At 36.8% G+C, this 60948-nt stretch overlaps 1 protein-coding gene across 3 annotated transcripts; it reads left to right on the forward strand.

Moving 5' to 3' along the window:
• Positions 1–4082: 4082 nt before the first annotated feature.
• LOC149811700 (spermidine copper dependent amine oxidase 1-like) lies at positions 4083–48530 on the forward strand. 3 transcript variants are annotated; one of them, XR_016428478.1, is made up of 13 exons: positions 4083–4697; positions 5738–5856; positions 6032–6337; positions 9402–9514; positions 9616–9946; positions 10059–10274; positions 10387–10623; positions 15113–15298; positions 15803–15943; positions 43879–44147; positions 45769–45850; positions 46006–46213; positions 47751–48530. XR_016428478.1 is itself a non-coding variant. In XM_089992764.1 (12 exons), the coding sequence occupies exons 1-12, from the start codon at positions 4466–4468 to the stop codon at positions 46126–46128; spliced, it is 2355 nt and encodes a 784-aa protein (XP_089848890.1). In that variant the 5' UTR covers positions 4083–4465; the 3' UTR covers positions 46129–46337. The 3 variants fall into 3 exon arrangements, 2 of the variants coding, with proteins under 2 accessions (XP_089848890.1, XP_089848891.1); XM_089992764.1 differs by lacking the exon at positions 47751–48530 and having other exon boundaries at positions 46006–46337; XM_089992765.1 differs by lacking the exon at positions 47751–48530 and having other exon boundaries at positions 4150–4697; positions 5741–5856; positions 46006–46337.
• The last annotated feature ends 12418 nt before the right edge of the window (positions 48531–60948 follow it).

Consider the following 60948-nt stretch of genomic DNA (forward strand, 5'->3'; position numbering starts at 1 on the left):
AGACCCAGATTAGATGGTTGGTCAACATGTCCTCAAGGTTCATTGATCACAACATTTAGCATGCTCCATAATGACTCTTAAAGCCCTGCATACACCAACTAATGACTCTTAAAACCCTGACATGCACCCACTGACGTTCAGAATGTTGAGCTAGGTGGTGCCCTCATATATGGTCCAAAATAACCGGGTCAACCTCTTAAACTGTTTTTTATTATAAATATCCTTTAAGACAGTTTTTAAATATCTTTTAAAGAAGTTTTATGAGGTACTTAAATATTTAAAAAAAATGATAAAAATATTAGTCAAAACAAGATTGAACTAAACCTAGTCGAGTCAAATTTGAATCTAAATCCAAATCCAAAATTCAAAGTTTAAAATTCAATTGATAAGCCTGAAAGGCATTGCCCTCTAAATCAACTCTACACATTTTAAACCCATTGTATTTCTAAAAAATGATCAATGTGAGATTAAATAAATTTTATAAAGTAAATTTTTTCTTCAAAGCTAGTTTTTCAAAAACTTAGCCAAGGAGCTTAGCTAAGAAAGCTAATAATTTTTAGCCAAAACAACAAGTATAGCCCTACCAAACTATGTAGCATGGTTTGTTTACAATGAATCACACTTTGGATTAAGTTTGATATAAAAACATGATTTTTTTTAGATCATGAAAGTTTGATTGTGGACATCTGGTTTTTGAAGTTATTAAAAAACCTGCATGCACAACACAATTATGATTTTTTTCGATGAAAACAATTACATGATTTAAAAACACAGTGTTTATTAAACAAACCATGAAAATTCATAGTGATAGGTTTTCATCGATACAAATCAAGCAAATGTTGAAGTTTCCATGGTTTGGTACTAGTAAATGCAGTAACTGTTCTATTTGGAAGGATAAACCCCCATATTGGCGTCCATCTGGGTTTAACTTGTGATTCATTTTTATTCAAATGAATATATATATATATATATATATATATATATATATATAGAGAGAGAGAGAGAGAGAGAGAGAGAGAGAGAGAGAGAGAGAGAGAGAGAGAGAGAGAGAGAGCTGCCAAAGGGGTTGTCAGCAATATCATGGTGGCTGCTCATTGTGCACGCACACAAAAATGGCCTTTAGCAGCGGGTGCTATCCGCCGCTAGGCGGTGACACCTGCTGCTAAAAGTCGCTTTTATGACTTAACAACGCACAAGATATCCTTCACACGCGATCGTGTTGTCCACGGTTGGCATCTACACCCCCCCCCCCTCTCTCTGTACATGCCACGAGATAAAAAAAAGTCTAAAATTCATAGCTGCAGGTTGTTTTGACAATAAGACCGCATAGAAGTATTCAACATAGGCCAAATGGTACAGATTAGCTTTTGGATCGAGTTTTCTCGACCAAAAACACAATCTCATGAGCCATGAAAGTATTGCACATTGTGGATTGTTGATTTTCAAAGTCTTCCTAAAACCCTACATATGTCTTAATCCAATGGTCCAAGAGTCATCTCGCACTAATCAAAATTTGTAAATTACACTTTGAGGTTATATTCACATAAACAATTATGAAAAAAAGAGATGTTTGTAATGAAATATAACCATGTTTAATATATTCTACTATTTTCATGTGTTAAATTTAACTGAAATATGAAGTTTTATAATATTTTTAAACTACCCTTATTTTCATGAATTGTGAGCCGTTGATTTTCACTGCCTCAAAAATAAGATCTTATAATGTATTAGACATGAGAAAACTTTCTAACATAATAAATAAACTATGCCAAACACATCTGTAGGGTTAGATATAGCATTTAATAGCTAGATCCATACAAACAAGAGTGTGTATGGTATCATGGTACTGAACCACCTTATATTTTCCCATAAATATATGAAAAAATATAAGGTGGTTCGGTGCCATGATATCATATATATGAAAAAATATAATGTGGTTCAGTGCCATGATACCATACTGTGGATAATAAATAATTCATCTTAACCTTCAACTTTAACAAAAGTTATGTAAGCTGTTCAACTTGGAGAATAAACAAACCTAAACATAGGCACTATAAGCATTGTTAAAAAGGATGACACACCAGACAACCCCATCCTTGGAGAGTGTCCTTCCTGTCTTCGAGGTGGAACAAATTAAAGTTTGTGCCTGCTAATAAATAAATTCTTTCGTTCCAATACGTGCGTTAAGAAAAGCTTGTTCCTTCCAATAAAATCATATTAATGGAATCCACTTGCATTGTCTGAGTCACTGCCTCATTATTACTACAAAAGAGTTAGTCAAGTCGAAGCCAATAGTCCAAACATGCTTATGGAAGAACTCATCATCATTCCTTTGCATATCCCCGTTCCCTTAAAGATAACAACCTTTCAAATGTGGCTACTCTTACAAAATAAACAAATTGATAACAAATTAGGGATGGCAGTGGACCGGGGGAAAGCGGAGCCCCGCCCGGTTTGGACCGGGGATGAAGGGTATGAAACGGGGATGGAGGCGGGGATGAAGGTTAAAATCCATCCCCGTCCGGGGGTGGAGGCGGGGATGGACGTGCACTTTTCCCCGCCCCGCCCCGTCCCCGCCACGATCCCTGCCTCATCCCCGTCCCGACCACTTTTTCCCGCAATATCCCCGCCCCGCTCTGCCTCATCCCCGTTTGAACCAGGGATGGAGGCCACGATCCCCGCCTCATCCCCATCCCGACCACTTTTTCCCGCAATATCCCCGCCCCGCTCCGCCTTATCCCCGTTTGAACCGGGGATGGAGGACATGAAACAGGGATGAAGGCGGGGATGGAGGATAAAATCCATTCCCCATCGGGGATGGAGGCGGGGGTGGAGGATAAAATCTTGAGGCGGGGCCGGGGTGGAGACCTTGTCCCCGGCCCCACTGCCATCCCTATAACAAATAATTGGGAACAGACAGAGGAATATATATTATAGAAAAAATGACTGTACTGTTCTTGCAAAATAAACAAATTAGTCTTTGATCACCCTGCCTTATGTGACCCACCTCTGAAAATTACAGACACACCCGTGCGCCAGTGAGATTTGATCAGGTGACTTCATCTCAGCACCCTCGATAAAATTGGAACGATACAAGGAATTGAAATGTGAATGCAGACGCTCCCATTGTTAAAAAAACTAAAGTAGTGGTTCCCACAGTTTCAAGAATTATAACTGTCACCTCCATATGACAACGCTAGACTCCGACCTCTATACATATAGTAATTTAAAATTACAGTTTCAACAAATCAAAGGATTAGTTTTTTTCTATGAGGATTGACACAGCAAAGTTGATTAGGTTTTTTCCTCAGGTGACATATCTTTTTCATGTTGTACTTAAGCAACCTACCATTAGGATACTTTTTTTTTTATCAGGTTCAGACCTTGCCAACATTTTTAATTGGATCTTTACCTGGATTTAGAGCTGAACAGATCCGTTGGCATTTCAAAGCCGATCTTTGTTTTTAATCAGATCTGATCCAATCTGTTTTCATGTTTCACATGTTATTCTTGTTTTTTATACTCTTCAAGGAGATGTGTTATCCATCTGATTTTGGGAAGGAGCAGGTCTTCCTAATTCATTCGGAATATGGCCAACCCATCTGTTAATCTCAATATAACACTGTTTTTGTTGCACAATTCTGCATTTTCAAATTCAACTAACAGTCTGAAATCGAAGCTACCTGAACCATCAAAACTATTAAAAAAGATATATTAAGCCAGCCACACTGGACACACTCATCTGCCAAGTAGCAGGGTCAGGTTTGACCTGGGCCCGACCCTCCTATAGGGTCCGATTAATATATGGATCTGGGTATGGTTTGTGAAATTTCATATCAGACTCAGGTGCAGCCCGAGTTCCAACTAAGAACCGCAATTTTTCAATATAACAAGATAAAAAATATTATTTTACCAAGTATGATATGAGTCTGGTTAATGTAATGTTTATAAGATTTGGGTATGGTTTCTTTTATGATGGTTCCCTACCTGTTGACACCTTTAAGGTAAGCATGATATAATTCTAAAGCCTCACCTGAACAAAAGGCTCAGTAATATGTGAAAGGAGAAGAAAAGACGAAGAGGCAAACTTATAAAAGTTAAAGAAGCCACCTCGGAGGCTACGTGTATATATAGATATATATGACCAATGTCTGGATCGAGAGAGAAGTGGGTGTCTGGTGTTCCCTTTCCGGGGCTGCCCAACCATAGACGACTGCTTTCTTGAGAGAGAGAGCTGAGTGTTTGGTGCTCCTTTTCCGGTGCTGCCTGAACCAGAGACAACCCCTGCCTTTCTTGAGAAAGAGAGTTGGGTGGTGGGTTTTGTCCTTGTTGTTTGAGAGAGGAGGGAAAGCGAGAGGGAGGGAGAAGAGAGAGTAGGGAGGAAAGAGACTTGCTGTATGTCAGATAGTGGTGGTGGGCTGGTTGGTTGCTACGGGGGATTCGTCGAGCTCGCAAACCCACTACAATGGCCACAACTGAGGAAAAGGCGACGCCTCCTCTCTGCTGCCCTTCCTCCACTTCCTCTGCCCACAAAGCTGCCTCTGCGACGTCCTCCCTGTGCCGGGATGCCGCCTCGGCCTCTGCCGCCTCTGCCAAATGGGACGTCTCCGGCGATCATCAGAGCAAGAGGGCCTCATCGTTGAACGGCATGATCAGCCCTGTCCTCGAGTTGCTAGCCCCCGAGTCCGCTTCTAAAGGTTTAACCCCGCTCTTCTCCTCCTCCTCCTCCAACGAGTTCTTCCACTCGAGGCATTGCCTTTCTAAAAATTTTCACATTTTTACTGTGATTTTCTGGCTGATAATTACGTACAATGTGTGGATTGTCTGCTTTGTTTATGAATTTCTATTACTTGGGATTCATGGTGATCTTTGATTTTCTGCCATGCTATAATTCTTTATTTTGGTGTGAGAATGTTGGAGTTTTGTGGGTGATGGTGTGTTCTATTCCTCCTTATTGGGCTGGATCATATATCTTTTTTACCATGTATGCGACTTTTACCCTGCAGTGAATCGTCGACCGTACAGCTTAATCTTTCTTTGGTTTCTCTTCAATTGGTCGTTCCATATTGTGGGAGATTTGTTGTCATTCCGACCCGAGCCAATGTTTTATCTCGTGTTTGTTAAACATTTTGTGATGTGTGGTTCTTGATTTAGCATTTTGCTACGAGATATTCAAAATTTAGCTTATTAAGATTTTTTAATTTTTTTCTACATGTTTACCGGTTAATTGTTTTGTTTTCTGAATTTTTTATAGATGCATAGATGAAGGACGAAATGCATAACTTTTTTGGGGTTTTAAGAATCAAAGTGGACTGCGTTCTGTTCTTTTCTTTGCCGGACAAATTGAATCTTCTCTTGGTGTAGGTCATGGATCTTAAAGACAATTTTGTTTTTTATAAATTATACCAGTCTTTTGTTCTCTGAAGGATTTGAAGATGTAATTTTGTTTTAGGAATGAATGGGTTTAGGTTGCATATCTAGTGGGTCGAAATGTTTGATCACTGAATAGTTTTTTGTTCAATCTCTGTGGATTATTGTGTATATTATTTTGGAAAAGATCTAAAGAAAGACATGCGATTTAATATGGAATTTTGTGATCTGCTTCATGATTTACATAAAATTTTGATATCTGCTTCTTGATGAATCAAGTAGAGGGTGGTTGCCTTGAGTTTCTGTTGTATATTGGATGTGAACGGTTGAGTTTGCTCTTATTTTCTTTTTATTCTTCATGTAAAAGTAGGTCCAGCCATCCAGATTATGACTAGGGCACATACGAGCCATCCTCTTGATCCATTGTCCGCAGCTGAAATTTCGGTAGCAGTAGCGACAGTCAGAGCAGCTGGTGCCACTCCGGAGGTGCTGAATGAGTTCTGTTCTGTTGAAGATTTTATTTGTAAATTAGTTTTAGAAATTTATTCAGAATAAACTAGTTTTAGGAATTTATTCATAATGCAAATTAGATTTAGAAAATTGTTCATAAATTTGTTTTAGATTATGCTACAGAGATTTAGTAACCTTGCTACTACTACAGGTGAGGGACAGCATGCGGTTTGTCGAAGTGGTATTGCATGAACCTGATAAAAACGTTGTGGCATTAGCTGATGCTTACTTCTTCCCTCCCTTCCAACCTTCCCTCCTTCCAAAAACAAAAGGTGGGCCAGTTATTCCCACTAAGCTTCCCCCTAGGAGGGCTAGGCTTGTTGTCTACAACAAGAGGTCCAATGATACAAGTATATGGATTGTCGAACTCAGTCAAGTGCATGCAGCAACCCGGGGTGGACATCACAGGGGGAAGGTTATTTCATCTAAAGTGGTTCCAGATGTGCAGCCTCCAATGGTATCTTGTTATTCCTTGTACCTTCGGACATGCTTGAATTTGTTGATGTTTTGCTCCTACTTTCTGTTGGAAATGCTTAGACCCCTTATGTGCAATAAGCTACTTTGATAGGACTTTGTTGTTGAAATGATTTAGTTAGTTTTTGATGGAAGCCATTGATATACTTCTTACACCAATAAATGTAAAATGTCGGTGACAAACTTCTTGAAGAGGTTCATGGCATTCCCTGCTTCTGAGGACTGCTTATGTTTTTTTTTTACTCTTTTTGCTTATTAAAAGGAAGATGAGATCCTTGCTTCAAGTATCAAGTGGCAAGGGATATGATCTTGGATTGCCTGTCTTTGTCTGCAGATCACCTTTTCTTCACATTCGTATGCCTTGGTTTTTGTGATTTCTATTCAGTTGGAACATCTAACATTGATGTTGGCTTTGTTACTCCTGTAAGACTCCTATTTAACAAAAAAAATTTCTCTCAACCTCCAGAAAAAAAAGGAATTAATTGCTTAGAATGGAACAATTTATTTCCCAAAGAAGGGAAAGAGAAATGGAGGTTAATTTGTATAGTGAGGTTAATCTTGATTGGTTCTAGATTAGTTGAGTTTAATTATAGTTAATATATTGGATAAGACAAGGGGAGAATAAATGAAATACAAGTTACTCATATGCATAGAAAGAGGGAGTTAGTGGCTTCATTCAAGGGAAGAAAATAGTTTGAAGGTAACACTTCATTGGTGATGGAATTTGTTATACATTGCACTTTTGGCTTAGATAGCAGATGATACAAAATCGTGGTTAAATTCTTAATTTGCTTACGAGGGCTCTGTGAACACATGATAGTATTGTATTATCTAACTATAAATAAAGAGGATATAATCATAGTCACAAATATTGGTCTCAGCTATATCTCGGGAGGCAATTTCTCGCAATATTATAGGTTAGGTTGATAAATCTGGGGGCTTACAAAATTATAAAAATATAAAAATAACAAAAATAAGTAAAAAAACATGTTTAGTTAATAAAATACATATATAAGAAAAGAAATAAGTAAAAAAATGTAATAGAAAGAAGAAATACATGTTTAAAATGTTAAAAATAAATAAAAAAATTCTAAAATAATTGATAATATCATGATATTATCACGAGAATTTTGTGATATAATTAAATTAGTGATATTTTCAAAATATCATGATATTTCACCTTTAATATTGTTTACTGAAAATGCAGCAATAATATCACAATATTTTGAGAATATCGCCGATATCTGTGACTATGGATGTAATATTTATTCTTTAATGAAGTCATGAAGTGCATTCAAATTTTACTAGCAAATGGCCATCAAAGGATTTCTTAAGTGGGAGTGCATCGAGTTTTCTATGGCATGTTTTTTCACGTCTTCACCACTTTGGACTGAGTTGTGGTCCATTTTGCATAGACATGTATTGGTACAACTGCTAGCACTTTTCTTTGCAGAATTTTGCATTATGCAACAAATTGGTTTTGCTTTCTATAAGAGTATTGTATATTCCTGACTATGAGTTTTATGACAAATATGCAAAGGTCACTTGGTTCTTGTGTTACATTTGGTTTGGGTTAGCTTGCGGGTGCTAGCTCGACCTCCTCTTCTTTAGTCTTTTCTTTCCTCTTATGAAAAAGTTTGAGCTTATAACTTAAGATCCTTTAACAAGCCAATTAGTCTTTTTGGATATATGGGTCATATTATGGGCTCAGTAATATAATATATGTTAGTAAAAACCAAACTAGAGATATACAAAACAACGACTTTAGGATAATTTATGAAAAATACATAGATAAAAAAGGAAAACAGAATGCTGTCCTCTTTGAAGGGCTGTTGGTTCAATGCAGGCAACAGTACTGCATCTGTGGATGCAATTCAAGATAATCCAAATGCACAATTGGCTATGTTAAACTATAGTCATAGATATAGGTGATATTTTGAAAATAATGCGATAATATCACTATAAATTCATAAAACGATATTAAAGGTAAAATCTCACGATATTTTGAGAATATCATAAATTTATACATCGTGATGCCGCGACAATATCATGATATTATCACTTTTACTTTTTTAATACTTTTTTTTCTATAGTAAATATTTTTTCTTCTTTCTTTTATAAATTTTTTACTTATTTATTTTATTATATTTTGTTATCTGAACATGTTATTTTCTTACTTATTTCTGTTTTATATTTTATTTTTTTTAAGCGCCACGTTTTTTCTGAGATTTGCCTAAGGTATATCAACTAAACCTATATTATTGCAAGAAATTGCCTTGTTGAGATATAGCCTAGACTGATATTTGTGACTGTGTTAAACCAAATCACATTTTTAGGTAGTGGTATCTAAACTTCTAATCAAGTTCTGGTCACATTAAGAACTTTTATGTTGACTAGTATCTACTTTGGTACGAGTTCTGCTTGGCTTGTCTTAAAAGATGTTTTTTGCCACAACTTTTATACTTTGTAATGTTTATACTACTTATTAAAATGATATATATGTTCTTTAAGAGGGTAAAATGTCTTCTTTTTTTAATGTGGATGGACCAAAAGAGGAAAAAGAAAACATAGAACCTCTTACAAGAGAAATCCTATCCTGCAATTTTGAAGCAAGAAAGTCTCTCAGAGAATTATCATTTCAGGTCGATACCCATAAAATTTGAGTTTTCAACATAAGGTGTGTTGTTTGCCTTGTTCTTCTCTGTTACTTTTCTTGTTTTCTATTTTAGCAAGAAAAAATTGGTGTTAGATATTTAATGTCCATAATGTGTTTTTAGTGTGTGTTTTGTGCATTATGTTAGCTTAGGAGTACACACTCTTGAGCATAGATATGATTGTGTTTGAACTCTTTGGTCATCCTCATCTTTTTAGATGCATGTTCCCTTTATAGTTATGCACTTCTGTTGTTGTTATTACCTTTCAACATGAATAGATCGTCGGATTGACTGATGAACAATTTAACCTCTGTGATAATGAAGGTTACATGTATTCCTGATTTCATATATTACATGATCCTCATTTCTCTTCACCATTTTCTATAATTACAGGATGCTGTGGAATATGCTGAATGTGAGGCTCTCGTGAAGGATTTCCCGCCATTCAGGGAGGCCATGAAGAAGAGGGGTATAGAAGACATGGATCTTGTTATGGTAGATCCATGGTAGGGGTTCTACATGTTTATTTCTTTCTATTACCAGAAAACCAACTCATTTATGCTGGCTGCTGTTTTCTTACTGTGTGACAATACTAATCTTCCTGCAGGTGTGTTGGCTACTATGGTGAATCAGATGCTCCTAGTCGTCGACTTGCAAAGCCGCTTATTTTCTGCAGAACTGAGAGTGACTGCCCAATGGAAAATGGATATGCACGTCCAGTTGAAGGGATATATGTACTTGTTGACATGCAAAATATGGAGGTGATTGAGTTTGAAGATCACAAGCTTGTTCCTTTGCCTCCAGCTGATCCTTTAAGAAATTATACTCCTGGAGAGACACGAGGAGGTGTTGACAGAAGTGATATAAAACCCTTGCAAATTATTCAGCCAGATGGTCCTAGTTTCCGTGTTAATGGGCACTTTGTAGAATGGCAGAAGGTATTTTTTAGGTGCATCTTTGTGGCACATTGCCAGAATAGATTACTTTTCAAATTTTGATTCTCTAAGTTTATTCTAACCAGTTTTTAATGTGGTCTTATTGTTTGAAAAGTGGAGCTTCCGAATTGGTTTCACACTCAGAGAGGGCCTGGTTATCTACTCTGTGGCATATATTGATGGTAGTCGTGGTCGGAGGTCTGTAGCACATAGGCTGAGCTTTGTTGAAATGGTTGTCCCGTACGGGGACCCAAATGATCCTCATTACAGAAAAAATGCATTTGATGCTGGAGAGGATGGCTTAGGCAAAAATGCTCACTCCCTCAAGAAGGTAGGCTTGGTTTGCTATACACTTTTCTTTCTTTCACCGGTTAACAATCTGGAAATTGTTCCATTTGCATTTTTCCAATAGACACTAAGTTATTGCAATAATTGACATGCAGGGTTGCGATTGTTTAGGCTATATCAAGTATTTTGATGCCCATGTTACAAATTTCAGTGGGGGAGTTGAAACCATTGAGAATTGTGTTTGTTTACATGAAGAAGATCATGGAATTCTATGGAAACATCAAGATTGGAGGACAGGGTTAGCTGAAGTGCGGCGATCCAGGCGACTATCTGTATCATTTATATGTACTGTTGCAAATTATGAATATGGGTTCTTTTGGCATTTCTATCAGGCAAGTTAATAGTTCTTCCATTCCATGGCAACATAGTTGAATTTTCTTTTAAAATTTCTGAATCGGTGTTGGCTTTTTAGCACTGTGTGTGTGTGTGTGTGAAAAGGAAACTCTGAAGAGTCTGAACTGTAACAGATGGACGCTAGTGCTGTTTCTCCACATCTGCTTAAATCCTCTGTATACTAAATATCTTCTTAACCAACAAAAACTTGTCTAAATTGCTTAGAGTGCTGCTCCTAGCATATTGTGATGGACCCACATTGCTATTCCCATTTGTTCGCACCTTAATTCTTGAGTCCAAGGGCTTGCTTGATCAAGAGTGGAACACATCAATTCCACCCACTATGAGAAGGGAGTACAAAGAAAAAATAAATGCTGAAAGGAGTTAAGCTGGTGAGCTTTTCATCCATGTTTTTCTGCATCTTAAGATGGGATTGGTGGCTGCCAAATGTTGTGATGCTTTGACCGCAGTGTACAAAGATTATTGTTGGAATACTCGAGCCCTCTTAAGACTTTATTGGCTATATGTTTTTGTGTAGTGGTTTTAAACCTTGTTCATAAATGCTGCAATTGCTCAATTTATCAAAAATTTGAAGTTTTTTCCAAAAACAAAAGGCCAAACTATCATGAGTACTATATTGGTACTGTTTTAGAAAAGGAAGATTGTGGGACATGATGTTTGCTACTACCTTTGTCACTGTTCATTCCTGCACATGGAAGCCAGGATTGAGGTGCATCCATCAAGTTATGGCCTTTATTTACAGGTTCATTCAATCTTGATGCATGCCCATACAATGGCAATATTTTGACGGGGCAACGTGTGTGATTGGGGGGGCTTTGGGGACTTTGGCCATCTCTTTATCATTCAATGGCTGAAGGTTGTGATTTTCATTTTTGGAATGCATTAAGGGAAATTTTTGAAAACAAAAAAGTTACCGTGGTTGGTGATGGAACATTATATTCATTTGTGAAGATGAAATTTACTTTCTAGTCCTTCGTCAAGTGCTGTTAAGTAGATGATATGTTTATTCTATAAGTTGATTCTCGGATATCATCTGTCCACACATGGAGGGGGCGTGTCTTTGCTTGTCTAGTAGCAATAAGGACATCAAAGGAGCAAGAAGCATTCCCAGCTATCTGAGGGTCCATGATGTCCAGATGGCAAGAGAAGATGCTAGATGGTTCTCATCTAAATATATCTAAATACTTTTCTGTGCTTATGTAACTTCATTGCTGTCTTAACTATGCTTGGGTTTATAAGTTGGAGAACATTCATAGTTTTGTGATATGGAAGCTTTCTGGATGTTTTATTCATGTTACATTGTGTTTAAAATTCTGGAGAAGGCCGGCTTTTCTGTTTGATATTTTTTGTGTACAAGTACTTTTATGGAGCTTGATTTAAATGGAGTCATCAAGTGATGAACTATTTGTGTATTGGGAAGTCTAAAATGTCAGGGAATTTGTGGCCTATTAAATAAGTAATATCAGTCAATTAAGTGATCTTTTTCATTTCTCATTTTTTTGATGTGTGTACTAAGAAAATGCATCATAGAGGCATTTGGCCATAGAATCCATTGATCCTCTAGAACTTGTTACTTATTTGGATTGTACATGGAGTTGAGGCTCCAACTTTATTTACTCCATCAATGATGGGTATGATGAATGATGCAATATATATATATATATATATATATATATATATATATATATATATAGAGAGAGAGAGAGAGAGAGAGAGAGAGAGAGAGAGAGAGAGAGAGAGAGAGAGAGAGAGAGAGAGAGAGAGAGCATGTTTCTTCACGGAGTTGTGGTATCAACTTGTAACTTGTATGATCGTGTAAGACACTCATTCTTTCTGCACTTGTTAAGTTGGATGATGGCCATCCAGTAGGACCAGGCTTCTAAAAAAAAAATATTTAACACAAAATAAAAAATCCTCTTCCTCAATGTTTGCCAAAATGTTTACCTGATATATATCATATGGATATGCATGCATATGTGCATAATACATGTGTATTTATAAAAATATATGGTGTGCATGTGTTATGTGCTTTATCTTTTTATGAGAAAATCTGTTATGAAACTGAACCACAAATACCTTATTAAGGTACACTCCTTGGTTTGTGTAGATCTAGACGCCAAAAACTAGATCTAACCCTTAAGATATGTTCAGCATGGTCTAATTACTACTCCTGTAGGTCTGATCCTATAGTTATAGTTGTAAGACTCACATCTGATGAGACAAAAGTCAATGGTCTACCTATTACACTATTCATGAGTGAGAAATAAGCTTCATTGCCATCTGCACTCAATATTAGCACTTGAAAACAGTAAATAGGCCATCCCAAACATGTCTCAATGTTTCTAGCTTTTGATGATTGGATCTATGACACCAGGACATGGTTCAGTACAATAATGGATTCATTGTATATCATGCAAGTTCTTCCTTAGCATTACATTTAAAGTGGGATGATGATGTCTGTTTGATTCAGAACTTGATTCATTTATGTAATTTTTCTTTTACTTGATGGTCCTGATCTGCGTCAGAGTATTTTGCAGGATAGGATTTGATTCTAGTCGAATAATCATATGAAGCAATTCATAAGTGCCCATTCTTCGATATATATATATATATATTATATGATTGCCATTACTTCTACTGGGCGATTATTGTTTATCTGGAAAACTACCATTATTGTTTGTTTGTGTAATTCTTTTATAAAGTTGCTGTGCAGGGTTACATCATGTTCCACGGTTAGGTCTGTTAATGGATTGTTTTGGATCAGATATCGACTTGAACCAGCACCACCGGGGTGAATCTGGCTAGCAATCCAATTAGAATGCTGGTTATATTTATGTTTATCTGAATTCTAATGAAATTAGGATTTGATCGTACTGTGATCATATCTCTGACCCAACTAGATCACTGGAAACCTACATAGAATGGTTGGATGGCTGTGAAACTTGTCTAACAGGCATCCTGCAGTTTTAATGCAGCAGGATGAAAATCAAGCTGCAGAGCAGGAGCAGTAAAAGGATAAGGTAGCCATTCAGCTATCCAACAATACATGGTATATATTTTTAATTATATGTGTGTTTACTTGGGGTGGTATTCTGACACATTTGACCTGGTATGTTCACATCCAAACCAAACCAGGCCTCTCATTGACAGCCAACTCATGGATATGAGGTGATGATGTGAAGTATTTTGTTGATTAGTGCTTCTGTATACTACAATAGAGTTGCATGTCTTGCTGTTTTTGTTCAGGACCTTCTCTTCTGCATGTCTTCTTTTCCAAATGAAGAACTTACAGAAGCTGAGAAGTTGTGATTGTCTGCAGGTACTACAGTCTTTTGTAGTCGCAGAGAGGCATGCCCAATAACATGAAAAGTACTTATATCTACTGCCTTCATCCACTTGGCTTTATACATCTATGCTCAGATAAAAGTCATGATATTCATTTCTTGAGTTCATGATTCTCTTTGGTTCTTGTTCTTTTCCATGCACTGAGATCTGTATATCACATTTTCTTGGTGCAAGAGATGGATTCTTGAAAAGAAATAGTTTCTCTGACAGAAAATGATTTGGAGTGGAGTTTGAACAGGGATATCTGTCAAAAGTGCATTTGTAATATACATGACGGATTTATCTGCTTAGCTTGTGAACTGTAATGGATAATTAGAAATATTTACAGCCTCTACCTCATTCTTTTCAAGGGAATAATTAAGTGGACTTTTGAGTATTATATGTGACCCGAGCATTAAATTATGCAAACAGTAAGGATGCATTTGCATGTCGCTGATGAAGGCTCTGCAGGTTTTGAAGCCGCAGAGCCTTTGTGCATGGAAAGCAAATCAGCCGTCATTTTCAGGTCTCTTCCAAGCTGAAATGCCTTGTGGTTCTCGCCTTTCTGTGGAAAGCCTCTGCTTTCTGCGGCACATAAATGCTGTAATCAAATAGATTGTTTCTGTTCTTAAGATTAAAATGCTTTCCTTATCCTAGTTTAGTGTATGGTTTTTTTACATTTCATTGTTGCAATCATAAGTGCTGCTGGCTCAGAGCTGTCAAAGGGGTGCTTTAAATTAAGCATGCATTAAAAAAATGTATATTCTGAGTTCTTTGGCTGCCTATCACTGCTTTTGCTTAATACTGCTATTGAGGCTTCAAATTGCATTAGAACAAAGTGATTCTAACTTCTTGCCTTCCTTCTCATTCTGTTTAAGGACAAACTTTAGATAGTGAAGCATAATGTACAAACAAATACCAGGGGCTTTTATTCCTCTGAGTTTATGGATTCCTATGATTGACTAAAGCTATGAGAATTTTTATACTAGTGCTGTTTTATTTCTTTGTGTGGGTTAATTAGTTGGTACCTATAAACTATTTCTCCTCCATGTGAAGCTAGTACCTTCTTTATTCATTTCTTGTACACTAAAGAAACATAGATTTGGGCTTTAATGATGAGATCAGTTTTATTTTCTGTTGCAGGATGGGAAAATTGAGGCTGAAGTTAAGCTCACAGGAATTCTAAGTTTAGGAGCTTTGCAGCCTGGTGAGTATAGGAAGTATGGTACGACCATTGCACCAGGTTTATATGCACCAGTACATCAACATTTCTTTGTTGCTCGTATGGACATGGCTGTTGATTGTAAGCCTGGAGAGAGTTTCAATCAGGTGAGCTTTATTTAGTAAGTGCCATTTTCTATATGTCTTTGACACATACATTTGAATGGTCTCATCTTCAGGTGTATGAAATAGTAGGAAAATAAATATGTAGATAACCCCTCTAATGTCCTGGGAATACGAGAGCTGTTTTTTAAAGTGTAAAATATGCAGCTCATTGATTATTAATTGATTTGTACAAGAGTAATGATAGGATGACTGTCAGGTTAAGTAACAGCCAGTAACAGTCAATAAATAATGGATGGCTATGTAGGCGAAAAACCTTGGCACCTTTATCTTTGAGAGCAACTAAAACCGTGGTGTTTTTCTTTAAGAGCTACCTCTATAAATGGAAGAACACTGTCAGGAGTTTGACTTCAAAAATGTATTCTGTACTAAACCACTTTTCTTATTGGAACTGCAAATAAAGGGTGAAAGGACCAAATTCCAGTTTGTGTGTATATGCAGATAAATACAGGGTATTGACTCTCATGCTCCTGTACTTCTTTCTTTTAGGTTGTGGAAGTCAATGCCAAAGTTGAAGAACCTGGGAAGGACAACATACATAACAACGCATTCTATGCAGAAGAGAAGCTGCTTCGATCTGAATTGCAAGCGATGTCTGACTGTAATCCTTTGACTGCTCGGCATTGGATTGTAAGACTATCATAGTTATTTTTATTCGAATGAATTTGCCTAGTGATAACACCTTGTACTTTCTCCTGCTTATTATGTTTGCATTTCTGCTCTTCTTTTATCAAGTTGTGAAGGGAAAATGAAGTGGATCTTGTTGTGTTAGATGTATTTATGGTTTTTTATATGTTTATTCAAAAAGTGCTTACATATAATTTGGTCATTTCTGAATTCAGGATTATACACAAACAAATATGTAGATACATGCATAGTAAACAGATGTATGATATACCTATGCTTGCTCAATTTGATGGAATAAAGTCATGATGGAATGATAGAATATCAAATATTTACCTTGATATCAAATTATTATTCATGCGGAGTACAAGAAAATTCTGACATCTTAAGTAGCTAGATTAATTACAACTGGAATTATTGAACAACTTAGGCTACTGGAATAATTATCTTATTAGTGAACAAAAATAAAAAATCTTGCTCAGGTCAAAATAGATCCAAAGGAAGGCCATTACCCAATGATAAAAATAGAAGAATTTATCGGTCCTTGCATTCCAAAGGTTGAAGAAGAAAGTTCAACACTGGAAACAATAGAATTATTATATAAACCTAAATAAATGTTGTTACAATACTTAAGGTGAGTACATCCCTAAAATTAAAAAAAGATTTCCTTTCTTGACTATAAATACAGGACCCAATGGTGCTCGACATCTCCTAATTCTCTGAAGCTCTCTCTTGTTGTCTAAGTGCTCCCCTCTTACCTCTCCTTCTCTAAGCGTTAGTCATACGCGTAGCAGTCAGTGTAGTGATCATATTTCAGTACATAAATATCAGTGTAATCTTCTTCTTTTAAGTTTACTTTTGTCTTTATGTTCATCTGTAGTGCTTTATTTTTGTTATAATGTTTATTTGTAATGTTTGGCTATTTTTTTTTTATTCTAGGCTCCCTTATAATGTAATGTAAGTTTTAATGTTTGATGTTTGTGTCATATAATTGTAAAAAGTGCTAGAGTATGGAATGCCAAGGATTTTTTTCTTGTTTCTCAAATCTAACTCTACAGATGTGTTGAAATGTTTGATTTTATAGGAATGGCCTCTTGGATCGTCTGATTCTGACATGTGGGTAGTTCTCACAGTAATGAGATGGACTAAATCCAAGAACGTCGCTTATGGACAAACAAGAACACACTTCAATCAAGTAGAATACTTGATTGAATCATCCAAACGACCCTCACAAGGGTCAAATATATATATATATATATATATATATATATATATATATATATATATATATATATATATATATATATATATATATATAATTGTGTGGAGGAACTCTCCAAAAGAGATAACAAATGCAAGGCCTTAATGGCCTATTTATACATGAGCAAGAGAGGGGGCAGCTCCAACAGCTATTTGGAGCTATCCCCTCAGTCTGAAAAAGCTGACAACAGCCAAAAAATAAATACAAAAAAACAAAGAAAATAAAAAGAAGAATAGTTAGCCCCTAATGGGCTGACACCTATTACAGGAAAAGACCAAAATACCCCTGATGGGTATTTCGGTTTATATATATATATATATATATACATATAAATATGCATATATGTATATCTTAACACCCCCCCCTCAAACTCATGGTGGAACAACCGAAAGTTTGCCAAGTAGGAAGTGAAATCTAGGCGACGATAGCGCTTTGGTGAAGAAGTCCGCGAGTTGATACTCTGACGGAACATAAGGCAGTGTGATAGTCTTTCACATATATTCTTCACGAACATAGTGACAATCCATTTCAATGTGTTTTATCATCTCATGGAACGTATGATTGCTTGCAATATATACAACGCTCTTGTTATTACAGTATAATCTAGAGGGTTCTGTGATGTGAATTCCCAAATCCTCTAATAATTGTCGCAACCATACTAACTCAGACGTAGTCATGGTCATGGCACGATACTCAGCTTCAATTGAGGAAAGGGACACCTTCCGTTGCTTCTTGCATCGCCATTAGATTAGGGAGTCACCTATAAAAACACATAAATCAGTAGTTGAGCGTCTATCATTCACATCCCCTCTCTAGTCAGAATCAGAGTATGCAATGACTTCTAACGAAGAAGAGGATGACAAAAACAATCCATGACTTATGAAATTCTTAATATATCTAATAATTCTCATTACAACACTCATATGTACTATAGTGGGAGCATGCTAAAATTGACTGAAAGAATGAATAGCATGAGAAATATCAGGACAAGTAACAGAAAGATAAGACAAAGCTCTAATCATTTGTCTGTATGGGGTTGGATCTTGCAGAGGTTCTCCATCATCTTTTTTCATTTTTGCATTTATGACCTCTGGTGTGTCAACCCGTTTTTCATCTAAGAGTTCTGATCTCTCAATAATCTCTGTTGTATATTTAGTTTGTAACAAAAAATAACCACGAGGTGAGTAAGCCACTTCAATTCCAAGAAAATATCGTAAAAAGCCAAGATCTGTCATATCAAAGTTGTCTTTAAGCACATCTTTGATATGATTTACTCCCTTCTTATCGCCTCATGTGATTATCATATCATCTACCTAAAGCAACAATATAACTATCTCTGCATTGGAAAACTTAACAAACAACGCAGTGTCAGTAAAACAAGATTTAAAATGAATCTGGGTCATCACATTACTGAACCTATCATACCAAGCTTTGGGAGCTTGTTTTAAGCCATACAGGGCATTTCGTAGCCGAAGAGTTTTCCCATGTGCTAAATTCAAACCTGCTGGAGGATCCATATAGACCTTCTCGTTCAGATTACCATTCAAAAATGCATTTTTTACATTCATTTGAAATATAGGCCATTTTTTAATTAATGCTATAAAGATAAGAGTTCTAATAGTCGTCATTCGAGCAACTGGGGCAAAGGTTTCATCGTAGTCAATTCCATATTCTTTATTGTATCCTTTAGCAACCAGTCTAACTTTATATCTTTCCAATGACCCATCACATTTAATTTTTATTTTGTAGACTCATCTACATCCTATAGTTTTTCTTCCTTTAGGTAATGTTTGGATTTTTCAAGTTTTTGCCTTTTCTAAAGCTTCTAATTCGTCATTCATCGTTTTAATCCATTCTTGATGATTTTTAGCTTCATGGTAAGATGGTTTGTATATGAGTGTATAACCATGAGACATGATCTATACCTAGGTTCAAAGGAATCATATGATACAAATCTACTAGGGGCTTTTGAAATTCTTACCGATTTTTTAATACTAGCATAATCTATATCTTGATTTTGAGAATATCTTTCTAAAGCACATGGTGGGTGCTTTTCGGTACGTCGAGTATAAGTTTGTATGTTATTATGAAATAGGTCAGCGTTTGCATTCTCACTTGCATCATGAGTGTCTTCATTTTCACTCTCATGCTCATCATGAATGTTTTCACACCTTTTATGTTCGTTGACAAGGTAAAAAAAATGAATATTCATAGTTCTTTTAGATTTTTCCTTTGCTAAAACCATTTTCATTTTCAAGAAAAGTAATATTTCATGAAACATATAATTTGTTTTATTTTATATCATAAGACCTATATCCCTTTTGATTTTCGGCATAGCCTAAAAAGACACAAGGGATTGCTTTTGGGGAAAGTTTGTCATTCTTATGAGTAAGAACAAAACATTTACATCCAAAGACTCTCAACCTGTTATAATCGGGAGATGTATATTTTCAATATTTTTTGAAGGCATTCTATTTATCAAGTAAACTGTCATAAGAGCAGCTTTGACCCAAAACACTTTTGGAACATTTCTTGATATAAGAAGTGTTCTAGTAGTCTCAACGATGTTCATGCTTTCTTTCGGCTAGTCCATTTTGTTGAGGAGTGTATGTGCAAGATTTTTGATGAATAATTCCATTTAGATCAAGAAATTTTTTGAATTCTTTTGATATAAATTCTCTCCCGGAATCGGATCTAAGAATTTGAATGTTGGTTTTGAATTAAGTCTTTACGTAGTAATGAAACCTTTTAAAGCATTCAAATACTTTTGATTTTTGCTTAAGAAAAAAAATCCAAGAATGTCTACTATAGTTATCCACAAACACAACATAGTATAATACCCTACCTTTGGATATAACAGGAGCCGGTCCCCATACATCCAAATGTACTAACTCAAATGAATTTTTTTATATAAAGTGTCTTGGCCTAAAGGGTAAATCTTTCATTTTACCAAGAATGCAATCTTTCCAAACCAAATCTTTTTCTTTATAGCTAGTAAGAAATGAAAACAAATATAATTTGGACATACTAGGATGCCCTAGTCTTTTGTGCCAATTTTCTATACATTTCTTTTCCACAAAATTACAAAAAGATTGTTTTGTTAACTCAAGATTGTCCATTACATAGAGATTTTCTCTTTTATGGCCTTGCCCAATCGGCTTTTCAGACTAGAGATCCTGTATTAAACAATCATTAGATGAAAATAATACTTTGCAACCAGGATTCGTAATTTGTAAAACAGATAAAAGATTTAAATTTAATTTTGGCACAACTCTAATATTTGGTATGTGAAACTTTGGTTGTTTTTGAAAATTCTTAAAACTTTTGATTTTTAAAGATGTTTCATTGGTGGTTGAAACATAAGAATTATTTGGGTTAGAATGACATTCGGATAATATGGACTCGTTTGGAGTCATATGAAAAGAGGTGCCGGAATCTAAGATCCAAGAAGTCTTGCCAGGGTCACCATTTGTGGATACGGCCGCTCTCGAGAAAGAAGATGTTTGAGTTTTGAACATTGGTTGTAGCGCTTCCATTAGTTGAGCCAAGGATAGTAAGCCAATGCATTTGGAGTCGTCTACATCATTCCTTTCAACCGAAGCAACTCTCTTAACATCTCAGTCTTTCTTTTGGGACAAAAATGCTTGATGTGTCCCGGTTCATAACAATGGTAGTATATGATTTTGCCACCCTTTTTGTACTCATGATCACTTCTTTTGTCACTTCTTTCATAGTTGTTGGGGATTCTTCTATTTTCATTTTTTATAAAATGAGGAGGTTTGTAACTCCTAGTATGATTACCGGACTTTGACATAGCAAGCACGGTTTCTTCATCCTTTGAGGCAGATGACTTCTTTAATCTATTTTCTTTTATAGTCAATTCCTCAATAGTTTCGACTATGGATGGCACACCTCCTCTACGAAGAAGAGCGGACTTAGTTTCTTCAAATTCGGGCCTAAGCTTATTCATAAATTGGTAGAAATGCTTTGTTTTGATTTGGTTTTTACGGAGTTCTACATCTTGAGGGAATGCCATTTTGGCTTAAGAAGAGCCAATTCATCCCAAAGTAAAGAGAGTGCATTGTAATATTCTCTAATACTCATCTCTCCTTAAGTCATAATTATCACCTTATTTTGAACATTACATATATGGGCAATATCTTTAAGACTATACATGTCTTTAAGATATTTCTATGCGTCACTAGCGAAATCAAATTTCGCTAAACTAGAACATTTATGAATGTCCATGCTATTGATGAGCCATCCAATTATCTTGAAATGACCCATCCTTCATTCTTTCCATTTTCTCTCATAATAAAAAACGACTTTAGACATTTCCTCTCCTTGAAGAGCAACTTATTTTTCATTCTCAATTTTGGTGAGAATAAGTTTGGGTTCTTTTCGGTACCATCCACCAAACCCCATAAGCCTTTTTCTCATATTTTGTGCTTTACTATGGATGCCCACGTCATATAGTTTGTATCATTTAGGCGTACGAGAATGAAGACGATTACTTTTCTTTCATTATCTGTTCTTTTACAACAAGAAAAGAGAGAGGAAAGTGAGAAAGAATGAGAGGAAAAAAAATACAAGGTTTGCTTGAGAGGTGGTGCACTTCTTGATGCAATGATTCATTATTTTCTTCAAGCTCACAATCCTCCTCCTTTTGATGCTTATCACGATTTCTCCTCTTGGAACAATGCTTCAAGATCTCCAAAGCTTTGATACCATGTAATGAGATGGACTAAATCCAAGAATGTCGCTTATGGACAAACAAGAATACACTTCAAATCATCCAAACCACCCTCACAAGGGTCAAAAATATATATATTATTGTGTGGAGGAACTCTTCAAAAGAGATAACAAATGCAAGGCCTTAATGACCTATTTATACATGAGCAAGAGAGGGGGCAGCTCCAAGTGGCTGTTGGGGTTGTCCCCAACGGTCACATTTGTGATCGTTGGGGGCAGCTCCAACAGCTATTTGGAGCTGTCCCCTCAGTCTGAAAAAGCTGACAACAGCAAAAAAATAAATACAAAAAAACAAAGAAAATAAAAAGAAGAATAGTCAGCCCCTAATGGGCTGACGCCTATTACAGAAAAAGACCAAAATACCCCTGATGGGTATTTTGTTTTATATAGAGTATAAATCTATGTCACATGGGTGCGGGTGCGGGGGTGCGGCACTTTCAAAAACCTAGGGTGCGGCAGGGGCAAAAATGTAAAAAAAAATTATATATATATATATATATATATATATATATATATAAATATAAGAGAAACCTTGACAGTTTCAAGGTTGATATAGTCATTTTCTTAGTCAACTATATGTCTTGGACTGGTCAAAACAGGGGTACATTAACCAGGTTATATGAACATATACATGCTTGAGTGATTCAATGTAACTTCATATTTTTTACATTAAACCTTCCGCAGCATGTGTCATTAAATGAGTTATGAAACGAACTGTAGCAGAATTATGACCATGCAACATAAACTAAAATCGAGTACAAACACATATAAGCATACACCTGTACGAAGAGCACTTGAATGAAGAGAATACCTTGTGTTTCTTGAAACAGGAAAGTGAGCAACTGCACCTTAAAATATTGACAAATCAATAACTTCTGTAACTTGGTAGATCTTATAATCCTATGAATTGAACTTAGATAATGAATCAATCCCAAAACAAATAAATTAAACCCATTACATGCCCATAACATAGCAACACATTTTAAGCAATGGTTGATAGAACGACTTTTCAAAAAAGATGAAAGTAACATTTGACCTTAAGTCATCAAGCATAAGCAACTAATAAAATAGATTATAAACGAAATAAAAAATCAAGAAGCTCCACAAAACCCATTTTAGCATAGAATCAAAAGCCCCAAAATTAAATAGTCAAAGATCCCCAAAAAATAATTACAAATTTCATTAACTATATACCTCTATAGCATCATCAATTCATCAAAAAATTTCGGAATGCCCAAACCTCCCAAATAACATTATTGAAAAAATTTCGGAATGCCCAAAACCCCCAAATAATATTATTGAAAAAATTTCAAAATGTCCAAAAAGCCTATAAATAAAAAGTTAAAAACCCTAGATGCTAATGACCCACATATAATACAATCAGAGAGAAGAGAGACAATGATAGTGATGAAGAGCGAGAGACAGTGAGAGTGACGGAGAGAAGAGAGACTATGAGAGAGACATTGAGAGTGACGGAGAGAAGAGAGACCGTGAGAGTGAGAGAGAGAGAGCAAGTCAGAAGGAGACATACCTTAGAACTGAGGAGGAGCGGTCGGAAGGAGTCGGAGATCGTCGGCATCGGCTTCACGAGGATTTTCCCTAATCCTCCTTCTCTCACTCGCTTTTCATCGGGCAAAAAAAAATAGTCTAAAAATTGAACCTAAATGACCCTAGGTGCGTTGATCACACCCAGAGTCGTGTTGACCGCACCCGCACGCGCACCCGCATCGCGTCGCGTCGCGTTGATGCGGGTGCGACACCTGCTTTGCCGAGTCCCTGTGACTTAGGTATAAATACATATATGTATATGTATATACATATACATATGCATACATGTATATCTTAACACTCACATAGGTGCACGTGCAAATGCGGATGCGGAGATGCATTACTTTAAAAAAACTTAGGTGCGGGGGTGGGGGGAGGGTATATATATATATATATATATAATTTAACAGTTTTAATTTAACACTACGTCTATGTCACATGGGTGCGGGTGCGACACTTTAAAAAAACTTGGGTGTGGGGGTGCGGGAGGGCAAAAATATAAAAAATTATATATATATATATATATATATATAATTTTTAAGTTTTAACGGTTAACAATAGTAACACTAATGAAATAAAAAACAATTATCATAATATCATCAAATCAATTCATCATCATGCATACAATAAATCAAATTAACAATCTACAATTCTATTCTACATCATAAATGTAAAATTGTCTATGAAAAGACAATACACATATGAGCACAAAGAATATGAAAAAAAATGTGCACGAAGGCACTCTCACAACACTTGAACAAATACGCAAAAGCGTAAAAATAATAAACATGCACAATGGCATGTATTTTATAGAAGGAAACGAATGCTTGAGACTCTCAAGCTTAGCAATATACAAGGGGGAACACCCCTATTTATACAAGAAATGGGAGGTGCTTGGGGGCTCCCCAAAGGAGTCGTTGGGGAGCTCCCAACGGTCACAATTGTGACCGTTGGGGGCTCCCCAACGACTCTATTGGGGAGACCCCCAAAGCACCTTTTTTGAAAAAGCAAAAAAGGAAAAATAAAAATAAAAGAAATTAAAAAATAAAGAAAAAGTTACAACATATTCCAAATGGAATATGCGCAAAAGGTAAAAGGACTAAAATACCCTTTTCGGGTAAAAAAGGGGAAAATGTATAAATATATATACTTATATATAGAGATACGTATACATATAACATATGTATACGTATCTCTAGGTATATAAGTATATATATTTATACTTACAATAATGTTTTTTAGTATACATTTTAACACCCCCCCTCAAACTTACGGTGTGATAACCGCAAGTTTGTTAAGAAGTAAATGAAATCTGGGCGAACAAAGTGCTTTTGTGAAGAAGTCCGCAAGTTGATACTCAGACGTCACGTATGGCAGATCAATGACCTTCTTCAAGTATTCTTCCCTGACATAATGGCAGTCCATCTCTATATGCTTTGTTCGCTCGTGAAATGTGTGGTTCTTGGCAATGTAGATTGCACTTTTATTGTCACAGCAAAGCTTGGTTGGTTCTTTGACAACTACTCCCATATCTTCCAAGAGGCTTCTAATCCATACTATTTCCATGGTGGTAGATGCCATGGCTCTATATTCGGCTTCAGTGGATGACAGGGAGACCTTTTGTTGTTTTTTGCATCGCCACGAGATCAAGGACTCACCTAAGAAAACACAGAAACCAGTGGTGGAGTGACGGTTACTAGGGTCACCTCCCCAATCTGAGTCAGTATAAGCAAGCAATTTCAATTCAGAGGAAGAGGATAGAAATACTCCCTTATTTACCGTTCCCTTCAAATATCTGATGATGCGGAGCACAACACTCATATGAATGGTTGTAGGAGCATGCTGAAACTGACTGGCGATGTGTATAGCATGAGACAAGTCGGGTCGAGTAATGCTAAGATACATTAAAGACCCTACCAACTGCCTGTAAGGAGTAAGATCAGTTAGAGGCACACCGTCGTCAATCTTCATTTTTGCTCCCACAACTTCAGGAGTTTCGCATACTTTGTCATCAGAAATACCTGACCTATCAATAATCTCGCAGGCAAGTTTAGATTGAGACATAAAATAACCACGTTGCGAATAGGCAACCTCAATTCCAAGAAAATATGTCAGAAAACCTAAGTCTGACATCTCAAATTTTGAAGTCAAGACGGACTTAATACCCTTGACTCCTTGAACATCATCACCTGTTATTAACATGTCATCAACGTAAAGTAATAAAATTACAATCCCTGCATTAGATTTTCTAGTAAACAAAGCAGTGTCAGTATAACATGATGAAAAACCATTTTCCAACATTACACTGGTAAATCTATCATACCAGGCTTTGGGGGCCTGCTTTAAGCCATAGAGAGCCTTACGAAGACGAAGAACTTTATCCTTAGGAATTATCATGCCTGGTGGGGCATCCATATATACTTCTTCGTTAAGATCACCATTTAAAAAAGCATTTTTAACATCACCATTTAAAAATGTTCCAATTTTTAATAGATGCAATAGTAATAAGACACCTAACGGTAACCATCCGAGCTACAGGGGCAAAGGTTTCTTCGTAATCAATTCCATACTCTTGCCCATACCCTTTAGCAACTAATCGAGCTTTATACCTTTCTAAAGAACCATCACTCTTAGTTTTAACTTTAAAGACCCATCGACAGCCTATAGTTTTCTTTCCTATAGGTAGAGTTTGAAAATCCCAAGTTCCTGCCCTTTTAAGAGCGTTAAGTTCACTTTGCATGGCATTTTGCCATTCTATACATTGATTAGCTTCTGCAAAATTTCTTGGTTCGAAATAAGAGTGAATAGCACTAAGACAAGCCCTATATCGGGGTGAAAAAGAATCAAACGATACAAAGCGGGTTGGAGGTCTTCTATTTCTTTCAGATCTTTTATGGTCAAGAGGAGTGAAAAGCTCACTATATTGATCAATAGCACTTCTAAAGGTGTCTTGGTTTCTACGAGAGTAGGTAATAGGCTCACTTGGAACTCTACTTTCTGGATCATTATGTTCACCAATATCTTCATCATTTTCCTTATCATGGTTTAATGATACATCATCATCACTAGATATGTCATCATTACTAGATAATAAGTCAAATAAGAAGGAGTAATCAAAATTTTCTTGTTGAGAAATATTTTTTTCAAAACTACTCTCATTTTCTAAAAAGGTTACATTTCTAGAGACATATAGCTTATCCTCTTGAAGATCGTAACAACGAAACCCTTTTTGAGTTTCGGAATAACCAAGAAAAGCACAAGGGATAGCCTTGGGTGAAAGTTTGTCATTCTTATCCGTAAGTATGAAACATTTACATCCGAAGACCCTTAACCTATTATAATCAGGTTCAAGCTTATGTAAAATCTGAAAAGGAGATATTTTGCCTAATAACCTAGATGGTAGACGATTTATTAAATAAACAGAAGCAAGGGCTGCTTCGGCCCAAAAGTTTTTAGGAATATTTTGAGATATAAGAAGAGTCCTGGTGGTCTCAATAATGTGCCTATGTTTCCTTTCAGCCAACCCATTCTGTTGAGGTGTTTTAGGACAAGACCTTTGGTGAATAATACCGTGATCCTCAAGGTATACCTTAAAGTGATTGGAGAGATATTCTCCCCCAGAGTCACTTCTAAAAATCTTTATGTTGCTATTGAATTGATTCTTAATCATTGAGTGAAAATTTTTAAAACATGAAAACACTTCATGTTTAAACTTAAGAAAATATATCCACGAGTAATGAGAAAAGTCATCCAGAAATATTACATAATAAGAAAAACCTCCTTTTGAAACCACAGGTGCGGGTCCCCAAACATCTGAGTGAACAATTTCGAAAATTTTGGAAGAGAACATAGTTCTTTGCTCAAAAGGTAAGCTGCGCATTTTTCCGAGAATACAGTCATTACAAGAAAAAGAGCTTTTACATAGGTCTTTTGCAAAATGTAAATATGATAACTTGGTGATATTAAGATGACCAAGTCTTTTGTGCCATACATTTATATCTTTATGTCGGGCAACATTAAACAAAACTTTTGGAACTTGAAGAGATTCCATATAGTATAGATCTCCTCTTCTAAAGCCTTCCCCAATCAACTTCCCGGACTGGCGATCCTGTATTAAGCATTTGTCATAAGAGAATTTAATATCACAGCCATGGTCCGTGAGTTGAGAAACAGAGAGGAGGTTTAAGTTAAGTTTAGGTATAAATCTGATTTTTGGAATAGAAAACTCTTGAGTTTCAAAATTACCTATTCCCTTAATTTCAAGAGAGGTTCCATCAGCAGTGGAGACATACGATGGGGAACGATTTTTCAAATAATCGAAAAGTGACAAAAAGTTTGGGGACATATGAAAAGATGCACCAGAGTCCAAAAGCCAAGAGATTTTACCTGGAAGAGAAGACGTGGATACGGCCGCACCGGAGGTAGATCCCTTGAGGAGAGGTTGAAGGGCTTCCACTATTTGATTTATAGAAAGGGTCCCACTTGAAGATGCCTCATCCTTCTGTGGTACCCCAGTAGTAGCCATTAGCTAGAAGTCTCTTCCATTTAGGACATACGGGTTTGATGTGTCCCGGTTCTTTACAAAAATGACAAATAGTTTTGCTATAGTCCCTTCTTCCTCTTTGACCACCATTTTCACCTTGATTTTGGAATTTAAAATGAGGGGGACGATAGGTTTTTACATTGTTTCCGGGTCTTGATACGGCATTGACCTCACTATGTTCTTCAATATTACAAGGGACCGCAAGAACATTTGGTCCTTGTTTACATAAATTCATACGAGTCTCTTCACCACTTAACTTGGTGAGAACATCTTCAAGAGAAGGGGGAGTGAAAGAGGAGAGAAGAGATGACTTTATTTGCTCAAATTCGGGCCTTAGCCCATTTAAGAAGTTGAAGAACCGATCTTCTTCAAGTTGCTTATGACGGAGCTCAATTGCCTCTCCACTCCATTTAGGTTCAAGCATTGCAAGCTCATCCCAAATAGAGGAAAGATCGACAAAGTATTCCCTAATCGTCATTTCACCTTGGGAGAGAGAGATAGCCTTCTTTTGAAGGTAATACTTATGAGAGAGATCCCTTGAGGTGTACATTTTTTCAAGATAATGCCAAGCTTCCGATGCCTTTTTGAATTTAATAATGTTGGCATTAATCTTGGTTTCTACGGATGAGAAAAACCAAGAGAGAATCTTGAAATTCTTCATTTCCCATTCATCGTGTTTTTTGGAGTATTCTTCAAGAGCTTTGGTTCTTTCTTCTCCATCAAGAATCTTGATTTCGCCTTCTTTAACTATGGTAATCTTGGGTTCCGGTTCCGGAATAGTGCCAAGAACATATCCCCATAGGCCTTTCCCTTTTATATGAGCCTCCATATTTCCGGCCCAAACATGATAGTTGGACCCATTTAATTTGAAACCAAGAGCAAAATGGGACTCTTTTTCGCCCATTAAAGAGAAGAGAGATAGAGAAAAAAAGCGTACCAATACAATATTTCCAACACCAAATTTGCACAAGATCCTCCTAAAATATTTGAGAAGAAAGATCCACCACTTCAATCTCTAAGAATCGGAAGGCACGTTTTTCGAGGCACTCGAAAAAAAGGAGAATCCCACGATCTTCAATAATCAACCTTGCTCTGATACCATGTAAAATTGTCTATGAAAAGACAATACACATATGAGCACAAAGAATATGAAAAAAGATGTGCACGAAGGCACTCTCACAACACTTGAACAAATACGCAAAAGCGTAAAAATAATAAACATGCACAATGGCATGTATTTTATAGAAGGAACCGAATGCTTGAGACTCTCAAGCTTAGCAATATACAAGGGGGAACACCCCTATTTATACAAGAAATGGGAGGTGCTTGGGGGCTCCCCAAAGGAGTCGTTGGGGAGCTCCCAACGGTCACAATTGTGACCGTTGGGGGCTCCCCAACGACTCTATTGGGGAGACCCCCAAAGCACCTTTTTTGAAAAAGCAAAAAAGGAAAAATAAAAATAAAAGAAATTAAAAAATAAAGAAAAAGTTACAACATATTCCAAATGGAATATGCGCAAAAGGTAAAAGGACTAAAATACCCTTTTCGGGTAAAAAAGGGGAAAATGTATAAATATATATACTTATATATAGAGATACGTATACATATAACATATGTATACGTATCTCTAGGTATATAAGTATATATATTTATACTTACAATAATGTTTTTGAGTATACATTTTAACAATAAAAACTAACACCAGAATAAAATCATATTAAATATATTATAGAAACAATCAAATAAAGCAAAAAAAGTAAATTATGCAGTATACTAACAAAAGAAGCAAACAATGCATAATTACATACCAAAAGTGTATCCTACATAATGTATATGACGATGAGGTAATGGATCCTAATAATTTTTTGTTTCATCGTCAAATGCATCATAAGAAGGAATATTAGGCTTAGATAAATCCATGTTTGTAATGTTGAAATCATGCTCTCCCTCTAAGTCACACTTGTAACGCCCCAAAAATCTAGGACTTATAACTTTTTACGAAAAATTCGAAAGCTTCAAAATCAATCATTTTTCAAAGCTTTAAAGAAACAGTTCTGCGAAAAATGGTATTTGAAATAGCAAGTCAATAGACTTTGGGTGCATTACAACGCAAACTTTCTTTCGCAAACATATTTGAACTCCGTACATTTAAGAAACCAAATAGATTTTGAAATGCAATTTTTAATAGTTTAAGACTTGTACAAATGAGGAGTTTTCAAGAAAGCCTTTATGCAAATTTACCGAACCGTCTTAAGGAGTGAAATGTTAGGGAAAGAGTCTCATTTTGATTTCATCACGCTATCGTGTCATCACAGTCCGTACAGATTCAATCATCACCTGTGCCCATAAAATGAGTCAGTTTTACAAAAAACTGGTAGGTGCACAAGTGAGACAATATGGAACTGAAATAAGCAAGCTTAACAAGCAATACACTATAACTAACATGATTAGATAATTTACTTCAAGAAAGTAAGCTATCTCTAGCATGAATAATTGATTATGCGAGCAAATAAGCTATTAACCAACATAAGGTAAGTAGTTCATCTATCATAAGATATAAACATTTTCTCGACAACAGTTATATTAATCACAAGATGTAAGCAACTTACAAGACAAACAGTTACATTAGTCATAAGATGTGAACAGTTTGTAAATTACGGGTTGTAAGCAATTACACAACAAACAATTACATTAGTCATAAGAGATTCGAACCAACAAGTGTTGCAAACAAGATATTTATTGTTTCGATATTAGCTGGCCTTGCGGGTACGCACAAGGCACGACACATAGAAACAACTGAGACTAAATTCGGGGGTCTATTATGCTATGTATTTTCATTACCCCGAATAGTTAGTTAAGTCCGCTTTTAAGGGGACGACTGGTGACCGAGAGAGAATTCTTTGAAGGCATTCGTAAACAACGAATGCATCCTACTTCTGCAAAAGTCTATGGGATCTACCACCTAGGATAATTTTTTGTAGTCCAGTCCCCTAACTCCGATGACAGGGGACGCCGAGTCATTTGCCCGAGGGGTGATTGTTAACAACCTGTCCATCGGAGTTTTGTACAAATCCATCCTCGATGAAAACAGCTGGTCGAATGGGTACGTCAGGTGTTACTTAACTGAAGACCCATTCTATATGCTCTGGTCTTTCGACCCACTCGAGCATCTTGCCTGTGAAGGTGAAAATATCACCATTAGGTGACTTTAATGCGTCATTTCACGTTCGAGTTTACCACACACCTCTCATCCTACTCACCGCAGTACACAGCGTACCTATTCAAAAGTACAACCACGATGAGAGGGTCAACTTATTGTGAGGGTGAAAACATCACCATTGTGTGATTTCAAACATGTGCCATTGCACGTTTGAGGTAAATATAGATCTTTTATCTTACTCACCGTAGTACGCAATGTACCTATTTAAAAGTACAACCATGATGAGAGGGGTCAACTTATTGTGAAGGTGAAAACATCACCATTATGTTATTTCAAACATGTGCCATTGTATGTTCAAGGTAAACATAGACCTCTCATCCTACTTATCGCAGTTCGCAACGTACCTGTTCAAAAGTACAACTACGATAAGAGGAGTATGGATTTCTCAAAAGAAATCCCCACAGTACATGGTGTAATCATTAGAGCTTAAACTTGACATGTTCTGGTCCTTTAGACTGACACGAGCCTCTTGCCTGTATAGGCGATCAACATTACATGGTTACAATAATGTGCCAACGCACGTATCGAGGTGACCACAGACCTCTCACCTTACTTATTGTAGTCCAAACATATCGTACATGTCTAAAAGTATGACTATGAAGAGAGGGGTAAGAGTTTCTCCTAAAGAAACCCAACAACAAAGTTTTGCAAAAAAAAATAAATGGTGCAAAAAGTATCTAGCTTGACACGGTCCTATCTTTTAATCATTTGAAATAACATTGCAACATACATGATCGCCACAGATCTTTCATCCAATATATCGCAGCATCAGCATGATGTGCATATCTTGTGATACTAGTAATGGTACAGGTTTCTCAGCAGAAACCCCGCCAATACACATGCTCGTGCCCTTAAACGGGGTTATCCGAGCTGTATCGAAAACGCAAACAGAAGTAGCAAAAACACTACTCCCAAATACGTCGATTTGGGAGACTTGGATGTTATTTCTCAAAAAGGGCTCTCAAACTTTACTTTGCAAAACTGTATATTTGGTAAGCTGGACTCACAAATAAAAATCCTTTTATTAAGAATTTTAGCGCTCACGCGCAAACCCACATCTTTTGAAAAAGAGCATAATTAGAATATGTTGAACCACACATCTTATTTTGAACATGATTTATCTTTCAAACCGTGAGTACAACACTGTGCAACTCGAACGAGGCGAGATCATCACATATCTCTCATTCGTTTATCACAGTATCCGTATGTTGCGCATACCTCACGATACTGGTCTCGATAAACGGGGATAAGGGTTTTCCAAAAGAACCACCCCAAAACACAAGTTCGTGCCCCTCATCAGGGTCATCCGAGTAGTATCGAACACACAAATAGAAGTGGTAAAGCATATCTCCCAAATACTTCGATTCGGGAGACTGGGATGCAATCGTGCAATAACGACTTTCAAAACCTGCTTAACAAGACCACACATTTGGAAACACAGATTCTATTTAGGAATTTCTTTTTGAAAACAAAAATGCATGAGTGTGACTTGTGTCATTTCAAAACAAATAAGCGATACAGGATACACTCCAGACTATACTTACACAAATGTAAGTCAACAAGGAAATGCGAGCCCGTGCACAAAGCAGTGCGACGGTAAGGTGCAAGCAGATCCTCAAAGGGTGAAAATGCGCATTGGGCACAGGAGTGCGTAAGCAGTGCATGAGGTACGAAACCATACCTTGGCCAAATAGACATAACAGGAATTAAAAGCGTAAGCAAAGCTCGAGGTACAGAACTGTACCTCAGCTTAAATAAATGCGTAAAGCAATGCACAAGGTACGAAACTGTACCTCGGCTAAATAAAGGCGTAAGCAGGTAAATGCAGAAGAGCAAATTGCCTGTGCACTAAAGCACAATGGCGAAAGCAAATGACTTTAAGTGATGCTTGATCTGCGAAAGCATGTATCAAGCTAAATAGATGTGTAAAGCAAATAAGCCTATGTACTAAAGCGTGGCAGCGAAAGCAAATGACAGTAAGTGATGCTTGATCCACGAAACTGCGTATCAAGCTAAATAGATGCGTAAAGCAAATAAGCTTGTGCACTAAAGCGCAACGGCGAAAGTAAATAACAGGAAACAATATTTGCTACGCGAAACTGCGTATCAAACTAAATAAATTGCTTAAGAAAATAGACACAAAAAGTAAATAGCCTGTGCACTGTAGCACAACGGCCAAAAGTAAATGACAGAAAGTAAAAAAAAAGAACAAGGATTGCAAAACCATAGTTACCGAAAGCTTCTTAGGTAGGTAGGTGGGAAGCTCCCTTTCCGAAAACTCGCTTCGGAAGCACGATACTCGCTTCCAAAACTTCATGGGAAGCTCGATTCCCCCACGCTTCTATGCTTCTCATACACATGGTCTATGCATACTATATACTTTTCTTACGTTTCTTTTCATCTTTTTCATGTATTTTCTATTTAACTCTTTTACAGAAAAATCATGAAATATAAGAATGATCAATTTTATTTTATTTTTTATTTGTTTCTTGTTTGATTCCATATTGCTTCATTTTTTATTTACATTTCACTTTTAAATTGAAACTTCACTTCCCGCTTCATATAAATTTTAAAATGCCTTGCTTTCGCTTCCCGTATCGTTTCCCGCTTCCTAGTTTGACAACCTTGTGCAAAACTGCGTCCTTGAGTTAAAAAACGTAAATATATATATATATATATGTTTTAATTCACTTTTTAAATAATTTAACTTAGTTCAGTTCGTCCAAAATCCATTACACAACTTTTCCCTAGGGGGTTTCGGGGTTGCGCTTGCATTCATGGGTAAGTAACGAAGGACTCGGGCCGCGGGGCGCGAGTGGGATCCGTCGTGTGAGCTGCAAAAGGCAAAAAGTGATTACTTTAAAATAGAAAGACACGTCGACCCGCATTAGGGGTCAATCAAAAGAATAGAATGAAGGGGAGGCAGGGGGCACAACCCTTATCAGCCCGTCATGAAAAAGGAAAGGACAGGGGCACAACCCTTGCTTGCCGATCAACAGAGAAAAGGGGCAGGGGGCGCAGCCCTTGCTCGTCGCTCAGACAGAAGGGAGACTACTGGGACGTAGCCTCTGCCCGTTTGTCAGCAAAGAGGGGGCGGCAGGGGCGGCGCCCCTGCCTACTAACCAGAAAGGAAGGCAACGACAGGGGCATCACCTTGTTAAAATGTAATATATATATAATAATAGTAATATTATATTTTATTTTTTTCTTTTAATTTTTTTGTACAATAAATATTATCTAGTTCGTATCGAACTAGATAATAACTAGTTTGGTTAAGTTCCACTTGGAACTTAACCAAAAAGCTAGTCGTTGGAACTAGTCCAACGACTAGAAGGGAGAGCTCCTTATGAGCTCTCCCAATAGCTCTTGTATAAATAGGGGTACAACCCCTCTTGTAAACTCACTTCTTGTAATGCTTTTCAAACATTTTTTTACATACATAAAAATTATTTATTTATGTGTGTGTTGTTCCTATTTTACCCTTTTTAAGGGCTTTGCTTAAAGTGTCTTTTAGACACTTTTTTTGAGTGTTTCAAGGGCGTTCGTGGAAGACCACCATTTCATTACACACCCCTACTTGTCGGCTAGCTGGAAAAAGAGAAAGAGAAGGGAAGGGGATTATGCCCCTTCCTGCACCCTGATGGTCAACAAGGAAGGGGCGCAGCCCCTTCCTATCACAAACGCACAGAGGGAAGGGTCACAACCCCTTCCTCGATAACTGAGGGCAAAGGGAGCAAGGAGGGGATCAATTCCTCCCCTGCGAAAACAGGGAAGCAGGGAGGGGCTTGGCCCTCCCCTGAAATCAGAGGGAGCAGGGAGGGGGCTCAGCCCCTCCCTTGCTAACCTAACAAGAGAGAGAGAGAAAGCGAGGGGCTGAAAGAGAAGGAGAGACTAAGAGAGAGGTGTGAGGGGTTCACCTAAGAGGAGGTCGGAAGGGGGGGCTGTCGGGGAAGGTGGGTGTCCGGCAAGCGAGGTGCATAGAGGGGGAAAACGAGCAAGAGGACAGAGAGAGGCAGTCAGGATCGCTTGGGGAGAGAATGAGAGAGACATGAGGTGAGAGGTGCTCGTCGGTCTGAGCCTGCCAACCCAACAATAGATAGAGAGAAAGCGAGGGGCTGAAAGAGAAGGAGAGACTGAGAGAGAGGTGTGAGGGGTTCACCTGAGAGGAGGTCAGAAGGGGGGGGGGTGTCGCCATGGAGAAGGGCGGTCACCGGTGTGGGGTTGCCGGGGAAGGTGGGTGTCCGGCCGACGAGGTGCGCAGAGGGGGGAAACGAGCGGGAGGACAGAGAGTGGCAGTCGGGGTTGCTCGGGGAGAGAATGAGAGAGACGGGAGGTGAGAGGTGCTCGCCAGACTGAGCTTGCCAGCGAGATGGGGTTCCGACGAGGGCTCGAGAGAAAAGAGGGAGGCAGAGAGGGTTTCTCGAGTGAGAAACCCTTGGCCCTCTGTGCCTTTTTAAAGGTACAGGGGGTGTTTTAATAGGGTTTGGATCAGTGTCGGATCCGGATCCGACCCGGGTCTATTTTTTTTTGCAAAAACATGGGGTTTACAACACTCTTTTGGGTTTACTTCTCAAAATTTGGATGATCCTTGTCTACATTACAAACCTAATTTGAAAATGTTAAATACAAGTATATTTAAATAAAAAAACTAAGAAATAGTCAAATAACTAAGAGAGCAAATAGTACCTGTATTCATCACTGGTTCACGAAAGTAGTCGAAGATTAGAATGAATATATACTAAATCTTCTGCATGCTTGCTGATGAATTTGTTTCTCTTCATGTTGTGGATTTGAGAATATGTGCTCTAATTTCTTTCACAACAGAATGAACTAGCAGGTTGAGATAACAATCTCTATGCAAAACGTTGGAAAATAGGCATTTCTGATCCAAATGTTGACCACCATGTGATAGGATTTATATTCTTCTTCTCTCTCACTAGTAATGTTTATCCATATAATATCGAAGATGCAAAAATTTCAAACTCTTGTGTGACTTGATTTAGAATATATGGTTTTGGATAAAGTCTTGTCATACACATATTTCTATACCTTGATAGCTCTGGGCCTAAATTTGGAGGGACACAACCAATACCACCTTTTTGATACTTTTTTTCTTAATATTTTGGATTAAGAGAATGTGTCATGCAATGCAAATGAGTGTTACTCTTATCCCATCTTCTGACTAAAATTGAATGAATATGGTTAAAAATGTCTGAATCATCCAATGCAGGATTTTTTTTCTTCATGCTTGAAAACTACAACTTGTATTTCATAAACTTTGTGAAGCATGGGCTCATCCTTATAAACTTCTCTCAATATTTTCTAAATAGGTTACGTAAATTGAAAGAAGTATATAACTATGTCCCAAAACTCATCGAAATGAATTTCTTAATTTCTTGAGCCTTGACATCATCATCAACAGCATGATAGAATGTCCAATTCTCATGAGTCACCATGCTAACCAAAGCATTCTTCACTTCTTTAATCCTCTTTACCATCACAATGATCGACGCAAAACGTGTTTCAGTAACCTTCAACAATTTTAGGTCAGAATGCCTATTAAATATAATGGTGGTTGACAACAAAATTTTTAATGCTTTTGACATTTTTTTTCTAATTTCTCAATCCATGAACATAAAGCATATGCTGGTGAATTTTCTTCTTCTTTGGGGTTACAAATGCTCTTGAGGGCTAGATTCAAGCTGTGTGCTACACAGGGAGTCCAAAAGATATGAGGATACTCACTCTTCAAACTCAGTGTTGTACTTTTACAAACTGGAGCATTGTCTGTGATGATTTGTACTACTTTCTGATCACCCACTTCTTTTATTACTTTTATGAACAACCCTTTCAAATACTCAATATTTTTATATTCCCCATATGCATCAACTGCTTTTAAGAATACTGAGCCACTAAGCGAAGAAACAATGAAATTAATTAGTGGATGCCTTTGAATATCTGTCTACCCATAAAAAACAATGGAAACTCCATTTTGTTCCCGTGAATATTTTTTAATCTCTAGCAATCTCTCAACATTTACTCTCTCTTCTGCAAGAAGTGTGGTTCATAGTTTTTTTTAGCTTGGAGGTATATAGCCACTCAAATTACAATTTGCCAAAGAAGTAACTAAATCCTTCCAATAAAGATTTCTAGCTGCATTAAATGAGAGTAAGATTGAATAAAAATACCTACCTATTTTTCTATTAATCTTTTCCCTTTCATATGTATTGAATGATGCTTGTATTGTTCATCTTTCTCTTACATCCACTTTTCTTTTCTTTTTAGCATCTTCTTGGTGGCTTAAAAATAGTACACTAATTGCACAAGAATCACTCATTGTCTTCCTCTTCTCATATTCATCTTGTATTTTTTTTGTATTGTCTTTGCATTGCCTCATCAATTCTTTTGCATCCTGAAATGCTATGTCTTGGTATCTTCAACAAATGAGCCTTAACTCTTGTATAAGACTCAGTAAAATCTCTTTCACAGAGCTTGCATCAAAATCTCTTGTTACCTCCACCTCTTCCAGTTTTTGCAAGCTTATCTACATGTACTCATAGTGGCCCCCATCATCACATGTTGTAGCTAAAGAACTTGAACCAACACTCCCACTACAAAAGCAGCAGAACTCACGTATGGGGACGAAGATGAAACAAGTCCTTTTCCTTTATCCGTCAATTTTGTCCTGAAAATAAAAAAAATATTATATTAAAATCAATTATGTACAGAACACAATTAAGATTGAAAATATTGAGTGCAAGGTCAATAACATATACAATAGTAGACTCGTAGTAGTACCATGTGTATAAATGAATACTGAAAGGTATGAGAAAAACATATAACAATAACATTAATGCAACTTGATTTATCTAAGTATTTAACTAGTAAGTTAGTAACAAAATTTTAACAAATTTTAGGCAGTAGGCTAATATGTTACTAAAATTTTAACTAGTAACAATAACAAATGTTAAAAATATCTAAGTATTTAACAATAACAATAGAATAGCGGACTAGTACAACAAACAACAACAACAACAACAACTACGCCTTCATCCCAAAACAATTGGGGTCAGCGATATGAACCAAAAAAGAAATTCATTTTGGGTCTTCCACATGAATCCTTTTCCTCCAATCATTTCTATCCAACGCCATGTCCTCGGTGAGGTTCAAAGCATTCATATCCTTTCCTATCATCTCCATCCAAGTCTTCCTAGGCCTACCCCGACCTCTTTTAACTAATATATTTTCCCATTTCTCCAACCTTCTAACTGGAGCATCATTAGGCCTTCGCCGAATATGTCCAAACCACCGTAAACGATTCTCTCGCATCTTATTTTCAATGGGTGCAACACCTACTTTCTTACGTATCTCTTCGTTCCGAATCTTATCTTTTATTGTATTTCCACACATCCATCTAAGCATCCGCATCTCAGCTACACTCATTTTTTGAATATGATGTCTCTTGGCAGCCCAACATTCCGTACCATATAGTAAAGCGGGTCTAATAGTCGTCCTATAAAACTTTCCCTTCAACCGCAATGGCATTCTACGATCGCACAGCACTCCAGTAGCACTTTTCCATTTCATCCACCCAACCTTTATCCTATGATTTACATCTCCATCAATTTCTCCATACTTTTGAATGATGGATCCCAAATATTTGAAATAATCATTCACCGGTATATCTTGCTCACCAAGTTTCACTACACTCCCATCACTACTTCGTTGCTTACTAAACCGACATTCCATATATTCAGTCTTACTCTTACTCAACTTAAAACCTCTAGCTTCCAATGTCTGTCTCCATAATTCTAACTTAGCATTAACCCCAGCTCTAGACTCATCAATCAAAACAATATCATCAGCAAACAACATACACCACGGTACATTTTCTTGAATTGATCTCGTAAGCTCATCCATCACTATCGCAAATAGGAAAGGGCTTAAAGCAGATCCTTGATGTAACCCAACCGTTATCGGAAAATTGGTTGTCACCCCTCCACAAGTGCGGACATTGGTTACTACTCCTTCATACATATCTTTAATTATACTAATGTACTTGAGAGAAACACCTTTCTTCATCATTGTCCACCAGAGAACGTCCCTAGGTACTCTATCGTATGCCTTCTCTAAATCAATAAAAACCATATGCAAATCTTTGTTCCTCTCTCTATATCTTTCAATAAGTTGTCTAAGAAGATGTATAGCTTCCATAGTTGATCTACCAGGCATAAAACCAAATTGATTCTCCGATATCATGACAACCTTCCTCAACCTAGACTCAATCACCCTCTCCCAAAGTTTCATAGTATGACTCATGAGTTTTATACCACGATAGTTTGTGCAATCTTGTATATCACCCTTATTCTTATATAAAGGCACCAAAGTACTCTTCCTCCACTCATTAGGCATCTTATTTGTTCGCCAAATCAAGTTAAAAAGATTTGTCAACCATTCTAAACCTTTCTCTCCCAAGCATTTCCAAGCCTCGATAGGTATACCATCTGGGCCAACTGCCCTTCTTGATTTCATTTTCTTCAAAGCCTCTGCAATTTCTTTCTTTTGAATCTTGCGCATGAAGTCACGATTTATCTCATGAAAAGGAATGGAGAAGTCTCCAAGATCTTGAGCATGACTATCATTAAATAGCTTATCAAAATAATCTTTCCATCTCTCCTTAATCTCCTCATCTTTGACTAAAACCCTTTGTGTTTCATCTAGTAGTAAGTTAATAATAAAAATATGAGCATTCAACCAAATTTTAAGTAACAAAATCAGTAATAACAATCAAATTACCTGAACATCAAGTCATCAACAATTAATACACATTACAAGCAACCATATGTCACAGGAAAAACTCGGTCCGACTTGGCTGGGCTTGTGAAAACTCAATTCGGCCAGCACGACGGAAGGTTAAGGGGCAGAGCGATCGACTACTGAGCTTTTCAGACTGATGCAAGGGTGGGCGTATAGAGGAAGGGATGGGAGATGTTTAAAGGAAGAGAAGATTGCATATTTTCTCTACCTCTACTATAAAGATAAAGTCCTTTTTAATATGTTTTGCAAAATGGCTGCTTAAGCAACAAATTTTTTTTAACAGGCCCCATAAGGGTCATACGGCCAACTACCGACATTTTTTAACAGATTGAGTTGAGAGAGAGAGGCACACAGTATGAAAATGAGGAAAAAAAATAGAGGGAAAGAGAGAGAGAGAGAGAGAGAGAGAGAGAGAGAGTACGTACCTTGGAGATGGAGACGTCGCGCTCGCCGGACGGTAGTAGCTGGTAGGCGTCGCCAGCATCAGGGTGTCGCAGCTCAGCGACGTCGGTGTCTCGCAGCTCAACAGAGGAGAGGGCAAAACTATTTTGCCATAATCCTCATGCCCATTTCATTGGGTGATTTTTTTTTAAGTCCAAAAGTTGGACATATGACCCCGGGTGCGTTGACCGCACCCAGGGTCGAGTTGACTGCACTGGGTGCTGCACCCGCACGTGCACCTAGTCGTGTCGGGTCGTATCGATGCGGGTGCGGCACCTGGTTGGCCAAATCCCTGTGACATAGCACTGTGTATGTGTGTGCATTTATGTATTTATATATAATATAGATTAAATCAGACTTGGTTAGGGTTAACTGAATCTACTTTTGGATAGAAATGAACCTCAGTGTGGTTGACTTCACCTGAAACAAAGGAAGTCGTGTCCAAGTGTCACACCTGCACCGTGTTACATAGGTGGATTGGTGAAGTATGGGGAAAGAAGGAATACAAACTGTTTTCGTAAAACTTGATGGGACAAACTATGTTTATTGGGTAGACTTTATGATTGCAATAATAGTAGGAAACCATTGATGATTTTTACCGAGCCATGGAGGAATGGATTGTGATAATGCAAGAATCAAGGCTTGGATACTAGGTTCAGTAGAAAAGATGATAGATATGAACGTTTCTAAATTTCAGGAGGCTAAAAAAGCTTGGGCATATCTCAAACAAGTTTAAAAGCAAGAGAATTGGACTAGACAATATCATTTCACTCAAGAATTAAGCGGTATGCGTCAAGGAAACAAGTCGATTGAAGAATTTTATTCAGATATGTAAAGAATTTGGGATGCACTTGCACTCATGGAAAACAAATTGTGAGAAATGTGCAAAGTGTGAGAAGTGCATTGGATGTCAAACTTGTCTGGGGATTCTTGATCAGCACAAGAAAACAGATAGGGTTATTGAGTTTTTTATGATACTTAGACCAGAGTTTGATGGAGTAAGAGTGTCGTACTGCATCGTTCACTCTTACCCTCTGTCACTAATGTTGTAGCAGAGTTAATTGTAGAAGAGACCAAGATAAGGTCTCTTGGAACTTGTTCATCCAGTGACAGTGTTATGGCAGTCCCTCGATAGTTGGATAGCAAATTTGATGGTAGAAATGGTGGACGAGTTGGAGGAAGAGGTGACTTTAGCTCTGTTCAATGTCACTGCTGTAAGAACTTTGGGCACATGAAAAACTCTTGCCTGACTCTCAGAAAATAGAAGAGTGACATTTATTTAGCGTCTTTTGATGGTGAGGGCACTAAGCTCACGGATGATCACACTGGTATTGGTGCTCGGTCTTTTAGTTTGCCAGTTGAAAGAGCCTCAGAACCCTCAGGTAGTGGTCAGCTTCAGTTGTTGGAGAAGATGCAACAACAGATACAACAACAAATCCAACAGTTGCAACTCTTTGCTCAATTAGATGTAGTTTCTCATTTTGCTACTCCTGCTTCGTCCTCTGGTACTGCATTTTTTCTACCATTACTTCTTTGATGCTAATAATAGGCACCTACTCTCCACTCATATATATATATATATATATATATATATATATATATATATATATATATATATATATATATATATATATATATATATATATATATATTATCAGCTATTTCAAGGTAGCTGATAATATCTTAATATTTTCAATATATCAGCAAATTATCTCGCTATAATATCGTGATATTATCGCTACAGAAAACTGTCTGTTTTCAGATTTTGTTTTTAAAAAGAGCCCTAAATTTATTACAAATAAAAATTTGGAAAAATCACTATATTGAAAAAAAAAGCGACCTTGCCCTCAAAATTTGGTTTGATTTGGTTAAAAAACCAAATCAAATCGATGAGCTTTTCACATTTTGTGATTTTTTCTCAAAAGATCTTGTTTTCAAAAATTTGGTCTTTATCTTAGTTTTCTTTCATTTTTCTATCTTCTGTACTTTTACTTATTTTTTATAATTTTTCTTTAATTTTTTATATATTGCCAAGATATTCCTGAGATTTATCAACTTTTGAAACTCTCTCCGATAAATTACCTTTAACGATACAGGTGGTGACTATGATATATATAAAATGAAATTTTGGTACATTGTCCTCTATTGTTGAAGCTCTTAAAAAACCTGCCTACATGTTATGGTCACATGACCCAAAATTCAATTTCTACTAACAATGTCTGATGGCCATATCTTCAAGGTTTGATTGAAAAAATAACTTAAAATTTATTAAAAATTATGTCCTCTGCTAGAGGGGTGTAGGTGCGCCCTAGTATTACTATTTATATGTACGTTTATATGTATGTATTCTGTCCCTGTTTGGATCATGGCATTTCATTTGTCAGGAGCCTTGTGACATTTTTTACCTTTGTTTTAATGAACTTTGTGATCATTTAAGTTTAGCTAAAATTCTTCTCCTGTCCTTTAATGTCCATGCTGCTGTTTGATAATGGTTGTTTATGCAAATGCAAATAGGATTTGCAGACAAGTTTGTTTCTGAAGACAAAAGCCATGTGAAAATGATTCCAACGCTTCATCTTTTCTCTTCTACTATACAGCCTACATATAGAAAACACTCATGTTACAGGGGCAGATTTCCCCCATACATGATTGTCAGGATGGTAGTTTCCAATTGAAAGACATTCATAAGCACTACTTGAAAGTTGAAAGGTAGACCATATGATGATACTCTTTGTTATGGCATGATTAACTAACTTATACTAAATGAACCTTGGACAGCTTTTTAATCGACATTCTTTTTCATTTTTCCCTCCTACGGAAGCAATCGGGAAATTCTATTTCAGACTTTGAGAATTGAGAGAAAAAGAATGAGTATCCAGGTGTCATCAGAATAAAATAAACAAATTCCTCGTTAATGAAAAGCTAGAGAATTATATGCAGTCTAAAAGAGTGGATGCTGATCCATTCTTGGAGAAACATAAGACTAAAGTTAAGAGACGTGCAATGAAATTTTTTGTTCGAGTTTTTCTAGCTTATGACTTCCTAAACTATCTAACAGCAGTGCTCTGTTTATGCAATCCTCTAATTTTTAACTGCTTTATAAATATTAAAGAAAAACTTTAGTTGGTACAGAAACATTAGTAATTCGCTAAAAATTTTCTGGAGTTCATGCAACAGCATTCTAATTTTGAATTTTAGACATTATGAGTCTTTTTATTGGTGTTGCGTAAGCTCAAGCCTACCTTATTTTTCATCTTGGGTTGTTTGGAGTCAGTTGGTTGTTGGAGTTGCATTGTCTACTGTGTCCGCACCAATTGAGCATGGGGGAACTATAACAAAAAATTGTTCTTTTTGCATAGATTCGAAATACAAGAGCAGTCAATCGAACAGGACAACTAACTGGATACAAACTAATGCCTGGTTCAAATTGCTTACCCTTGGCTGGTTCTGAGGCAAAGTTTTTGCGAAGAGCTGCATTCTTGAAGCACAATCTCTGGGTTACAGCCTATAATCGAGATGAAATGTATCCTGGAGGAGAGTTTCCTAATCAAAATCCGCGAATTGGTGAGGGACTGGCCACATGGGTTAAACAGAACCGACCTCTTGAGGAAGCTGATATTGTTCTTTGGTTAGTTCTACTTCTACCTTTGTACTTTCTGTCATTGTCCTTAATCAAGCCTAAACCTTTTTTTTTAAATCTTTCGTTTTCCCATGGAGAGATTTCCATTACTGAAAAATGAGCTCTTATTCTCTTCCACGTGTACCAAAGTTAGGAAAATGCTTTCAACTTGGTTTGTATTTAATTTGGATTTTTTTTTCATTTGTTCAAGAGAAGTTGCTAGATGATTAGTTTTTCACATACCACAATCGGTTTGGATGATAAGTATGCTTTTAAAGGAAATAAAAATCTTATACATTAGTGCTTAATTGGACTGGTCATTTTATCTATTCACAGAAACTTGCCAAGTGGATCTATGCCTCTTTTGCATTAATTGTGCCCTTGAACAAAATAAAAGGGCACTCATGTAAATAAGCATTTGCTACACCGAAAAATGTCCTATCTCTGGTGGTGACAGGTATTGTACCATTATTCTATTTATGTGATCTGGTTTAAGAACCTTCAGATAGTCACATGGATTTTTCTTCCAAAATCCAAAGTCCTTGGCCATCTATTGTTGCTAAATAAGTTCCAGAGTTGCAAGTGTTAGTGTACAGACTTACATAGCAGTTTGTCAGATTTCCAGATGAAAATTGCTCAACTTGTCCATCCAAGCTCCTTTGGACTTGTTTAATAAATTATATCTACAAAGGATATGTTATAGATGTCTTCATCTGATCCACAAAAGGCTTGCACACTTTAAAGTAAGTACAGTTTCCATATTGTTGTGCTAATTCACAATATGCATGTTCCTAATGGTGTACTTTTTTGTGATCATACCAACGGTCTGAGTTGTTGGCAAATATCATCGCATGATATAAAAATAGGGTTGATCATTCTACCCTATTATCTCCTCTTTTATCCCAAGGTACCGTACTATCATTTTATTTTTCACCAGTTCTCTATCCTCTCGATTATTTACTTTATGCTCCAATTTTATGAATAAAGTTTTCTAGCTGAGTGTTTCATATTCAATTGAGAAAGTTTGTAGTTTAACGATTGTCTGTGATAGTTGACCAGTAAACTCACAGTTGAGATTATTGGGTTCGAATTCCACCTGGAACTTTGTTATGTAAAGGAAAAGTGCACCAGGAAAGGCAATTTCATGCAACGGCTAAACTTTCTTTATCGAAGTTGAAAAACAGTAGTAACAGTAATGATGAATTTTTTCCAGCTCTCATGTTTATTGTGTTTCAAGAATTTCCAGCTGTTCTAAGGTTCAGACCTGATCAAGTAAGGTTTGATTTGAACAGATAGCAGATTAGACTTGCATTATGGTAGACTGAACCGAATTAGATCCTTGAGCTATGCATGTGGGCCTGTGGCATGTGCGAGTTTGTTTCTGCATGTATTACAGTAAAAAAAGAATCTGTCCAACTAGACTTTAATGTTTTTTATGAATTACTGTAAAAATAAAATGTACAACTAAATTTTAGTATTTTTTATGAATTATTCACATTAAGTTGCATATTATACATGGTATGGATTGGTCAAGGCCCAGAGTATCCGGCGTTTCAATTTGAGTAATGATCCACAAATATGTTGCTAGTTGACCCTATGCACTCTCAGAACACATTTATTTCCACTGCAGGTATGTCTTTGGAATCACACATGTTCCTCGTTTAGAAGACTGGCCGATCATGCCTGTGGACAGGATTGGTTTTATGCTAATGGTAATGTTGGCTTTCCTATATAAGATGATATTTCAGTTATTTTGGATTATGTCTTGTTATTCTTCATACCAATAAATTCATGCACTTCCAATGGTTTTTTTATTTCCAATGATTTAGCCATTTCCAACAACATGCAAATGGTTGGCTGTGTGCAGCCTCATGGTTTTTTCAATTGCTCGCCTGCGATTGACGTACCCCCAAGTTCTGTTGATGCTGCTGATCTTAAGGAGAATGGAGTTGCAAAACCTGTTCAGAATGGATTGGTTGCTAAACTTTGACTTTGGATGTACATGCTTTGTGACTTGGCTTGGCTTATCGTGGAGTTGGTTTTGTGCTTTGATTGTTATGAAAGGATTTGTTCAGGTGTGTTTTCCTTCTTTTTCACTCTTCCTCCCGAGTGCTACTCTCGAGGAGTTCTGATTCAATGCAAACATATTATGACACTGATGATTGAAAGTAAATAAATCGGGCCATGTGTTATGTTCAATAGTTTTATACCTTTCCGGTAAAGCCATTCTTTGAGAGAGAGAGAGAGAGAGAGATTCCCATAAGCCCATGGTCTTTTTTTTTTTTGAGAAGGCAAACCGTTCTCATTTTATAATTGTTTTTTAGAACATATACATACATTGTTTACAAACCGGTGTTTGGGACAGCTGAATTCAAATTCGAATGATGGGCTGTCATTCGAAGTCCCTCTTATAACCGTTAAACATGGGTATGTTAAACCAACACATTCTAAAGCATGACGCTGCCCCCGTTATTTGCTTGCTTCAGCATCTTTCATTCTCTCCACTTTCAGGTGATTCTGACTTGTAATAGCTTGTGTAACCATATCAGCCTCCATGAGATCAAAACCCAACTTCTCTACTCGTAGTCTCCTAGTCTCCTTTACACGGCCCTCTTTGTTGATGATGGAAGAGAACGAACTGCATAAGCTATCAGACGTCTAGCCAGAAAATTTATGTAGCTTCATAAACCATATGCACCCAACAAAGATATGCTCATTGGATTCTGCAACACTTACAAACACCGACTAGTCAGTCGAAACCCCATCCTCTGAAGGTTGTCATCATCGGTTCTTGCCCTGCCCTGGAATACGAGCCAGCCAAACAAAATTGCCCTTAGAGGTAGGTCAGCCCCCCAAAGGCATTGATCTGACAGCCACGTTGCGGAAAGAGCGCCCTGCACCTTGTAACATGAGGCCACACAGAACTTTTCAATTTTCTCTTGCTCCCACCTTATATTATCCTTATTGTTTGTAATCTTCATCCCTGCCAATGATCCCTTGTTTGATGACTAAACTATGTTGTCGAGGTACATTTATCTGCCATTAGCCCTCAACCGACCAACTGTCTTTGACCCTCCATCCTATGCCTCTGCTAATACGAAAAAGGTCTAGATATCTTAGGCATAGTGGTTCTTCTACCGCTCAAACATCTCTCCAAAAAGATGTTTTTTTCTTGTCACATATCACCACCTTAACACTTTATATAAATATGTCATGCCTTCAAGATCCCCTTCCAAAAGTTGGACCCATTCTTCCACTTCGTGTTCTAAACCCAATTCCATGGCCATCCATCACGGCCATATTTTTTCGTGAGTACCCTCTACCCCATCATTCTCGTTAATAATCAACCACCACCACTTGACCAGTAGTGCATTATTAAAATGCCTTAGATCCTTAGCTGAGTAATAACCTTCCAACTAATGGGAGCAACAACCTTCTTTTCCCTATAGGAAGTTGCTTAGATTTTTTTTTTTAACTTCTTTAAATCTGACTTCAGGATAAAAAAGATCCCCATAAAATGTTGTGCAATGGTACCTTTATGATTTTAATAAAAAATTGGCCTTTCATGCATCAGCCTTGCTTCTTATCTCCTGGTGACCCCTTGTGCAACAGGATCCTCAAGTAGATCATGGGCAAGTCCTGCTTCGCACATTGAAAGAAGCTTCAAGTTGTAGGTTCTAAGCTCTCACTATCATCATTGAACAATACAAAGCTATTTTTGGCATGATCCACTCATAATCTAGAGATTTCAGAAAAGATCTTGAGGATGAGCCCTAAACATTTCATATTATATTCAATCGCTTCACCAAAAACTATGACATCATTAGCAAAGAAAATATGCAAAAATTGTGCCCTACCTGGAAGGTTCATCCCCTTGTACATTTTACTCATACTGGCATGCTAGAAAAGATAACTAAGAACTTTCATTGCTAATATAAAAAGAAGGGGAGAGATTGGATCCCTCTGCCTAAGCCCCTTCCTTGCTTTGAAGAAGGACCCTTATTGGTCATTAATACAAACCGAGACCGAGGAGTCCAATATCCCTCTAATCCATCTCACCAACTTCTCTCTCATACCGACCCTTAGCAAGACTTTTAATAGAAAATCCTAACTCAAAGAGTTGAAAGCCTTGCGAATGTCTAACTTAAGCAAAGAATGCTTCTTCCCTGAATTGTGCATTATATGGACTGCTTTATATGCCAAAAGATGCCCTTCGTGAATCCTCTCTTGGGGACAAATGCATAGTGTGAAGCTCCCACTACTTTGTGAACCTCTTGCTTAAGGCACATTGCCAAGACACAAGTAATTATTGCATTTTACTTTGTCATCGTGTTGTTATATGCACATGCTCCTGCTTTAGGCAATTTACTTAGTCTGATGTGTGGTTTCATTTACCAGACCTTTCTTACGCATTTTACTTAGCCTGATGCATAGTTTCATTCATCAGGCTTTGCTTTACGCACTTTACTTTACCGTCGCACTGTTATGTGCACAAGCGCTTGCTTTTACTAAATATAGCTTCATTATAATAAGCGCACAAATGGTGATTGATCCCTATTGCCAAAGCGATTTCAAATGCCTTGCCTCATTCAAAATATTGTTTGGTGAAGAAACTCCTATTGAAAAGGTTTCAAATTTACACAAAATTGTATTTACGTAAACATCTAAGTTACTAATGTATGGCCTAACTAAAGCATAGGTTTCTAATAAACCAAAGAAGATGCAAAGTATATACAATGGTGTGCAGACTATCCAAAACACAAACATAGCGATTTTCACATTAAACATAAGAGATACTGCTAAAATTTCTAACAAGATACTTTTGAGCAAAAAGAAAAATCATGTTTTCCCTGTTAAACAGGAGAGATGCTGCCAACATTTCTGACAAGATGCTCTTCGAGCAAAAAAAGAATGTTTGGGTTTTCAGGTTAAACAAGGAAGATGCTGCCGAAATTTTTGACAAAATACCCACCTAAGCGGGTATGAATGACACAATGATGCCCTCATTGTTGGAACCCTGTCTAGAAGGCTCATTTTATTTATACCTTTAAGGACATTGTACTCGTAAGGGTCGATGCGCTAGAGTAGTCATTGCGCCTTATTAGGCTACTGCTCGATGTGGCTAAATGGCCCGAGCAATCGATCGAAAGTGATCATTGTCTATGCATGCCTCTGTGAAATATTATACAACAATAACACTCATAAGCGTCATTATACCAGAGTTGGTTGTTCATCCGCAAGGGGTGAAGCGCTCGTAAAGGTCGTAGACACCAAGAGCAATATTTGCATCCATATGAACAAAACATAAAGGTAGTCTCTGACCACACGAACCGACCTGTGCTTCAAAAAATTTATTGGGGTTGAGTTCATATTCCCTTCGTGTAGAATGCACTGAATTGCTAATGTAACACTCGACATCCTAATAAGAAAAATTTTGTCGTCAAACCCCTTCAGGACTTTACGCTCATCGAGGCAGATGATGATGGTACCACCTCAAGTAACATACATGATATTATAAATCAATGAGTTCAGGCGGTCTTCTGTCACTCAAAGGTTAGGTTATCCTTAAGATCTAAGGATTGAACCCTGTTACTGCAATAGTATGATGTATATGAAATGACATAGTGGAGTTTATCCTAGCATGAAAACTGTCACCCCACTATGGAAAAGGTCATTCAGACCTCTGGTCATACAAAAATACATAACATAATAAACACCCAGATGACTTCGATGATGCCAAAGTCAAGCTTCTTTCGCATACTAAGGAGTGAACAATTAATATCAAAACAATGCATTAGCTATAGGTATATCGATGAATGAATGAATGTGAGTTAGTGTTACTCATTGATGCAACTTTTCTTGAAAGTATTTTAAAAAAAAAAAATTTAGTAAAAATCGTTTGTGTAAACCGTGCATCAAATTTTAATTTACCAGTTCACACTAGTGGTGAAGTCCGGGTTGAACACAGGAAACATGTTTAAAACTTTTATACTCCACACATTAACAAACTTTACTGTCTTAAGAAAATAAATCGTTCTACCCTATTACAAGAGTTCGAGCAAAAATTAAAAATTATTACAACCCCAATTAAAATGGCCAGTGGCCCTAAAAAAAATTAAAAATAAAGAAAAAAAAATCAACAGGGCTCTTTTCTTTTGCAGTCTAGCTTCCCTTGTCGCACATGCACGACCCTGGCGATTGCACTTTCTTCAACAACATAAACCCATCTGCAACACAAGAACAAATAAAACAAGCAAAATACTAGACTCTATGCTAGTTCATGTTACTTTGCCAAAAAATAAAACTAATTCTAAACACATGCAAGACTCTTAATTATAACTAACTCTAAAGGAATTTAAATGCTAAACTAAAATAAAACTTCTAATCTAAATAACAAAACAGAAAGGGACTACCTAACGGAAATGATTACTTGCTTTTCGAAACAAATTCAATCAGTAGTATGACCAAATGCATTAATGATTCACATGTTGGTTGGTTAGTTGACTAACAACCCAGTCGTGATCACGTCCACATCAGCATGTTGTCATGCTGACTAGCAGCAGGCTAATATGTATAAAGAAAATGCAAAGTGATTCTAACATGTTGCTGATCTGATTTGGCAGATCTGCTTGGATGATGATTGATCAACCATAGATCTATCAAGAAAAGAATATGGATAATAACTCTGATCATGTCTGATATAGCAGGTCTGATCAGCGTTTGTGCAGAAAAGAAAAAAAATACTTAGGTTGGGTTGGCCTGATTCAACCCGGAAGATCAATCAAAAAGAAAAAAAAATTGAGCAAAGGTTTTTGCATGGATCACAACTGGTCGGCCAGCATGCTAACTGATTAGATCTAGTCAAATCTAGGCAGAAGCGCATAGTGACCAGATCTGCCAACAAGGTCAGGTCTGTCAGTAGGGCCAGATTAGGGTTGGTTCGAGTCCAGATCAAATACAGTGCAGCATGGTGAATCAAACCAAAAAATCAGCGCTGATCAGAGTTGCCAAACCCGAACCCAATATAAAATAAAACTTGCGCAGATCAGATCTGCAATGGCAGGCCGATCCATAAGCTTATTGATTGCATGGGTTGAGTTATACAAATACACGCTGGCAGACTGCCAGCCAAACTGGCAGCACCGATTATGTGCACAGGTCAGTTCCCCTGATCAATAAACTAGATCAGATCTGCCAGCGCTGGCTGATCTGGCATAAAAAATGACTTACAGATCAAGATTGCATGTATGCTCCAGACTGTTCTGACTCAACTGCAAAACTTGATAGGTTTGCTGGTTGGTCGGATCACTTATTCGACTGACTGTCAGCAAGTCATATTAGGGTTGAATAGGCTGCTGAATTGATTACCGATCAAAGTTGGTCGGATCTAATTAGGAGATCAGATCGATTGATCTAATAAAGGTAGTAACTCGATCTCTTTTTTTTTTATGTTTTCTATTTAATCAAAATGAAAAGAACTAACCTAAACTGGGCAAATGAATTAATCAAACACTTTTATTATGCATCAAACTAACAAAAAGAACTAATGCATGCAACAAAAAAATAAAACTACCTATATGCAATAGTATGTAAAGAGAGAAGGGGAGAAGAGACATACCTTAGGTCGCCTACGATGGAGTGGTTAGAAAAGAATGGTCATCTCATGAGATTGCACGTGATGATGCCCTCCGATGAAATGAGAAGAGGCAGCTGACGATGAAAAAGGGCAAAAGACAGAGGAAGAAGAGAAAGAAAGAAGGGAGAAGAAAGAAGGGGAGGGGTCGGCTGGAAGAGAGAGAGAGAGGGGTTGGCATGAATCCCAAGAGGAGATGCCCCCCTCTTCTAACTTTCTCTTATGTAAAGACAAAAACTAGGGTTAGTAGAGTTTTAAGAATTTTTTCTAAAAAGCTCTACAAATTTTCCATAATTTCAAAAAACCTATATTTTCAAAGTTATTTTCTAAAACACTGTTAGTAGAAATTTAAATTTTCAAAAAGCACTCACGTGGGTTCACTTTATTCATTTTTTTCCTCTATTTGAAAATTTCAAGGTGCCCTGCCAAAAATTGATTAACAAGGGTTATTAATCTCTTTTTGCAAATAATCATGCATATACAATGTATATAATATGCATAAAAATTATGCATAATCACTCATGCATTACCTTGTGTAAGGTATTAATCTCAGTACACTGTTGGACCGATCGGGCAAGGGACCCAAATTGTATCCGCATGGCTAAGTTAGGCTCAAGAAACTCTTGCTTCGATTCATGGGATACTGATACGCTAAGTCGCAGAGTCTTGAGCTACGATGTTTTCAACTGCGGCCTTGAAGTGGCTTTTCATGTCTTCAAAGTATTATACTTGTTAGAATTGAAATGCTTTTCTACCAGACCAAGAATGGTTCTAACCCTGTTTTGTTGGAGATACAAGTATTGAACCTGTGGTGTAATATACAGAGCAGAGTGGCATCAAGATCTAGGGTTTCTCGAGACTGCGTTGGACATTTCGTTTATAAACCCAGTTTTATCTAGTAATGTTTTACCAAGCAATACTATTTGTAATAAATAACTCATTTTTGTTTGCTTAAATAAAATATTTTGGTGGACAATATATGATTGGCCACATACCTATGACTTGTCTAACATCTTCTAAAATCGATGACTAAGTATTGTCTATTTTTGCTTCTAAAACCTTTTTTAAATTCTGCTGCAAAGAAAAAAAATTCATGAAATTTGGACAAAGTTTCATTTTTAAAATCTGGGGCATGTTACACTATCTGTCCATTGAACGCACAAACAAGGAATCTTAAATAATAAAATAAATTTTGATAATTTTTCTGAGCATATAGCTTGACATATCCACAATAAGTACAAGAAACTAAATCCAAAAACATTTTCAGCCATTAATTAAAAAATTTGTACAACTTGTAACTTTTGTTTCTGGATAGAATAAATTTCAAGAAAATATAGCTTCTGGGCCATCTTGCCCAATTTTTAATTCTCAAACCACAATGAATTACCTAAAATTTTTATCACAGTTTTTCATATATATCAAAAATCAACCATAAAAACATTGGATCAAAATAACACATAATAGGAAGAATGATTTTTCTAAAGTTATATTGTCAAAATGGGTTCATTGTTCACGATAGATTCTCTATGCCCACTTGCAGAGGGCATATCTCCCTCATCCGAACTCAAATGAACTCAAAGGTTGGACTGAAATCTTTCTCTATGTGTGTAGAGTGTCTCCATAAATTTTTATAATTTCTCATGCATCATTTAAGAGAAATCGATTTTACAAAAAGACTGATCATATCCAAAATTATAGAAAAAATGTATGCTATTACAAGAATACATCAAGAATTAAAGCATACATCAAGATCTATGTTAAACGATTTTGATCCATTAAATCATCATAAAATTATGCTTAAACACATTTAAACATAAAATAAACTATTAATCATACATCTAAACGTAAATTTACATCATTCTATATCAAAAAATGGGTAAAAATCAAGATTATGATTAATAACGAGTAGATCAAAGCGAAATAAGGCTTTTAAAAACAAGATTGGATTGTAGTAATACATTTTTATACTTGATCAACCTATATTAAACCCTAAACATGAAGGATAATAAGAAACATCATACCTTTGCTGCGTAAATGAATAAAAAACCTCAAAAAATGTATGAGCGACAATGAACCACAACCAAGAACGCGCGGAACTCTAAAGATCTCCAAAAAGAGGTCGTGGATCTCTCTACCTCATGTAGATGCTCTCAAAGGTCTATTTATAGACCTCGTATCAGACTACCCTTAAAATCAATAAAGAAAATACATAGGTGGTCGACTCTCATGGATGGACACCGAAAAAAGAATAGTAGATTAGGTTCAGTCCAGACACCTTCTTCTTCCTTGGATCCTCTTAAAAAACATCCTCTCCTCATTCTCTCTCTTTTTCTCTATTCTCTCTCTCTCAGTCTCATTAAAATTGTGTAAGAGGTTTATGAGAGTTGGGTATGTTATTAAATTTGTTTGGTTAGGGTTTACCTAGCCTAATTTCATATGGACTCCTCTAGGGAAACACACTTCATGTGGATTGAGTGTAACTTAGACATAAACCAAATATCCACTTGAATATTCCAATTTTAATATCACCTTACCCTAGATCTTATTTGGGCTTTAGGTTATGCCTAAAATATGCTTTAAAAATTAAGAATTAAATTAAATTAAATACCACCTAATAGAACAACTTACCTTGAAAGTTAAGTAATGCTCCTAACTACTTATCCTGAGTGGAGCCTCTTCTAGGGACATCCCTCTATGTTTCTCTCTCCTCATAATGAGTTACCTATTTGACTAGTCAAAGTATGATTAATGTTTCAAAATAAAAAATAATTAATTTAATTATGTGGATTATGAACTATATATGCTATGGGTTTTAGCTACAAGATCCAAGATCCAAACTAGAGTACACTTTTAAGATCCAACGTGATACCTTATTTTATTTAATTAATTAAATGTCATTAATTACATATATAATTACATGAATAAACAATAAAAAATTTATTAATCTAATTAAATTAATTTTTGAGAATACCAAAAAATGCTAGGCATACGTACTTGCGATAGCGAGTGCACGCATTTTGTAGAGCCAATGTCCCAGTCTCATTTTCTTCGTTCGAATGAGTGCCATGTATATAAGCACATGAGGCTCGTATCCCCATGTATGTCAGCATCACTTAGCATCAGAGTTCAGTGTGGTTGTAAAGACTTAAGTACCCTTTCTTGCCATTCCTACCATGAAACGATGGTTCAAGAAAAGGACAAAATGTCCTCCATCCAGAAAAGGTAAACAACGATTCAAGAAAAGGACAAAAATGTTCATCCAGAAAATGGAGGATGATGTTAACTCTTCAAAGTCTAAACATTTCATTTTTGCACTAATCTGTAAACTTTTTTACCATCTATTGTAATAGGAGATCCCTTTGATGATGCACCCTTTGCCATCGTCAGCTGCCACCGGAGTACCCTTTGTTGTCGTCTGCTGCCGCCAGAGCACCCTTTTTCACCGTCTGCTGCCGTCATAGCAACCTTTGCCATCGTCTACTACTGTCGGAGCACCCTTTGTTGTCGTCTTCTGTCGCTAGAGCTACCTTTGTCGTTGTCTGCGTAGAGAGAGCATTGTTGCCATCATTAGTTGCATTTACTTTCAGGGTGTTTCTCCTCCACTGTCGGATTACCAAAAATTATGTCATTTCGGTGAGTTTCGTATAAGGTTTCATTATATAAACAAATTAATTTGTAAATTTGAATGCTAAATCTTATAATTGGTTGTACCATTCATGCTAAATAACACCTATTTTTATACTGAAACAAATCGATTTATACCTATCCACCTTTTGGGCGTCGAAAAATAGTTAGCACTATTTATTCTTATGAAGGCCAAGCATTACAATGATATGTACTTATGAATGCTAAATTTCTACAACGATTTGTACGTTGGAATGCAATAATGATTTATACATTTAATGCAATAGCGATTTGTACGTTAGATGCAACAACGATTTATACATTTAAAGCAGTAGCAATGTGTATTTATGATTTATGAAGTTATCACGATTTGTACTTAAGTTTGCTAAATCGTACATCGATGTTTACTTATGAAGCCCAAATGTTACAACAATATGTACTTATGAAGGGTGTGATTTTTACAGCGATTTGTAAGTTTGAAGCATGAACAATTTATACATTTAAATTAATAATGATTTGTACGTTTGAAGCAACAACAATTTATACGTTTGATGCAGTAGCGATGTGTAATTATGAAGTTACCTCAATTTGTACTTAAGTTTTTTAAATCTTACAATGATGTTTACTTATGAAGCCAAATATTGCGATGATTTATAATGTTGGTGATTGTGTAACGAATGTGATAATTTGTAATAATATATACTTGGGGAGGTGGTTATAATATATAATGATGCAGTTAAATTTATGTGTTTTGCAGGTTAGCAATGACTAAAATTTGTAAGACAAGAAAGCCCCAGTCATTCGATGGGATGACTATTGGAGAAATTATTTGCCAGTCTGATATATATAAGCATTATGAAAGGTACCAAAATATAATAAAGATTGAGAATGATAAAGACAGGGACAAAGTGTTGGAATTGTATAATGCAGAGCAAAGGAATAATGATAAGGAAGAACTAAAGATGAATATGAAGAGCAAAGGAAGAAGGATGAAGAAAAACTAAAGATGAAGAAGAAGAAGGATATCGAAGAGAAGGAAAAGCAAAGGAAGGAGGAGGAGAATGAAAAGCAAAGAAAGAAAAGGCAAATGAAGGAAGAGGAGGAGGAGAGGGAAACACAAAGGAAGGATGAGGAGGAGAATGAAAAGCAAAGAAAAAAAAGCAAATGAAGAAGGAGGAGGAGAGGGAAAGGCAATTGAAGAAGAAGGATGAGGAGGAAGAGAATGAAAGGCAAATGATGAAGATGAAAGAGGAAAGGCAAAGGAAGAAGCATCGGGATGAGGAAGAAAAGGAAAGAAAAAGGCAAAGGAAAGATAAGGAGGTTGAGAAAGAGAATGAAAGACAAAGGAAGGAGAAAGAGGACAAGGAAGAGAATGAAAGGCAAAGGAAGGAGAAAGAGGATGAGAAAGTGAAGGAGAAGGAGGACGAGGAAGATAAGGAAAGAGAAAGAAAGAAGCAGGAGGAGGAAGAGAAGGAAAGTGTGATCATCGCAAAATTTTCCTCTCGTAATGTTCTCTCTCTTCCTTCTCTTTTCCTTTCCAACCTCCTATTTTCCTCCTTTTTGAAGGGAGAAAATAAAAGACGGAAAGAAAGAGAGAAGAGAAAAGGAGAGAAAAGGAGAGAAGAGGAACTCTTTTGCGGGTCTCACTTGACCTTAATTTAGAAAATTTTTGAAATAACTCGCCTCCGTTTTTGAAATGTTTGCGGGAAAACTGGGAGACAGAATCCTTGAAGATGATATGATTGAGTAGAAAAATGAGGAAATTGTGATGGGACTTTAGATGAAAATTCAGAAATGGTGGGAAATGAGAATTTTGATCAGGTCTCATGAGTGAGACCAGATACTCTTATTGGAATGATTCAGGTTTTAGCCCTTAACCTGGATGGGACGAAAAATATATCAAGAAGAATTTGAAATGAGGAAAGGAATACACGAGGACCTTGATGAGACATTTTGGAAAATGCCTTGTGAAATGAAGCTTAAGTAGGATCATATCCTGGATGGATGTACAAAGCATGGATTCCTAGGTGGGAAGAGCCATGATGGGATTGGAAGGAAACATCTCGTCAAAACGAGGAATCTCATTGGAACGGGTCTCAGGTTTAACCCAAACCTGCAAGGAAGATACCTCGCGAAGCGAGGTTCCGGGTTAACTCTTAACCTAAATAGGAAATCTACCATACGGATTTCTCAAATAGAGAAACCACGATGGGACCTTCGGAATTTGGACGAACAAATCCGAGGGGTTTTTTTGCGAAAGGAGGAAATATAGAGTCCCTAAAGCTTTTGAAAAGGGGAAGAAATTGGGCGTCTCATTGCTGAGACTAAAATAGCTTTTGAAGTAAATGATCTTTCGCAAATGGTTCAGGTTTGACCCTTATCCTGAGTGGGGGACACCACACGGAATCCTTGGCTGAAGAAACCGCGATGGGACAGGAAGAGATACTTCAACTGAGTGAGGCAACTCTTCTGGGAAATATAAACAACGCTAGGTTGCATCAAAATGGATATTGAACATTTATTTCATTTTTGGAATAGCTAAATTTTTTTTCCAATAAGATAAATTTGTAGTTGATTCAAATGCTTGGAAATGTGCACGTATGTGCAAAAGATATTCCCTCTTTTACCTAGAGTATTTCCCCCAAGTGAGGTTAACCCTTCAGTTCTAAGAGTCAAATTCAAAATTTTAGCGCTGATGATTTTCTTCAAGGAAGCTATCCATTTCCCTGATATGAAAAGTGGAAGAAATATTCTTAATTTTATAAAAGCAGGAGATGAAAAGATATTGATAAAAGAATTTTGCATGAGAAAAGATGACTTTTGGCAACTTTGGCAGTTTGATATCTGGGTGTTTTTCCCACGATGATCTTTTTGCATTCTTTTGAGTCATTGGGCTTTCTCGGTTTTTCACATCATTCTTCATTTGGATGTCTTGACTTTTCTCTCTTTTTTTCAGGGAAGGGTACGTCACAAACTCCTTCATCTTGGAGATGCTCTGATCCTTCTTTTATCTCAGGAATTCTATTGATGATATTGGCTTAAAAAGGGTTTTAGATAGCAGAAATCAAATATCTTTTAGGGTTTGTTGGTAGGTTCATCGCATCTGCCTTCATCTCGGTAGTGATCCGAACTTTCCCTGGAAGGATCTGTCACAAGCTCCGTCATCTTGGAGATGTTTCAAATCTTCTTTGGCCCCAGGGATCTACTCGCTTAATTCGCCTTCATCTTGACGACAATTGAGAGATCCCTTTTACGGATATTTGATTGCAACTTTTTAAACAACAATGAGAAGATATGGGTTGAGTGGATTCTTTTATAGCTCAAGATATTTCCACTGCCTGATTGCCAGAAAGTCCTTTTAAAACATGCGCCATAGCCACAATCAATATCAATTCGCTTCTGGCTTTTTAACATCATTGAAGATTTCTTTCATTGATCATATCGAGGATATTTCTTACATCCTTTTGGTTGATCAACAGGAAAAGATTTGAATTTTATCTCTTTTTCGCAAAGAGTTTCACCTTTTTGGAAGGAAATACATGAGGTAGTCTAAGGAAATTCTTTTTGTGTAGCAAGAATATTGGAGTCAACAACTGTTTTTAGCAAATTGGCATAATGTTCCAAAATTCTTTTGTGAAATAATCACTCAATATAGATTTTGATGCATCCTTTAGCTGAAATTTTGGAGGAAATAACATGAAAATACTGGTTTTATCACACAACATTGGCTCAACAGGGACTCAACCTAAGAGCCGTAAAGAATACAGGATCCGTAGGGATTCATCCTACAGATTGAAAATTTTTTGAAAAAAAAATGAATTTTAATTTAATAGGAATTTCAACCCAAGAATTTTGTAAAAGAATTTGTGACTAATAAGAATTTATCTATAGACTGAATTTTCGAAAGAATGAATATGGTTCAATAGGATTTCAACCTAAGAACAAAAAAAAAATATGGATCAGTAGAAATTCAACCTACAAATTGGACTTTTGAAAAATGAATTTTGGTTTAATAGGATTTCAAAGAAAAGAATATAGATCAGTAGGAATTCAGCCTACAAAAAATGAATTTTGTTCAATAGGAATTCAACCTAAGAACTGCAAAAGAATATAGGTCAGTAAGACTTTATCGCTCAGATTGATTCTTTTGAAAAATGAATTTTTGGTTCAATAGGGATTCAACCTAAGAACCGCCAAAGAATACACATTAGTAGGAATTCAAACTATAGATTTGCTTTTTAAAGAATGAATGTGGTTCGATAGGAACTCAGCCTAAGAACCGTAAAAGAGCATGGGTAAGTAGGAATTCAACCTATAGATTAAAATTTGGAAAACCGAATTCTAGTTTAATAGGACTTCAACCTAAGAACTGCAAAAGAATATAGATTGGTAGGAATTCATCCTACTGACTGAAATTTTGGAGAAAAATGAATTTTGGTTCAGTAGGAATTCGACCTAAGAACCGCCAAAGAATATGGATCAACAGGATTTCAACCTACAGATTTATTTTTTGAAAGATGAATTTGGCTCAATAGGAATTTGACTTAAGAACTGCAGAAGAATAGAGATTAGTAGGAATTCAACCTACAGATTGACTTATGAATTATCTGAAGGAGATTCAAAATGACAACTACGAATTAGTAGGAGTTCGACCTAAAGATCGCGGATCAGTAGGAGTTCAGCCTAAAGATCGATGGAAGTAATGGTCCTAAAGGATTTCAACCTAAGGACTGCGAATCAGTAGGACTTCAACCTAAAGCTTGCTGATCAGTAGGGGTTCAGCCTAAAGATCGGAAGGAAAGGTCCTAAAGGATTTCAACCTAAGGACTGCGAATCAGTAGGACTTCAACCTAAAGCTCGCTGATCAGTAGGGGTTCAGCCTAAAGATCGAAAGAAAAGGTCCTAAAGGATTTCAACCTAAGGATTGCGAATCAGTAGGACTTCAACCTAAAGCTCGTTGATCAGTAGGGGTTCAGCCTAAAGATCGAAAGAAAAGGTCCTAAAGGATTTCAACCTAAGGACTGCGAATCAGTAGGACTTCAACCTAAAGCTTGCTGATCAGTAGGGGTTCAGCCTAAAGATCGGAAGGAAAGGTCCTAAAGGATTTCAACCTAAGGACTGCGAATCAGTAGGACTTCAACCTAAAGCTCGCTGATCAGTAGGGGTTCAGCCTAAAGATCGAAAGAAAAGGTCCTAAAGGATTTCAACCTAAGGACTGCGAATCAGTAGGACTTCAACCTAAGGCTCGTTGATCAGTAGGGGTTCAGCCTAAAGATCAAAAGAAAAGGTCTTAAATGATTTCAACCTAAGGACTGCGAAGCAGTAGGATTTCAACCTAAAGTTCACTGATCAGTAGGGGTTCAACCTAAAGATCGAAAGAAAAGGTCCTAAAGGATTTCAACCTAAGGACTGTGAATCAGTAGGACTTCAACCTAAGGCTCGCTGATCAGTAGGGGTTCAGCCTAAAGATCGGAAGGAAAGGTCCTAAAGGATTTCAACCTAAGGACTGCGAATCAGTAGGACTTCAACCTAAAGCTCGCTGATCAGTAGGGG

This window comes from Nuphar pumila, chromosome 17, assembly GCF_984573655.1.
Source record: "Nuphar pumila chromosome 17, dmNupPumi1.hap1.1, whole genome shotgun sequence".
NCBI classification, from domain to species: Eukaryota; Viridiplantae; Streptophyta; class Magnoliopsida; order Nymphaeales; family Nymphaeaceae; genus Nuphar; species Nuphar pumila.

What these genes read in the sequence shown, in the direction of transcription:
- LOC149811700 (XM_089992764.1), top strand. Translation starts at nt 4,466, where the DNA reads ATGGCCACAACTGAGGAAAAGGCGACGCCTCCTCTCTGCTGCCCTTCC. An exon ending in TCTTTTGGCATTTCTATCAG is followed by an intron (nt 10,624 to 15,112) that starts GCAAGTTAATAG and finishes TTTCTGTTGCAG; the next exon opens with GATGGGAAAATTGAGGCTGA. An exon ending in CTGGAGAGAGTTTCAATCAG is followed by an intron (nt 15,299 to 15,802) that starts GTGAGCTTTATT and finishes TCTTTCTTTTAG; the next exon opens with GTTGTGGAAGTCAATGCCAA.